This window comes from Strongylocentrotus purpuratus, unplaced genomic scaffold (genome assembly GCF_000002235.5).
Source record: "Strongylocentrotus purpuratus isolate Spur 01 unplaced genomic scaffold, Spur_5.0 spur5_contig_816, whole genome shotgun sequence".
Classification (NCBI taxonomy): Eukaryota; Metazoa; Echinodermata; class Echinoidea; order Camarodonta; family Strongylocentrotidae; genus Strongylocentrotus; species Strongylocentrotus purpuratus.
In genome coordinates, this window is record NW_022145520.1 from 2,135,287 (window position 1) to 2,207,375 (window position 72,089).

Genomic DNA, 72,089 nt, shown 5'->3' on the forward strand with positions numbered 1-72,089 from the left:
GGGCCGGGAGCAGGTGAAGTTCGTTTGGTGGTTATCATATCTTGTTCCTGCTTGACTGATCTTTGAAACGTTACCCTGCAGGGCATGGGCCATACGTAAGAGAGAATCTGTTCTGTTCTGTTCTACTGGCAGGCAAAAATACATGTCTGTTTATGATTTGATCCTGATGATGTTTATATAAAGAGTTTTTTTTTTAAATGCAAGTTTTTTTAATAAAACGTTGACAGTGAAGAGTTGTTGAGTGGATTTCATGGTCAAATTTGGGTCATATTTGAAATATATCTATTGATTGAATATGAAATTGTAATGGCAAAACTTTGGGATTGTTTTCTGCACTTGGTTGTTAACTGCCTTTAAATAATTTGCTCTGCAAAATTTAGTCAATTTGTGCAATGGTAAAGACACACAAAATTACAGAATGCAATTTGAATGCCCTTGTCCATAGATCATTAGGTCATTTGCCATTGCAGTTGATTTCTTGGAAGTCTGTGCAATCATTTTAATTTTCATTGAATTGATTAACATTCAAGCTAAACTATTTGTTATTTAAGGCAAGTGAGGGTAGAAATATTTCTCCCAGAATACTGAATTTCTCAGACTTTTAAAAATTAGCATTTTTAGAATTTATATTTTTAGAATTTAGAGATAAAATAGTAAAAAAAGAAAAAAATATCCAGTCTGTAAACCATGAGATGGGAGCTTATTTCTATCTCAATGTTTGAAGCTTTAGGCTGCATGTGAGAGATAGAGAGGACTGCCTTGAAGGCATGCAGGAAATACTTCCTAATCGTGATGGATTTTTGTCTGGAGAGTATTTCATTTCTTTTGAGTCTCTTCTGCTAGAAGTAGGAAGGGGTACATTACTTTATATGCTTTAACAAGGGGGGGGGGGTGATCAGAAGGGCATTAGCTTGTTATCTTTAGCTCCTACCTAATGTCCTTTTTGCTCTCAATATACTATGGGGTGTTGGGGTGGGGGACAGGGGGCATTGGGAGAGCGAGGGGGGGTAGATCTGAATAAGCACACACACTCTGTTGGCTCTCGATAGAATATGGGGGTGGGTCAGGGTTTTTTTTTGGGGGGGGGGGTAGGAGTAAGGGTAGGGATAGTGGCTTATAGAATGTATGGACTTGTGACAAGGCCATAGAAATACAACAAGGTATATCTAAAGCAACAAAGAATGATGAAAATACCCTCCAACGAGTGTATTGATTTCCAATGAATCCCTCCAAACCTATATGACAATTAATAAACCTGTATTTTTTCTTAAATTTTATTGTCATCATCGCATATCAATAGCCCCTCAAATGCAGGAACGAAATAAAATCATAAATTTGTCAGCGAACCATTTGAGTGTGATATACCTTAACTTTGACCTTCATGTGCCCTTTTCAATCTGCCTTATCGGCAACCATAGGCATAGGGGAACATAGTTTTCATCAAAGGCACATTTGCCACACATAACGTGGTGATGAAGTGCCAATTACGGTGCGAAGTATTAGCAGCGTTTGCCCTGCACTGATACGACTTTCGACCCCTCCCATCTTTTCCTATTCCAATCCAAACCAATTTCCCCCTCCTTAGGAAAGGTGAGCTAGAAAGTTAAAGGGGGGCCAAGAGAGTCCATATATAGCACAACATTTGACAGGTTTTCACAAACATGCCACTACTACCTGCCCGCATGACCATGGTGTTTAATTATGAATATTTGATTCATTTAAAAAGGCAGTGATGTGTCCTTAGTAGTACTGATCTGCAGGTGTTTTTATCAGTTTTTTAAACGTGGATAAATTTTAGTTGAAGTGTACTAAATCTTACTTCTTCTGAAGCTGAGGCTGTCAAGTTTTTGAAGCAGAATTAAACCAGCAAATCTCCTTTCGATTAATGTTGATACATTTCATCACAAAAATAATGGAGAGTATCGATCAAAAGCATTCAAATTATTGAGCTATATCATGAGGATTTATTCAGTTAATTACTGTATGTTTCACTGGCCGCTATGATATGTTCTAAATTGCCCCTTTTCACTTTATGCCACCACTTTTGATAATTTTTGTTGTTGCTTACACTCACAAAATAAATGAAAAATATGCCACCAGAATCAACAGATTATAACCGAGGTCTGCGTCAGGCTTTTACGTTTCAGAGAGAACCCTTGGAGCATCGGTTGCATAAAAACAGGAAGAGTATTAAATCAAACTGAGGTCAAAAGACTTGCTGCTCTTCTAGATTTGAAAAATAACAATTTCACTGTGCTGTCATTTTGGAAGGCATTGATACAACCATTGAGGATTTGGAAGTGAGAAAGCATTTGTGCTAACAAGTTATTGGGTTTTATTTAAAAAAAGGGGATCGTTATGTAGGAAATGTTTGATTGAGGAAAACAAGATTTTAGCAATCACATTTTTAAAGTATTGAGAGACCACCATAATGGTTGATGGGAAATGGCATTCATCCACCCAGGTTGCACCATTTTGACATGAGCATCTAGCTATTCTGACTTGTAACAGAGAAATGATAGAAGTAAATAAAGTGAGAGAAAGAGATAGATAGAGAGAGAGAGAGAGGGGGGGGGGGGGTAGGGAGACATAGAAAGTATAGAGCTGGAAATATCGGATTGTATGAAAATCACATTCGTCCATACTAGTTACTCCATTATGACATGAGCATCTAGCAATTCTACACTTTTAACAGAGAAATGATGGAACAAAATAAAGTGAGAGTGTGTGTGTGAGAGAGAGAGAGAGAGAGAGAAGGGGGGGGGGGGACATATAAAAAAAAATATAGCCTCCAATATCTGATGATCGAAGGAAAATCACATTCGTCCATACCAGTTGCTCCATTATGACATGAGCATCTAGCAATTCTCGACTTGTAACAGAGAAATGATGGCACAAAGGAAAGTGAAATTGAAAGAGAAAGAGAGTGAGAGGAAGAGGGAGAGGGAGAGGGGGAGGGGGAGGGGGAGGGGAGGGAAGGGAAGGAGGGAGGGAGGGAGGGGGAGAGACAGCTTAAAATATGTGATGATTGTAGGAATATCACATTCTTCCAGACAAGTCACTCCATTTAGACATGAGCATCTAAATGTACCAATGCCTGATTTGAAACAGATACGTTTTAGAAAAAAATATGTAAGAGAAAGAAAGAGAAAATAGATGAAAATTGGAAAATTGATAATGAGAAAGAAAGGTGACAGCTAAAATATTTGCCACGTAAACATGTTTTAAATGTTACATGAGAAAAAGCAATGAAGACTGAGATTATATAAAAAACAACTTGGAGAAGATGCTAAAAACTTTTCATAGATTTATTGTGTTATAACCAAAAAAATTGGAGAGCTGCAGTACATGTATTGTTTTGTGTGTGTTGCTCAAGCTCATGTCTTGCATAAAATTGGTATTATTGCATGATTGATGTCTGTTGTCTTCAGCTTACGACCCTTGAACTAGACCTTTGACCTCGTGATTGATAGTTTGAATTCCCACACCTAGCTGTTCTACTTCTTGCCCAGATCGCATGCAGGCCCCACCTGCAGATTTCAACCCCAAAGAATTCAACATGTGTGTTTTCTTGGCATGTCTTCTAGTTTTTCGCTGCTCCAAATTTCACTAGCCATATCTTTGAAGAGATGAATATTTATTTATTGATCATCATATTATAGGATGGAATAACCTGTGTAAGCTATTAGAATAAGTTGTTGTAATGGTATTAAAAATCATATGTATGCAAGATTTTCAGTAAGATATCAAAAAATTGACACATGAAAGAAGGTGAAACTTATATGAAGTGAAGTGATTTTTTTTTACGTAGCCATCCACCCCTCCCCTGAAGAGAAAAAAAGTGGCAATAGGTGACATAAAGCCCTTCCCATCATAAGTAAGATGGATAGGCCGGATGGTTTCTTGCATGAGGAAAAACACTAAATATGTTTTTGAAATCGGATTAGAAGGAAATATCCATCCAATAATGAAGATCCTAAAAGAAATGAGAACCCTAAAAGGAGTTTTATAACACTCCACCCTCTTTAGCATCACAGCTGGAAGCTGAGGGCTGAGTAAATTACCACCAAACCTTTTCCAAGATTATATTTCAAAACTTGTGAAACTGGTCCCACTTCCCTCGACACCATCACTTGTCTAGACCACCACAAATGTTATTTGTGGTGGTACTTTGTTTTCACACTGGGCAAAAATATTGCTCCTATACATCATGCCCTAAGTATGGGAGATAGTATTACCTGCTTCCAGACTGCTTTGTTGGGTGTTTGTCTGTAAATAACAAAAGGTCCCTAATACCGGTCAGATTGGAAAAGTACCATGTCCGATGTTTCTCTATACCTGTACTAAGTAGCACAAAGTCATTATTTCAAGGTTTTGTATTAAAGAAATTGATTCTTTTCAGGGGAAACATGCTCTTTGAGTCTGTAAAGATAGTAATGCAATGTTTGTAAAAAGGCAGTATTTCTTTAAGCATTGTTGAAGCTGAAAACCAGCAGTAAAGAAACAACTTTGCAAACAAAATGAATTGGATTTTATTATAGCTGCATTTTACATCCAAAATATGATTGGTTCGAAGATTTTTTCTGTAAATGCCACTTGTCTTACTAGGAAAGCAAGCATATTTGTGCATTCTTGAGTGGTGCTTGAACCTTAAGGGCATTTTGAATTAAACAAAAAAAACTATCATCAAAGAAAATTTCGCTTCAAAAAAATACACAATTTCCTGTATTTTAGTCTGTGATTTCCTTTTGTTTCTAACCAATAAAGCCTTCGCACAATGCTTAGATATGCATGTACTCAACATCTTCTCCCAGCACATGCAGTACGTTATAAAATCAGTCTTTCTCTTTCTCTCTCTCTTTCTCTCTCTCTCTCTTTCTCTCTCTCTCTCTCTCTCCAAAAACCCAAGTAATCAAATATTGTAGTTGAACTTCAAAGAGCTAAAGAAATTCCAATGCTAAAGCCAACTTCCGCAGAGCCTTAACCAGAAATATGAATTCAATTGTACTCATTTCTTGGGGTCATTTACCGATTAGAAGCAGCTTAGGTGGGATACCCCCGGAAAGTCTTTGGTAGGCCAGGCCAGAGAGGGAAAAAGATAGGGAGGGGGAGGGGGGTCGTCTTACAAGGGGGAACAGGAAGGTGAAGGTGAGGTTTGCACCTGCCGCTCGCAAGAAATACAACACCTCAGCCCTTGATCCCTTTCCGACAGAAACTCAAGAAAGGGAGAGAGAGAGAGAGAGAGAGAGAAAGAGAGAGATTGAGAGAGGGGGAGGGGGAAAAGATGGAGGGAGAGAGAGAGAGAGAGTGTGTGTGTGTGTGAGAGAGAGAGAGAGAGAGAGAGAGGGACAGATGGAGGGAGGAAGAGAGAAAGTGAACACTAGCCAAGAGAATCTGAAAGTTACTTGTAACTATCTTTTTTTAAATGATCTTTTCCTCTTGGCATTTCCCTTGCTATGTGCTTGCTCACTGATTTATCAAATAAATTCCAGTTGCACTTATTTGTCTTTGTGAACAATTAGTTTGCAGAAATTCATGAACGGATGAGAAAGAAAGAGGGTGGGGCTGAGGGTTTGAATGTGTATTTGTGTACTAGACTGAATGAGATAGAGAGAGAGAGAGAGAGAGAGAGAGATAGAGAGAGATATAGAGGAGAGAGAGAGAGATAGAGGAGAGAGACAGAGAGAGACAGAGAGAGACAGAGAGACAGAGAGAGCAAGAGCAAGAGAAACAGGAACAGGAACAGAAAAGTTACTTGTACTTATCCCAATGTAATTGTTCAATCCTATGCCCCATGCTTGGTATTGATTGATGAGATGTGTGTTGTGGTTTCAGAAATATCTTGCCACAACAATTCCACAATAGTATCACATTCGTAACCACCAGAGGAAAGAATCATTTTTTCTCTAGTAACTTTCGGGATAAAGCCTTCATGATCAAAGAAGAATGTCTGAGCTTCTAGAACTGTGCTTCTTTTTTCACATTTGTGCTATAAACAACCTCACAGAAAATTATGATATTCCAAAAAGAGTTTTAAGAAATGAATTTTTAAAAAACTGGTTATTGTTTATTACGCATCGGGATTGTTCGTTCTACTAACACACTATCTAGAATATCATAATGCAAAGAAGGAGAAAAGTTTACCGAGATAATTAATGAATTTTTGCAGGTACACAGACAGATGATTGTTTGATGATCAGGCGTGGTAAAGGTTTATAGAGAAGGAGCGAAAGGAGAAAATCAAATTGGTTTCAAACAATCTTTTAGAAACAAGAAAGTTTTAATCTTCTAGCGTTTGCATAAAAAATGAGAAAATATTGAAAGAGAAAATTGATAAAATTTTGCAAATTTGCAAACACAGCTCACTGTGTATGACATTGGTTGACAGAAGAGGATAAAATCACTCTGACTTCAGCGAGAGGAACAATAAGGATTTGCCAAGTTTTGAACAACTTCATGAACAAAGTGCTAATCTTCCAGGATAACTTTATATCTCCTAGGATAAAAGTTTGTATCTTTTAGTATATTTGGAGGATAAATCATCCTGCTAAATGGTCTACGTGCTTGAGACGGCCCAGCGTGACATGACGTAAGTCTGTGAAAAGGGACATTTTTAGTTTTACTGAAACTCCGAGGGAGCAGAAGAGACTTCCAACGATAACAACCTTTGTGTTACCCACCACACCTTGGGAGGGGTGAACAAAAGGAAAAGAAACTTTGTCATGGCTCCATATAGTTTCACTGGAGAACATCTATGTCGGTCTGGTGTTGGTCTCGTTGCATGATGTAAAAGCCCTGTATCTGTAATGAAATTTTAAAAAGAGAACAGTTGTCACTAAAGTAAATTCTGGATTATTTGGAACACCTTGATTAGGTAAAGTGGTAGAATGGTAGTAAAGTTTAAATTCAGCCAGCAAGTTCTTTGGCTTTAAACTGTGAGTGCATCCACCTCCAAGAGCACCAGCTGTTAGAGCTAGGCCCTTCTCCAGTTTCCCTCGGTCCATTTCTTTAGAGGGATTCTACCATAAATCTCCTTTCTCTCATATTAGTTACCATGAATGTGACATTCTACCAACCTCCACCCTCCTCCCTCCCCCAGTGGACAATCCAAACTTTCCTAGGTTGATTGTAACTTCTTTTACAGCCATGTCCTCCTACCTTTTATTTCTAACGTTCTATTGATTTCACCTACTTGAACTTGTCGGCACAGGAGCTCCCTAAACTGTAGATACAGCTTGTAGTTCTTTGAAGACTCCTCCCCTTGGAATCTTCTGTAGCAATGGCTGATTGCTTGCCAATTTTGCTTGGGTTATTAGGAAAGCAAAATATATGCTGTTAATTCAATTTCTGAGGACCTATATTTTTAATCCTGACTGTTGTACTAGAAATAGTTGGAAGATATAATGCCTAAGCCACAGGCACGAATGGTATGAATTTGTCTCAAACTTGGGAAACCCTTGTTTCCAAAACCAAATGACTTAATTCACTGATCCTATATCACCACTGTTAATTGTTGAGGTAGGTTAAAGTGGTGAAGTTACTCATGACCTGCTTTAGATTTAGTAAATATTATTATCTTGAATTGTTTATATATTTTCTGATGATAGGCCGAAGAGCATTTATTATATGTAATGTCCTTTCATAAAAAGTGTAACACCCTTCTGGCTGTCGACAGACTATGTGTTATGATGAAGTTAACTTCAATTGACACTTTGCTGAGAGAGGGTTAATGTGGAAATGCCACATGAAATGTCAAATTAAGTTTCCTTTTTCTTTAAGAGCATCTGAACATTATGAACCGTTAACTTCCCGCAACTTTCTCCCACGATATCATCAGGTTTCAAATTGCGAACATCCGCTTTTCTCCCAACTTCTTGAACAAACTCCATCACATACATTTCTTATTCTTATGACACATAGCATCTCGAGTTCCCTACCATTTTCCCCCTTCCGTTATAATTCCATCACCAATTCAGTGATCATCCGCGGCAGGGCTGATGGGAGGTGACATATCCTCATGATATAGCATCGACTTCTGAACCATTTGCACTCTTGAAGTATCGCAAGTGAAAAGTTCAAGGTTCCCCACGGAAACCCGATCCAACTCTGTAGAGATACAATGTTCCATGCAGCGAGATTAAAAACCGATAGCCTACATTGGGGAGAAAGTTTGACAAGACTGCCAAAAGGAATAGCGAGCTATTAAGTTAGTGGGGTGATGGTCGCTTGTAAACAGAAAATCTAGTCCTTGAATATGATCTGATGGGCTAGATGTATTGATACATTGGGAGGTGGAGCAAGATTGTGCAGTGAGTGTGATGCTTATAAACAAAGTGTCATGACGATAAATGGAAAGGAAGTGTTGTGATGATTAAACGGGAGATTTGGAAATAAACGATTAGTGATGGACTCAAATCATGTACTTCAGTTTTTTCACATTCTCTTGAATGATTCTGAGTTTAATTTCTTGATGTGACAAGTGCTCACCAGGATTTTGATACCTGTGCTTAAATAAAAAAACACCCTCTTTTTATCAAAAAATAATGCATATATTAAACACAGAAGTTCTTTCAGGGCATGAATGATCAAAGCTTAAGAATAATTCATTTTAGAATATCACAGGAAAACACAATTATTATGAACAAAAAAGTGAAGAGGGAAATGAGCAGTTGCTAATGGCAACCCACCATAAGTGATGCTTTGAATGAATTATACTTTTGACACTCCATACCAAACACTAGCATTCATCAAAACCACCTCAAACAACAAGCTCAGTGAAACATAGTTTGTTCAAATTTGGACAGAACCTAAACACTTTGCAGAAGTTAGCTGGACTATTTTACATCATTTTACTTTTGCTTTAAAAACTTGGAAATTTAAGTTTTGGCAAATGTCTTTGGGGGATGTCATGGTGGTATCTATAATGGGTGGCCCACACATCACATGACATTTTCTTGTCGTCACCTAAACAGCTAGAGCCCTGAACCTGAACAGTTTTACATTCTGGATCCACCCAGCTGACACAATTCTTTTGAAATAAACCTACTAAATCTACATGGTCCCCTACTGCGACAAATACTACATTTGAACCTGCTTCCCTTCTTTCATCTCTCTCTCTCTCTCTCTCTCTCTCTCTTTCTTGCGACTTACCTCTTTCTTTCCCTCTCCCTCTCTCTCTATCTCTCTTTTCCCTCTTTCTCTCTTTTTCATTCTCCCTCTCCCTCTCTTTCGTACGTACTCCTGTAGCCTTCTGTGTATCTTATTTTGTTTTTTGTAATTTACCAGGAGAACTGCAACATTAAAATGTGTACAACTTTTAAGTTCTAACCAATCATAAGATTATCTGTAATAGCATTTTCACCTGCACTAGTCAGGTGTGCCAGTAAGTAGAAACATCAAGATATTATTTTCCCAAAGTTATGATATAAATATATTCCGATAGGGAATGGGTTACATGATGGCATTTAACTAACCTTCTTCTTTTTTCTTTTCCTTCTTTTTATCTTCCAGATACCAACGAATGTCTTTTCAGCAATGGAGGATGCAGTGGTAGATGCTGTAACACCATCGGTAGCTTCTACTGTAAATGTGATGTTGGATTTGAACTCGCCATGGATGGATTCAGTTGTAGAGGTAATTAAAATAAATAATTCACAAACAATACTTTGTTCTGTTGCTCATTTATTCAAGAATATTTATAGGACAGCCAGTACAAGGAAGTGATCTGATTTCACATTTGTAGATAAATTTATTGGAGAAAGAAATTTTAATGAAATAATGTTTGAAGTACACAAAGAAAAAAATCACTATGAGACCTCTCATGCTTTTTCTATCAAAAGTGAGATAAAGTCATGGAAAGATTGGAAGCCGTTTCTATCATTTCCAAATTCTTATTCTGCAAATGGCAACGAATGTGAACACCTTCAAGATTATTCTTAGCAGCATTGATCCTCTACTTCTACCATAGGTCCTTGACAATCTCTGCTGCCCGTCTCTGAACGTCATCAAAGATCAGCCTGATTGAAATAAAAGTTATGTGATGGAAGAAAGGTAATGCCTGGCTGGAATGCTCCCCAGGGAGTGGAGATTGTGTCCACAGTTTGTGCGGGCAAGCACTGAATTCAATGACCGGGGTATTAGTATATCTGTAAAGCATTTAAAGATGTCCAAGATGTATAAGCGCTATATAAAAGCTGAGTCAACATGGGATATGAAAAGATATATGATTTGAAATATTATTATTATTATTATTATTATTATTATTAATTTCAATTTCTCATTTTACAGATATCGACGAGTGTGAACAGAACAACGGAGGCTGCCAGCACACCTGCCGAAACACCCATGGAAGCTTCACGTGTGAATGCCCCTTCGGAGAGCGTCTCAACCCCGACGGTGTCACCTGCACTCGTAAGACCGCTCAAAGAATCTCCTCAAAACTCTCCCAGGGGGGCTTTTCACAAAACCTTTTTTCAATGACAAATGACAAAAATCAGTGACAAATCTGCTGTTAACCAATCAGAAGCAAGGATTTCAGTAGCTTATAACAAAAACTGTCATTTGTCACTGATGAGTTTTGTGAAACTCTCCCTGGTCAAAACAAAAGGGTGCTTGGTCAATAGAACATTCCATTTATTTATATTTATCCATTCCTTTATCCCTGATAGTGATAGATATTTATCTACTGATGTCATACAAAATTTCCATTAGCTCTCATTTAGATGTAGAGTACTGTATTCTGAAAACTTTTCATTAGTATTACCATTATCGGATTGCTGTGTTGTGGTGGCCCATGGGTAGAATATTCTAAACCCTCCCAAAAATGAAATATCCTTTATCTGTACTCTTCTGCAACACATATATATTTATATATGCCAATATGCTCTAGGCTGTGGTATGTTGTAGCATTTTCTAAAGCTTTTCACGTTCCTTTCTCAACCATGCTTTAAGTGTCTTTCAAATCAAACCCTTCTTGTCGGTTAGCTTTCTATATATATAGTCCAAAACCTCCGACCCTGGAAGACAATTTTTCAATTCATATTTCTTATTCTGCTCTTTCTAGAACTGTGGTATTATTAGAAAGTGTGTTTAAAAACAACATATATCTGCCTCAAGAATTTGTACTATCCATGCTATGAATCTAAATGCTTTATGTTTTGTGTCATTATGAAAATCTTACATCTGCCTTACTTCTTGCAAATCTGGAAGTCCTTTTGCAGTTATCTATATTTATCTGTATTCTTTACGCTGTTCATAATTCTTCATGCAAAACATGAAAGTATTTCTAGTCTTTATAAAAATATTTCACCTCCTTTTAATATTCCATATAGATTTGAGTATTCATTCCTGTAACTTTTGATATAGATTAGTATCATTTGTTGCAAGGGGAGAAGGCCTGCTGTGTATCAGAGCTAAGGCAACTCTTGCACTAAAACTATTAGTATGACCATAGATAAATTATATACCGTATACTTCTTTTATCTTCCATTCTATAGACAAACATGTTTGAAATTTACTTTTTATACTTGAAAGTTAAATAATTAAAAAAAATACAGTCCAGTCTTTATCAATATGTGTAATTATTCTCACTGGGAGGAGCTCTTCGAATAAGAATTATGAAGATATTTTTATTTTGATAATGGGAACCTTTCAAATACATAGTAGGTGTCATCTAAGCCCCCCATACAGGGCTTAAGTTAGCGGCCAGGTATTATGATACAAAATATAATAGGAAGAAATTTGTGTTTACACATCTTGCTTGAAATATTTTACCACTTTCAACTCTGAAAGCATTACCAAATTCAAAAGAAACGTTGAGAGCCATTTCCAAATGGACAAAGCCTCCAAAATAAAACTTTCAAACATGCTTGTGTTTTTACAAAAAGAGAATACTTATTCATGCTGTGTCTAACTGTGTGTCACCACCAAACCATGCTCTTTAAATATTGTACTTCTTCTGTCTTCCCTATCAAACCCTCATCCTTCTGAATATTGATAACAAAATCATTATTAAAACGACGACAGCTCAAGATGGATGCGCAATCAACAACGGCGGTTGCCAGCACCAATGTCTCTCGCATCCTTACGGTCACTTCTCCTGCCAGTGTCACGCCGGTTATAGACTAGCCGGAGACGGGAGGGCGTGTCAACGTAAGTCCGACGGAGTTTCGTCAGCACCTCTGATACAAATGCACGCACACACTAAATGCCCCTTACAATTTGTTTCATGATTACATAATATCTCTGTGCATGTACCGGTATGCAAGATTGTCAAAAATTTGGGGTAAAATCTTGAGGAAAGATCAAGCAAAGAGGGGTTTTTTTGGTCCTTGTCAGCATTAATTTTCAAATTCCAGTTTGGGAATTGATTATATATAAGGGATAAAATTGAAATCAATAATTTGATATAAGTTTGTTTAAAAAAAGGAAATCAAAAGTCCCTTCCTCTATCCAACAAATATATACCAGCTAAAACTAATTTCCAGGTTGATGAAATCAACCATGTTCTTTATACACCTGACTCCTGTCTGTTAGCAGTTAGAATCATACATGATTTTATATATACACAACCCATATCAAATCCTAACACAAATTCATTTTTTTATACAATTTACATGAATTCTTTGCATGTTTTTGCCATGTTTTCTTTTCACTATGACCCCAAGTCTTTGAAATGTCATATTGACATTATCTCTCTCTCTCTCTGATATTAGTGTTCATTATATGTCATATTTGCATGATTCTCCACTATTTGTTGCAAATTTGACAAGTATATTTGTACTGCATGCTACATACAAAAAATGAAAGTATACCAATCTGTTATGCAAACAATATCTATTTTATGATTTAATTCTCTCTGTGAAATATCATACTTCAAAATGATAATGAAGCATTTATAATGAATTTATTTAACCTCCCGAAATTGTTTTATCTGGCATGTATACTTTGTTCTGCTTGTTCTTAAATATTGTTACTCGTTATGATTTCAAATGGTACCTGGGATTTGATATTCAAATATCATTAAAATAAAATATGTAATTTAATATATGTATTATGTATGCACATGTATGGGCCATGAACTGCAGGCATATACATTTACATTTAAAAGAAATTGTATAAATGCCAATGCTATGTTTATTCTTTTGTCGGGTATTGGAAGCGTTTTTTCATAAATGGAAAATTATATATATTCCCTCTTTTTGTCTCTGTATTTGCTTTCTTTTACCCAAATTTAATGCACAATTTTATCTATTCCTGTCTTTGTACCTTATCCCAAATTATAATTATTTGGTGTCTTGGTTGACTTACACAAAGTTTTAATTAACATTGTAACATTTTTCAAACGTGTTCGTGCTGTACATGTGTCTCGGACACCCACCCCCCCCCCCCCCCCAAGATGAAATAATCCTCAAGAATATAGATTTATTTTCAAGATGAAGAAACATTTGTCCTCCTAAATATCCTGGATGGGAAATTAGGGAATTTACACTGAAAATTGTCTGAAAATTGAGATTCTTATATATATGTATATATATATATATATATATATATGAGCTCATGAAATATTTGATATCAACAGAAATCCACATTGGAACATAGCGACGGTTCAAATGCCTGATGGCCAAGATTTTATCCGATATTCCCCAAAAAGGAAAATGTAAAGCGATTTATGAAAGTTGTCAATGTTTTTAGATCAATGTTATGAAGGACTTTAGATATACAGTTAAGAACTAAATTATTCATACCCTTACTAAGTTCTGTAACTTTTTATGTACATGTTTGGGAACTTGTGTGTGTCCTGATTTATGTTTCTTTAGAATGTGACATTGAATGCTCCAACATTGGCTCTGATGCCAGCTTCTTTAGGGCTCAATGTCATCAAAGCTAATAGTACATGTCAAGGGTTAGGGTAAGGTAAGGGTAAGGGTTAGGGTAAGGGTTAGGGTCACAGTTGGGCTTTAGGTTAGGTTCAAGGGTTAGAGGAAGGTTAAGTGTCGCGTTTGGTCCAAGATCGACGTCAAGAAATTGGTTAGTGTAGAATAACGGTTGTCGAGCAAAGCTCACCAGAGCATAATGTTGTCCAGTCACCGATAAATTAATCCCATCTTTTGCGTCCTTTTAGCTTCGAACCCTTGTGCCATCAACAACGGAGGCTGCGAACACACCTGTCTCAACATGGGTGATAGAGCCTTCTGCAACTGCAACACAGGTTACAGGTTAGCGCAAGATGGAAATAACTGTGAAGGTATGTACCACAGAGGGCCTTATATAATGTTCCTTGAATTTTAACCATTCAATCAAACTCGTTATTGTATGTTAAAGAAAGAAAAAACTTGTATAGACTAGACCTGGTCTAACATCCTATGTTAAGCTCGACTTTACATCAAACTTAAACCCAGCATTGGGTTCAAACTTTTAGCCATAATGAAATATCATATTTATATAGGGGATATCACAAATATTTTCCAATGTGCTGTATAAATGGAGAAAAGGAAAGAAAAGACAATCTATATTTGCCACTCTCCACCCAGGTGTAGTAAATGGGTACCCTGTAGAAAGAAATTTTTTCAATGCTCGATTGCCTTGTCATGGAAGCTGGGGTAATAATATGATCACAGGCAGGGGAAACAGTATTGATACTAATGAAGCTACCCTGTGTAAACAAGTTATATCATCATTAATATTATTAGTAGTATTAGAAGTATTAGTAGTATCATTAGCTTTAGGGAATAATTTTGTTGTTGACCTTTTTGAATTTTCATAGATATTGATGAGTGTGCTACCAGGAACCATGTATGTCAGCAGGAGTGCACCAACACTGTCGGATCATACAGATGTAGCTGCGTCACCAACTATATGCTGGAAACAAACGGCAGGACATGTAAACGTGAGTAGCATGCTGTGATTCTCACCGTCGTATCGCTTTGTATTTAAAGACGTAACGCATGAATGTTGGTATAGTCAAAAATGACCACCTATTCAAAAGCTTTTTCACAAAACATGACCCTCTTGATGCGTAAAAGACTCGGTGTAAAGCGCTTTATTGATACCGTTTTTTTAATTTTTTTATTATTATTATTATCTTCATTATTATTTATTATTGTTATCAAAATGGGCTCCAAATATGACCTTTTTGAGTACACATTCATCAAAAGTAATTTTAATAAAACAAATGATGCAAGTTTTCATTTGTTCATTACAAGATCTATCCACTCTTGCACTGTTGAGGCTGTTTATGCACTCGATCAGCCTGACAGTTTTGAACGATAGATGCATACAGCCTCAACTCAAGTGCAGATAGATCTTATAATGAACTGCACTCATTCGTTTGAATTATTTGTATGACAGGTTTAGATATTCATATATTTACACAGTATTTACATATCAATCTTTCATATGCGTCAGTATATTTAACTTTGAATTTACATATTTTTTATCATGGTGACACATTTACAGTGCAAGCGATCATCGACATCGAGCCCATCGACCCGTGTGAGAACCACCAATGCCAGTTCAACTGCACCATGAAATGGAACAGGCCTGTCTGCACCTGCCCTATAGGTTTCGAGCTCTCACCCGATCAAAGAAATTGCCAAGGTAAGGATATGAAGGATCAACGCTTTGGTGGTCATTCCTGTAATAAACGATATAATGAACGATGTAATAAACGATGTAATAAACGATGTAATAAACGATGTAATGAACGATGTAATAAAGGAATGTAATAGACAAAGTAATAAATGATATAATGAATGATGTAATAAACGATTTAATGAACTATGTAATGAACGATGTAATAAACGATTTAATAAACAATGTAACAAACAATGTAATACACAATGTAATAAACGATGTAATAAACGATGTATCAACTACTCTGAAGATTTCTTATAAAGATAATTCTTTTTTTCTTTCTTCAAATTTTAAATAAACAACAGTTTTCATAGAACTTGGCCTTTCTTCTTATATTTGATGTTGTAGATGATTCCAGAATATACAGTTAACAACTAAATCATTCATACTCTTACCCAAGTTTTGGCAATTTTTTAATGTATGTTAAAAATGTATTTGTCCCCATTTATATTTCTTGTGAAAATGACATAATGAAGCTTACATCTAAAAGTATTCAACAAAGGCCCTAAATCGGCTAGTCCCCCTTTCATTCTTGAGTTAAAGATAAACTTGAGTTCTGGTAATGCGATTGCATTGTGAAAGAAAAGGTGTGGAATGGATCAGAAAAGTTGATCATATAGCATGTAAGTAATGGTGTGTAATGCAAGGTTCTGGAGTCATCAAAATCATCATAAATTTGGCAGAGTCTTGGTAAAGTAACAATTACTTACACAGACAGATGTATATGGGACAACACACATGGTGTCGGGGCTAGTACTACCCTGATTTCCTTATCTTTCTATGCTCATTACTCAGCCAGTATACATTTACTTCCAAAATTGTTTGGCACATGACATTTATTTGTAAACTTGAACATTCAGTGTAAGTTTCGTTAGATTCTGTGAGAATTCATTTTCTTTTTTTTACCAGAACTCAAGTTTATCTTTAAATGCGAACAACCCCCAAAAACATCAAATTTACAAGGGGTATGAATAATTTACCGGTAGTTGTTAACTATATGTAATTTTCATAACATGATTTCATTTTCTATTGTTTGTTCTAGATAAAAACGAGTGTAACATCGGCCAGAGTTGCTGCGCGGCCACTCACCAGTGTATCAACACCGAGGGCAGCTATACCTGTCTCTGTCGTCCCGGATTCTTCCTAAGTGATGATGGATGCAGTTGTATCGGTAAGAGAAACTTTCAAATGAAATCAATATTTATTTTCATGCATTGTCTACCGTTTACAGCTGTATCGTTAAAAGAAACGTTTGATAAAATGCTATAAAACAACAAGCTTTCTAACTCGTGAAACGTTTGAAATTTTCATGCTGCGAAAAAAACAATTTGTGAAAGGTTTTGTTTTTACACTGTTAGGGGATCTTCTATTTTTATTTGTAAACCTCAGTCCTGGGTCATCATTGCATAAAACTTACCATCGATAGTAACTTTGGCATCACTATTAACTACCATGGCAACATCACTGGACAGCCAATTAATCAAATCATGGTTTCCATGGAAGTTGCAATTATTTGCAAAGTTTCCATCAATGCTAAGTTTTATGCAACTGGGGCCCTGGGTTATTCACGTTTGTTCTCTATTTGAACGTTGAATATTTTGTACAATGAAAAGGATTGATTTATATGGGTGCTTACTGTATTAGTAATCAATGGGTTCAGTAATCAATGAATAAACGGTGTTCTTTTATTTATTTCAGATGTTGACGAGTGTGCACAGCGTAGCAGTAACCAATGTGATCAGACATGCACCAATACGCAAGGGTCTTACCTGTGCGGATGCAACAATTCTTTCCAACTGGGCGACGACGGTTTCTCATGTCTTAGAAGTAAGTCTTTCTTCTCTTCATGGTCCGATATTATTCTTTATACAACTCACTCCTAATCATATGATTGGTCAAATGCAGTTACGTGTGATTCATTTACTGCGTCCATCCTACATTTTTTTTCTTCATGGAAAATGATTTTTTTTTGTTCTTGTTGTGTTTCAGAGAAGTTAGGAGTAAAAAGTTTTTGTTAAATTTGTTTGTCCTCGTCTCAAAATGTTAGTAATATTGTGCCCCCCTCTTTTACATAGTCCGGGATCTGCTCCTAACAATGTTTAATATTTTTTTGCTTATTTTGCATTGAAGGTTGGTTATTAAAATATAAACTTTGTTACGCATTGAATGTGAAATTATAAAGTGAGAATTTTGTTATTTTAAAATGTAGATTGATGAAGAATTGGAGCTTAATGTTTTAATTAATCAACCCCCTTCCTCCCCACCTACCTGGGGTTTTTCTTCCAAATACAGTGTTGCAGACACGCCCTACTCCGTCATCTCCCAGCTTCCAGTTCCCGCCTTTCCAAAACAGTGAGCTGAGTACGGGCCAGCTTGAGCAGGGACCGCAAACAAGCTGTAAGTATTAGTGAAACCTGTATATAAAGACCGCTCTGCAAGGGAAACATGAAATGTGGTCTTTATAGGCAGGTGGTCTTTATATATGATATTTTACTTAAGTATTTACATGATAAGAAAATACACAATATAGAATCATAATAATACGATTTAATAATATTAAAATGTCAGTTATTCATGAGTATGATACCAAGAAGGATATTGAAGTGGAATATCAAACAAATAAGAGGCGAAAATTGACTGATAAACCTGGCCTGGGATGTGAATTCCCACAGTGTCATCATGTATTACACACATGTATAACTATAACTTGTGAAGGTTGTGTGTTTTTCTCAATATAAATGCATGACTGTAACTCAACTTTATCTTTGTAGAGTACCAATAATTTCCCCTAACTAGGTTCATTTCTATCACTGAATTAGTTTGTAGAGAGGCTAACTTTGGACCTTAGTGCCAGTACTTGTATACCGATTGTTATTGAAATGTAAACGCACCTATGCAGAGTGAAAATATTCTTTGGTGATTAAACATCCTTTAAAGACACCGTTTAACAATGCTAAATCTGAGATACATGGCCCTTCGGGTTATCAGTGTCTGTGATATGATGTAATATTGAAGCCCAAGAAAAATGGGGCTTCAAAATGATCATGATCGAAATGCCTCAAAACAGTAAAAATCTTTGAGTGACAGGTTTTACCATACTCATTTTCCCCAATAAACCGTAGTGTTATAAAAACCATTAGGAAACAAATTCTTAAATTTCTAATTTCAATCATATATATCTTGATTATCAGACAAGCAATCGGCTTGTTAAAGTCATGGGGTTCCTGACTGACCTAAAGGTTTATAATTATCATTGCAGCATGAGCTAAATCCAGGATTTTGTTTCAGAATCTGAGACAAAGTTACCCAATCCTTTTAAGATTACCGATAACTGACGATCTGTGATTGTTCACACTATAACTAGCTTCGTTTCTTTCATTGAATCAGTCTGTCGGGAGGCTAACTTCGGACCTCAATGCCAGTACTCGTGTACTGACTGTATGAATGGGGCCAGCTGCAACCAAGATTTAACTGGGTGTGAATGTCTACCCGGCTGGCAGGGGACCATCTGCAACGAGAGTAAGTCAGAAATCTCCTTTCTCAGAAATTAGTTTCCTTCTTTTTTTTTATGATCGTAACGGCACTGGTAGACCTTACCAATACAATAAGGATATAAACTGTCTGCATGTATGATGTAAGAGTAACGATAAAAGTGTGACGTCACACCTGAGATCTGTTTCACAAAACCTTTTTTCAATGACAAATGACAAAAATCAGTGATAAATCTGCTGATGTCATTTGTCACTGATGACTAGTTTTGTGAAATGGGGCCCTGAATGTCGGTCAATCAAACACAAGGGACATTGCCCTTATAATATTTTTCTGAACTGAAGTCACATCGAAGGTGTAAACTTATTAGTTTCCAGATAGCATAGTTGCGGCCAGCGGGTCCTTTGAGAATCGATAGCCGAGCGATTCAAAAGAGACCATACAATCGCTGAGGGTGGTTTATTACCATAATTCTTTGAAGTCTTGACTTAGACCCTATCAAATTCATAGCTTGTGACAGTGACTCCCCCTTTGCCTATCTAACTTCTTTGGTGAGAACTGTCAGCAGCCATGTTCTTGTGAGAATGGCGGAACCTGTATTAAACTCCATCACTGATGATACAGCTACCCTCTCTGTATGATAGCTTTTGACAACAACCCTAACCACATTATAGCTTAAACAATGACTTCCCCTTTTCTTCCAATAGCTTGTCCATCCAACTTCTTTGGTGAGAATTGCCAGCAGCCATGTCTGTGTCAGAATGGAGGAACATGTAACCCTATCACTGGTGACTGCACCTGTCTGCCGGGTATTGAAGGTCCACGTTGCACTGAAGGTATGTGGACATCTTGAATTCAAAATCATATTTGTTTTAATTTAGCATTAAATCCTTAACTGTCAGGAGAAAATCACATTCTGCTGCCCTTTTCTTCTTTTTCTTTGTCTTCTACATCTTCTTCTTGTTGTTATTGTTGTTGTTCTTCTTCTCCTTCTTCTTTTCTTCTTTATTTCTTCTTCTCCTTCTCTTTCTTCTCCTTCTCTTTCTTCTCCTCCTTCTTCTCCTTCTTCTTCTTCATCTTCTTCTTCTTCTTCTTCTTCTTGTTCTTTTTCTTCTTCCTTTTTTTCTTCTTCTTCTTCATCTCCTTCTTTTCCTTGTTTGTATTTGCTTACATTGTCCGTTGAGAGCCAGAAGGGTCCTAAATCTAAAGTATATTCGTTAACCCTGGGTCTCAACCGATATGTTTATAAATCAAACTATCTTTGAACATAGCAGTCCTGATAATTCCCTGATTTAATTTTTTTTCTATCATGACTTTTTTCTCCCAAACCGGGTATTTCTTGAGATCGATGTAAATCTGGTTTAAAATTAGGAGTGCCTTTTATTCATGACTTGTTTGAACGCCGTGAAAAAGTGCTCAGATTTCTATAATTTCTTTTCTTCTAAATTCCTCCTATCACCACTGAAACATTGTTGATCATTGATTTTTTTTGTAGATGATATCACTACTTGATAAACATTTATCTCTCTATCATTTATTTCTTAAGGTTGCCCTCCCGGATTCTGGGGCAAGGACTGCGTCAAGGAATGCAACTGCCCGTCCGGTATCACGTGTAACGAGAGATGGGGAACCTGCCTGTGTAGGGCTGGCTACTTTGGACCTCACTGCAGCCAACGTAAGTCGTATTTCTTTGTCTGCTTTCAATTGTGTGTTGCCAATTTACTGTCAATAGACTTTGTTGTGACATTTTTGACACATTTCTATCATATATTGAATTTTTTCACCCAAGTCTTCTATATTATCCTCTTTTTCTTTTAGTACTTCCTTCATTCCCCTTCTTGTACTTTTAATTTTTTCCCCCCTGTTAGGCAATATTTTACTCAAATCTATCTTTCGATCCATTTCTTGTAATGCAATCCTCTCCATTTCCTAAAATTATAAATGCAATTAAATTTGTAGTTCAAGTTTTGTCTCCCTCAAATATATAAATTACTGTTAAGATTTGTTTATTACAAAATGTAACTATGTTTTGTATACATTTTACATTGTATTCGTTATTATGTATTGTATTTTGTTGGAAATGAAAAAATAAAAATGATTGAATGAATCCCATTGTTTGGAAAAAGTATAAGTGGCCACTATAGAGAGGTGGTCATTTTATACAGGGTTAAATATCATTCTCTCCATCTTCTAATCTTCCAGCGTGCCCCGCCTTCTACTACGGCAGCATGTGTAATGAGCAGTGTGACTGTCATCCGGTCCATTCCTTGGGATGCGATCCCGTAGAAGGTGCCTGTAGATGCAAGCCTGGATACGAAGGAGACAGGTGTCAAAACGGTGAGAACCTCACATCGATTGAAATTCAATATTACGTTTGAACAATCAAGCCTTTTCATTTGGTTTCAGAATGTCTGCTGAGAATCATATTGATGTTGACTAATAGCACTTAAAGTTGCTCAAGCGTGGGTATATAGAGGGGCAGCACACGGATGTATGCACAGGAGCGTGATACCCGTTGGCTCAGTGTTATGTAGTGATCGCCAAGTTGCCTACTTCATGAACGACTATATACCCACGCATGAACTTCGTTAAAATAAGTTTCCTTCTTGCTCTCAGGAGCCAATGTGTTATAAACCCCTCAAAAAAATTTGAAAACTTGAGTTTGATTGATTTTTATCTCTTTTGTTATTGCATAATCATCACTATGTTTAGTCTAATTATAAAGCATGTTTATTTCTATTCAAAATTGTACCTAATAATTATCAGCTACATGTATGTAATATCTTAAAGACGTTCAAAAATTTCTTATTTATGCGCTGTTCTTACTATCTATTATATCTCAATTTTACCCACTGAATTTTATTATCTGTAAACAATTTTTTTACATGGTGATTAAATAAAACAAACAAACAAACTGTGTAATTCCAGATTATTATTATTATTATCATTATTATTACATCTTCTCTTTCTTCCTGTGTTGCAGAATGTCGTCTTGGGATGTATGGTGAGCAGTGCAGGCATGTCTGCCAGTGCCTAGACGCCTCCATGTGTAACAAGGTGAACGGAGAATGCAGCAGGGAATGCTCGGCAGGGTACACAGGAGAAGCCTGCGAAAGATGTGAGTTTTGTCGAGACACGGTGTAGATATGGTATACTGATTGGTTCATTTTCTCTTTACTCAAGAAAGATGTGAGTAGACTTTTGTTGAGGCATTTGTAGCATTTAAAACGGAGGCTCATTTGCTCTTTATTATTGGTAGGCAGGAGAGGCCTGTGAAAGATGAGAGGAGATTTTTGTTGAGACACTGTGTAGATTTGGTTACCAGTGGTTTATGTTCTCATTAATTGAGAAAGATGGGAGAGGCGTGTGAGAGATACGAGTAGACTTTTGTTGGGACACTGTGTCGATATGGTGTATCGAGTGGCTTATACCTTTGAAAGATGTGAGTAGATTTTGTTAGGACACTTTGTACAGTAGCACTTGAAAAGTAATATAGTGAATCAAACTTCGTCTTTCAATGTAGTTACCCAAAAGAAGCTTGTAAAAGATGTGAATAGATTTGTATTGGAACGCTGTAGCATTAAACTGGAAAAGCAATAAAGTAGTGCTACGCACATGACTTTCAAGGGAGTTATGCAAAACATGCTTATGAAAGATGTAAATAGACTTTTGTTGGGACACTGTATAGCATAGTGTTGGAAAAGGGGTCTAGAAGCGGTTCTTTTGATTGTCTTTGTATTTAGCAGGAGAATTTCTCAAATATATTCAAAGAAATTTTGATTTGATTTAATATCTTAATGTCTATCTCCTGCCTGTAAATATATTGGTGTCAATATTTTATTTACAGCTTGATAAAATAGTCGAAACGATTAAAATAATTTGACTTTTGACTTTCCATCTTTTGCAGCTTGTGACTTTGGAAGCTACGGAGTGAACTGCAAGTTCACCTGCCGATGTGGAGGAAACGATTGTAACAGCATCACTGGAGAATGCTTCTGTGAGGCTGGCAAGACCGGGACTAGCTGTCTGGACGGTAAGGATTGCATCGTCTAGTGGTAGTGTCACCATGGTGATAGAGATCAAGTTGATGATAGATTTAACGGTATTGAGAAGTTGCCCTACCATGTATTAATTCAATAGACACTGTACGATATGATATGATATGATATGATATAATATATGATAGATTTTTTTTCAATCATAATATGTTATGTTAAATCTAGTTGAACTGACCCCTTTCACGTACATGTACATGACCTTTACAGATGACCTTTCGCTTACCACTTTCTGGTAGGAGGGAGAAACTAGGGGCGCTGAAAACAAAAGTGAATTCTATTACATTATTAGCTTATTTAACATTCTGTGAGGGATCATAGTGACTGAATTAGAAAAATAAATGAAATTTGAAGTAGTGGAACATGACATTTAAATGGATTAGAGCACTATTACCATGTTACTCTATCAAATTATCATGTATTCTTTCCTCTTTTTTTCTTTGGGGGCAATTTTTCACGATAAATCATGATGTGCCACCTGGGGAACTCCAGACTAGTGAGCCCATGCCCCCCGGCAGTCTTGGCTGTGCCACTTGAGGAATATAGGGTGCATTCAAGCAATTCTTTGAAGCTAGAATCACAAACATGAATCACACATGAAAACGCTGTTAAAAAACATGTTTGTTTTGTTAACTCGTTTATTTTTATGACCAACAAAAAATCGCTTAAAATTGCTTGAACGCAACTATGTTTTAAACTAAAATTATGTTAAAACCGTGTTTCTAGGGTGAAAAAGTGTCGCTTGAATGCACCCATAGTCTAACTGTAATGTCTTGTAACACTAATTTGATCAACCTAATAACTTGATTACCTAATTGTAGATTGCCCCGATGGTACCTGGGGTATCTCCTGCAGGAGCAACTGTACCTGTACCGAGGATAAGGTCTGCGACAAGACTACTGGAGAGTGTCTGTGCCCACTTGGATACTTTGGAGAAAACTGCAGGGATCGTAAGTACCTTAGAGGAAAACAGTCATCACCAAATACATTGCTTTCAACACTTTTTCTTCTTTTGGGATACCATGTTACGAGCATTTTGCTTTTCGGTGTTCCTAGCCATAATTTTATTTACTGTTATAAATTGATAAACTGTTATTGTTTTCATTTATAAACAATACAAATACAATAAAAAGGCAGAAAGTTATCAAAAAGAAGGTTCAAGCAAAATCAGACAACTGTTAAAAAAGCTATGAACTTTTTAATGTCATGAAGTTCGCTATCTAACAGAGACAAGCAGGCAAATCTGTCATGAGGCTCTGATGTCATAGGCTACCTATTCACCAACTGTTGTGTATGGTTTTAACTTCCTTATTTTTTACTTTTTTTTTCCATGGAACTGATTTCTTTGTGCCTTTGCCCATGTTAAATTAAGGACAAAATGTATCCACCTACATGATGGAATTAGTTTTCTTTCAAAACACCAAACAAGCAGGATATTTGTGATAAGTTGTTGCATTCATAACTATTCATTACGCCTTTATTCAAAATTGCTTTTGATGATTAACCTACTCTGTTCACATTGATGTATATTTCATATGTATTGTAATTTGTAGGATAATTTGCATTTGTTTTGTTTTGTTCAATATGTCATTGTTTGTCATTGTATTTTGTTTGTTATAGCACCAATAGAGACTTCGGTGGTAAGCGCTTTATAAGCATCGTTTTTATTATTATTATTATTTGTTAGAATCCTCTGTTTTTTTTAATTCCAGCTTGCCCCAGCGGTCGCTATGGTCTGATGTGTCGTCACGATTGCCAGTGTCAGAACGGAGCCGAATGTAACTCAGAGTCAGGAGACTGTACCTGCACACCGGGATGGAAGGGACAGTTCTGTACAGATGGTGAGTGTTTAACCCAGTGACTGCCAAATTCCCTTATTTTCATAGGTTTAATACATGAACCATCAGTTTGTGGAGACCATTGGTTAAAACAAAGAGTGTGTGTGTGTTTAGTCAGGTTTTTACATCATGTGTATCATTCAGATACGTTTATTTAGGTCTTTGGACCGACCTTTAGCGTCATCTGAAAGACGTGACTCACGGTCGAACCGGGTCGCCTGAGTCAATTTGAAGGCAAAGACAGAGACCTGACCAAGTGAACGTACCGCTAGACCAACTCACATCTTCCTCGATCATTTGCAATCATAAAATATTGTCGTGCTACTGTGATTCTTAAACAGTGGTATTAACTATACATGTATGAGATGGATCTCTAGCAGAAAGTTTGATTTGATTTCTCCAAATTGTATAACTTATGAATAATTTTTTTAAAAGATAATGTTATTGTGGTTTTCTTTTCATTCTTACCAATAAAAAACAGAATGATGTATTCAGTTCTAACTATTTGAGATGTACACATTACATTTGAAACACAGACTAAATACGTTAATGTAGTATCATTTAGTGTCTTTGATGTATAACAGTGAATACTATTCTTCTTTAGTTGTGGTTACAGGGTGCATTTGTTGTAGTTTGACTGTAAGCAAAACAAACAATAAATGTTTAAGTCATAATCAAAATTTTGGAATGAGATTAAGGAATATTTTCCTGTGTTTTGACCATCCATCTTACTCTGCTTATCTTTCAGAATGCCCTGTTGGTTTCTATGGTGTCGGCTGTGCAACGAGATGCACATGTGAGAACAGTGCAGGATGCGATCCGGAGACGGGAGAGTGCATCTGTACTCCTGGATGGAGAGGAGAACAGTGTGACCAAGGTACAAACTAATAGTCAATATTTTAAATACGTTGATCTTCAAACACAAAGTGAATGAGTGTAGAGGTGTTGTTGTCGAGTGGATATGTCACCGGACTGTCGATCACAAGGTCTGCGGTTCGAGTCCCGCCGCAGCACTAATGTCCTTTGGCAAGACATTGCCACATCTATATTTGCCACATTCAACCCAGGTGATGTAAATGGGTACCTGGCAGCAATGATTTCCTTGAAATGCTAGAGCGCCATAATGGCAGCCGTGCTATTAAAAGCCAGGGTAATAATCAGGAGCGCCAGGAGTGTCAGGTCTGACAGATATGAGCGTTATACAAGAACCCACTATTATTATTAATATGCATCATTTTAATAAATGTATAAGAAAAGACTAGGGCCTAAGAAATAAATGAAAGAGAGTTATTTTTTTTGTTCAGAAGGTCTGGTATGTTCGACTCTCTATTCTTAAGGTCAACTTTCCTAGCATTCATATCCCGCCATTACCACCATGTCAGTAGTGAAATAGTCACCAGTCATGTCTATTGCATAGATACATATCCCACCGCTGTCATCCCCACAGTAAGGACAACACTTCAATCAAATGCAAATGTTTGCAATAATTTTTTTTTCTTTGGGAAGGGGGCGCGGTGGTCTTCTAGTTTAAACAGAAAATTCTGTGAAGTTATAATTTGTCATTACAGACATCTGACTTCATTCTGCAGCTGATCCTTAGTTAGAATTTAGTTTAAGTATTGTCACAAGTCAACTTTATTCCTTATTATACAAAATTTTCAGTGCCTTGTCATCAGGTAATCACAGATTTGGTTGCAATGCTCACTGAGCTTTGATGAAGGCAAGGAATGAGAATATTTCTAACCACAAATATATATTTTTTTCTCTCTTCAGCTTGTGAGCCAGGCTTCTATGGTGTAAACTGTGAGAACCTGTGTATGTGTCTCAACAATGCAACCTGTGATCATATCAGCGGAACATGCACATGCGCACCAGGATGGAGAGACAGATTCTGTGCTAAACGTAAGTTATCTACTTAAAACATACAAACATAAAAGTCATGAGGCACATTTATACCAAAAACCATTTGAAAAAAATGTAGGTATAAAGGAGAATACACTTTAAAAGTAACAAGCAATTTCCTTTAAGCTATACTTCATACTCTCAATTTGTATTATAATTCAAAAGGGAAATTTGTGTAAATATAGGTTATCAACTGTATGTACAGTCTTTCTTATGATACCAAATACCATGATAGTTTTAGTAACAAGAGAGATAAATAAAATATTAATTGATTTTCCACCATTTTCAAAAGTTCTGTAAAAAATGATGTCATATCTAAATTCTGAAGAGGAATATTTGATTTGATTTGATTTGATTTGATTTATTGGTTTCTGCATCTTTTTTTTCTTTTTTCATCATACATTTTCATGAACATAATATGGTTTGATACAATATTTTAAGTGTATATATTGTAAGTAGACAGTGCATGGAACATATGCGATTTCAGGTAGGACATATTTAATGCATACCCTTAATTTCTAGTGAGCATAGCAGTGAAAGGTAGAGGTCAGTATGGCTACTTCATAGATGGTTTTCACTCCGGAATAATGTAAATAAGGTACAATTCTACACATTATTAAATACCTATGTAACGTGGGAAGGAATTCCTTGAATTCTGTGAGCACTGAAATCGGTAGCTTAGCAGAGCCGGGGTAATATTGGAGCGCTTTGAGCACCTTGCAGGGTGGATATGTGTGCTATATAAATTTCTAATATTATTATTATTATTATTAACATTTGTATGTTTCTCCTTCTTAGCCTGCCCTGATGGTTACTACGGTTTAGACTGTCGTCATCGCTGTAGCTGCGGTAACGGAGCCCATTGTAACGCTACCAACGGACACTGTAACTGCCCTGCTGGATACACAGGACAAGGATGTAGAGACGGTGGGTCTGGTAGTCATTAGCATTTGATAATGACTGGTCGTTATCAAAATTACGTGTTAGGCAAAATAAATGCCTGGTCATGTGTACGATCTCAACCAATCATTTCATTAGGATCCACGTCATCATCTTATAATTAAGACTGAGCCTGAATAACCTGGCTTCAAAGCATTAAGACATTGATAAAGTGACCAGTGGGATAAAATGCAACTTTCATAAGATGTTAATTTCCATTCTATTGCCTAAATAATGATTATTCTGTCTTTATTCCAATGATTTCATAAGTTATTATGATAAAATACCCTTTCAAGCCTTATCATTTTTTTCCCTCCTAGATGAAATAGATTTCTTTTTAGTTGATCCAATTTGATACAACAATTTCAATCATATCGTTGTAAACATGTCAGAAAATACTTAAGTTGCTGCAGTAAATGTTTTGCTTGAAAAGAGGTTAAACTGTTTTTTGGTAGGGTAAAATAGCGTAAGATCATGTGTATATATGTTCTCGTTGTAAATTTATGTACGATATGTCCTGCAAGTTTTGAAAGACTCTGAGAAAGATGTATCCATCCCAGTGATTGAATCAAGACCACAATGATTGCCTAAATCATTGTTTAATCAATTCTTATCGATATACAGAATGTCCTGAAGGTCATTTTGGTGAAGACTGCCGAGGTACATGTAACTGTGCTAACGATGCTGAATGCGATCACGTCAGTGGAAGGTGTATCTGCCCCAGCGGTTGGATCGGAGTCAGGTGCCATCAACGTAAGTTTGCAACTATTCCATTCAAGTTTCTCCTTGTGGTTCACTCAATTCACTCTGTTTGTTTCCTTGTTCATTGAATTTTGCCTTGCTTTTGTCATTCATTCATTCAACCTACCTTTTCTCAACCTTTCTCTTCTTTCTTGTTTTACTGTTTTTGTCTGGCCCTTCCCCCTCTCTTTCTCTTCCTCTTCCTCTTTCTTTCTCTCTCTCTCGCTCTCTCTTTATATTCCTTCCCTCTATTTCTCTTTATTCTGTTTCTCTGTGTCTCTCTGTCTCTCTATATTTCTTCCTCTATTTCTCTTTCTGTCTGTCTGTCTGTCTGTCTCTCTATCCCTTCTTAATCTCTCTGTCTCGCTGTCATTTTACCCTCTGTCTTTCTCTTTCTCTTTCCTTTCCATCTCTCTTCTATCCCCCTCTCCCCCTCCATCTCTCTCCTCTTTTTCTTCATTGTGTTATTTGCCATCTCTCTCGCCCTCTGACATCCAAGAAATTGGATCAAATTAAATTAAATTAATACTTTTTCCAATAAAATTTCATGTTCACGGCCTTCGGAATAAAAAAAAAAGTCTATCCCCACACTTTGGTTGTTTTATTTTTTTCTTGTATATCTCATCGTTAGTATCTTCTTTCTTTTTTAAAATCTATGACATTCTTGATTCTTGTTTCCCTGTACAGAATGCCAGCCCGGTCGCTATGGTATCAACTGCCAGCAGCGTTGCATCTGCCAGAACGGACTCTGTGATCATGTGACTGGGATGTGCGCCTGTGCGGCCGGATGGGTGGGACGTGCCTGCCAGCAACGTAAGCAATCAGTCCATCAAGTATTATAATAAAAAAAATGAAACAAAAACAAATGGTTATGCATGTATCAGTTATCAAAAAAATTATATTGATGAGACTTACTGCCTAGTTAACTATCATGATAATTTTTGTTGTAATCTATTTTCTTCTGGGGTGGTGATGTCCTTCTGATGTACTGGTATTTTGAAAGTTCTTCAGGTTGTTGAGAATACAAATATCTCTTTTGAAATGGCTGAGAGGAAGATAGAGAATATAAGTAACAACTTTCTTTAAAGAGAGGGGGCCAGTAAGACAGGTTTAATTGTATCTTGATTTATCATGTTTATCTATTTATATTTGTTTACAGCTTGTGCACCAGGACACTTTGGCATCGGCTGTCTGCAGTCATGTTCTTGTCAGAATGGAGGAAACTGTGATAAAGTCAATGGAACATGTTCATGCGCACCAGGATGGCACGGAGATGTCTGTGAACTGGGCAAGTTTCTTGGTAGAGAGGTCATGTAGGGGTCAAGGGTCACGGTATAGGTGTCAAAGTATAGAGGTCAGGATGTTCAAACAAAAGAATGTGATAAAGTCAAGGGAGCATGTGTTCATCGATGGCACAGAGACAACTGTGAACTGGGTAATTAGTAGGTATAGGGGTCAGTGGGTCATGGGGTAGGGGTCAGTGGACAGGGTGTAGGGGTCATGGTGTAGGGTTCAGGCTGTAAAGGTCAAGATGCAGAGGTCAGCGTGTAGGGGTCAGGGTGCACAGATCAAAATAGGGGGCTCAGGTTGTAGGGGTCAGGTTATTGGGGTTTTGTATTCTCCATTTTATTCAATGGTTTCACAAAGGATCATTCCTGTTTCAGACTCTAAACATGATGAAACAAAACAAAAACAGGTGTCTTCTACTCTGATTATTTGTTTCATCGTTTGTTTGTTTTAACAGCTTGCTTTTCTGGTTACCATGGTGTCAACTGTGAAGAGAGATGTCAGTGCCAAAATGGAGGTCAATGTGATGCACAGACTGGTGCATGTACATGCACTAATGGCTGGAGAGGAAGGCTATGTGAAAAACGTGAGTATTACAAAAAGAGATATGGTCACCACTCTCTTGGTACATCTATGTTTTCCAGTACTGTAGAGATAGACTGGTAAATGTTACATGTACCATTACAATGGCTATTGAGGAAGGCTATGTCCAAAACATGAGTATTATACATAAGAAGTGGTCACCACTCTTTCTTTTTACATGTATATATCCTATGTTCTAGTGATTAACTCCAAGATACATGTAGACTGGTAAATGTAACAATTCTAACGGGTGACGTGGATGGCTATGTTGAAAACATGAGTATTGCGGATGAAAATGATCTCCACTCTTCTTGTTACAAAAAAATAATTACCATTGATTAGCTTTAAGATAGACTTAGTGAATGTTACTATACTAATGGCTGAAGAGAGAGGCTATCTGCGCAAACTGGGTATACACTTACATGAGAATTGGTCACTTTCACTTGGCATACTATTTTCCAGTGATTGACAAACCCTTAAAATAGACTGGTTAATATTCTTAAAATTAAGGTTTGGAACAAAGAAACATTTTACGAATGACCCAAGTTTAAAATTCCAAGTAAGGATAGAGTTTGAAATTTTGTCACTATTTTGCTATCTTCATAAGATAGCTCCTTTAGAAGATATCTGCTTCCATTCTGAGGATTTAATACTGAAAATATTCATAAATATTGGATGTAAAAGCTAGAAAGGGGTTTGGAATTAGTATAAAAGAATAAAGATCTGAATGTTGAAACAAGGTGTTTTCTTTACACTTCTTCTATATCTACTGGAGATGTGTAGTACAATTTCATGGTGTTTCTAAACTTGCTGGAACTTAATTCAATGTTTAATAAAACTTAAACAAGACAAAGCAGTGCATTACCAACATCGGTACAGTAATAATGTTGCAATTATTAAATGATGTACATACTTCATTAGTGAACATATACATTGCATCATTATCAATGAATTGTAGAAATAGAAAGGAATCAAGATCAACTCATTCCTAATAATAATGACATACTGTACTTATATAGCGCATATCACAATATGTCTCTATGCGCTGTGAGAAAGAGTAAGAAGGAAAGGTGGATAGATTGAGTAACATAAGAAGAATGAGATATGCTCAACATATTTCCTCTCGTTAACATGGGTAAGTATTTTTGAAAAGAAATGTTCTACCATCGAAGCTGAACTAGAAGGACATGTATAACCTATCTTCCAATCCCTTACCCCTCTTATAATCTGTTACCCCCTCTCATGTTCTCTATTCCAGCTTGCATCCCTGGTACCTATGGCAGCCAGTGCTCAGAGACCTGTGGCTGTGGAGCTGAGAACCCCTGTGATCACATCACCGGAGCTTGCAGGTGTCCTCCGGGCTTCGCTGGATATGAATGCAACTCACGTGAGTATCGGCCAACGATCCCTGCCAACCATTTCTATTTTGGAGGAATGATTCCTATTTTGGGGTCTTCAGGCTATTGTTTTTAACCCTAAATTCCTCTCTTTATCTAAAATATTCTGTGTGAAAAGTGTGCGAGAAAGACTGTATTTCTAATTTTGTGTTGAGAGATTTCGAATTTTTGTTGTGAAAGGTTGGCAGGTCTGTATGTCTGAATAAGTCCATGTCCTAGTACAAAGAGAAAAGAGGAAGAAATATAGAGACGAGAGAGATAGAGAGAGGAAGAGAGAGAGAGAGAGAGAGAGAGGGAGGGGGAAAAAGGGGGGGGGGGGGCATGGATAAAATTTAAGGCAGATGTGATTGGGTGAGAGAGAGTGGGGATAAGAAAAGAGTAAGTGGGAGATTACAGATTTTTAAGGAAGGGGGGGGGGGGGGGGTACTAAAACAAAATTATACATGCACCACATTTGCTTAGTTAACAACTTTGGGAAATTTCAAACCAGTTAAATTAATAACTGCAGGGATAAAGAAAATGTAGGACTTTGTGTCTAATCATGTGCCAGAAGTATAGAAATATTACCATTCATCATTTTACTCTGCTTTGGGGTTTATTTTCACAGCTTGTCCACCCGGAACGTGGGGCCAGGATTGTGCCGAGGCCTGTACCTGCGGACGCAACACAATCTGTAATTCAGTGACCGGGGACTGCCAGTGTAAACCAGGCTTCAGAGGACACAACTGTGAAAAGGGTAAGTGATTATTTTTATTGCAATGGCTCTGTGTCATGGGTTTGAAACCAAGTTGCTGCACTAGTGCCCGTTGGTAACGCATTAATCCTTATTACCAAGTCCCTCAGAGAGGACCTAAAGCCGTTAGTCCCCTGGCTGCTTACTTAAAAGCTGTCATGCTTTCTTAGCAGTCAGGTAAAACAATCAAACAAAGAGCAACATAAATGGTTGAGCTGATGACAAAAGCAGGTGCATACAATAATTTCATCTCTGTATGCCAAAGAAAGTCCTAAGAAAAGAATCTATTTTGTAAAGAGCACATCTACTCACATTGATAGAAGATTTTCATTCATAATTTTTTTTTGTATTGATTAAATGTTGTTTAGCATGTACATATCGTCTTATTATTTTGTTATTTTGTTACATCTCAGGAAATATACAAATGTTTACTCAGTGTTCAGAAATAATAACATCAATTTAAAGAGTGATATATGAAAACGGAACAAACTGTAACACAGTGTCAAGATTGATATGAAAATCAGAGCACACTGACATCACAATAATCTGTCAGCCTCAAAAACATGTAGAAGTCAACAGTGTATTCATGATATATGAGACAATGCTAATATTTAGAAATTACTTTTGTATGATCCCCACTTTATAGATTGCAAGCATGGTCGTTACGGACCAGACTGCCAGCACCATTGCAGCTGTCTGAATGGAGGATCTTGCCATATGGATGATGGAACGTGTCTGTGCCAGTCAGGTTTCATCGGTGCACTCTGTGAAAGAGGTAAGATATCAACCCCCTTCTTCACCTCTCCCTCAACTGCCTCCTTCCTAATACTGAAGTGGTTTATCTACCGTATGTTGAATTGTCTTCCCCCACATTCCTCCCCATTCATTGTATGTAAATGTGCTGATAAGCAGAAGCAAAGATGATGATGATTGATGATGATTGATGATGATTGATGATGATTATCGTCCCTATTTTCACGAAGTGAGGAAAATCGTAACGCAAAGTGAATGCAATTTTTTTTCACTACCGTCACTTCGTGAAAACAGCGACGTTATAATGATTGGTATAATATTAATAATAGTGTATAACCAATATTTGTAACCCCCCATTGTAGATTGTAGTTATAATCTATTTTATGATTGACATTTTAAAGAAAAGATACAGACAATGATGAAAAAATACAGTAGGAACACTCGTACAGAATGTTGTGAGTACCGGTATGAGGATGCACTTGATAGAGACACATTTCATACTTCATATGTTTCAATGAATAAATCAACCAAAATTAGTTTTTGTTTGCACCCTTCTTCCTGGAATGTAATGAAACATCCATGTTCATCATGTATTCAAGCTCCCTGTTAATTGGTAATATATACGCATAATGAGAGTCAACATTCATGTAACATCCTCTTTTGATTGGTTTTATCTTTCAGCTTGCCCCGACGGACTGTATGGCCAGGACTGTCAGCATAAATGCCTCTGCCAGAACGGAGGTGACTGCCACCACGCTTCAGGGGTGTGCGAATGCTCCCCCGGATACACCGGCACCTTCTGTGCTACAAGTGAGTATGCATGATCCAGCTATTATATTAAACAGATGTATGTGCACCATCTTTTTGTCTTAGGTGTTTAGTTGGCTTCCTTCAACCTTGAAGATTCTTGCAGAACTTTATGAGATAGTTTGTGTCCATCAAATTTATATATCATTAAACCATATCTTTTAGAATACTTTTTGGAAAACCTAGAACCTTGCAAAGCCAATCGTATTAGAGTTTCCATGTATTGTACTATCGGGCCTATCGGTGCATGTACCAATAATTGACAAGGTGCAAGTAAAATCAGTCTTGGATTATCCAATACCCCAGTATAAGCATGATAGGTCAGAGTTCAATCTTAGAGGGGTACAAAAATGAGTACAGTGCACTTTTTGTATTGCATAGGTTGTTTTTCAATTGTTGGGATGCAGGGTATTTAGGGAGGATAAAAAAGAGAATGGGTTTTCAATACCATATATATGTATTAACACAGTGCTTTGAACAACGCAATTATTGATTTTGTCTTATCATTTTGTGAAGGATCATGTACCTATAAGTTCCATAACTTTTTGATGATCCAACCACCTTTCCTTTTGTGTATTTTTTATTTTATTGTCTGATCCATATTTTTAAGAAATATTGCTATTGTATTCTTTGACTTTGCATGTTTTTATGAAAGTAGTGAATAAATTGAATTCAATGATATATACATGTAAATGATGATGGGAGCACCAGGAGTGTCACTTATGACAGACATGAATGCTATACAAGAACCCACTATTATTATTATTATTATTAAATATAATCTTTTTCAAATTTTTTGCTTTTTTCCTTTCAGAATGTGCATTGGGTACGTACGGCCCAGACTGTTCGCAGGTCAAGGACTGCCAGTTTGGTGGAGTGCTAGATGTGATCACAGGAGAGTGCCAATGTGGGCTTGGATATACAGGGGAGATTTGTGATGAAGGTATGTATAGCCAACACCTTTTCTTAAAGTAGTCACCCACAGAATCAAAAGTGTTTTGAATTGATGCAAACTTTCCATGATATCCATATAATTTTTTTCTTCATGTTTTCAAGAGAAAATCTTTCCATCCATATATAATTTGTCCATAATTATCACTTGTCGTCAACTTTCTTCGGGTGACTACTTTGACTCTAAACTTTGACCCTGAACTGTGAATAGGAATGTACTTGTGAAAACAGGACCAAAAATGGGATAATCATCGTAACAATGACACAAAAACATATTTCTGGTATCTACCAATACAGACATTACAGTGCCGGTCTGTGTGATGATATTAATCAACCATAACTATTGCCATTTTTTCCTTATTTTACAGAGTGTCCATGGGGAACGTACGGTATGAACTGCGAACAGGAATGTACTTGTGAAAACGGGGCCGAGTGTGATAGGATGTCCGGATGCTGCTCGTGTACTCCCGGTTTCTACGGACAAAACTGTCAATTTTGTAAGTTCAGCAAACTTTGTTTTTCCACTTTTTAAGGAATATATTCCCCTGACTCAACGAGCACGGAGTTTTTTTGTTTAGTTTTGGAAGATATAAACATGACTTTTTTATTGTTACACATCGGTCATTTTTCTTAAAGGTCAGTGAGTCAGTTTCAAGTGGAGGAATATTCACAACACTTTAATTCCCCCTACATATCCTCTTTTGTTGTTGAAACCAGAGGAAAACAGATTTCACTTGAAATCTTATGGTTATATATACCGGTATATGTTTCATTGATAGGCATCATATTTTGGACCCTCTTAGGTGCTGTTGACAAAGGGCCATCCAAAATGTTAGCATTAGAAATCCTCATTTGAACTCTATATTTATTACCCCACTACTTTCCCCTTTATTTTTCGAAAAGTCTAATGGGAATGAATTTGAATTTATTCTCCTAATAAAACTGGTCCCCCCCCCACAATGATGCTGGTGCCCCCTTAATTAATTATATCTGATAGCAAACATTATTCTTATTATTGTTATTGTTAGCTTCGATATTGATGAAACCATTAATCTTATTTATTTTTTTGATTTGTGTTATTTACAGCATGCCCAGCGGGTACCTACGGTTCTTATTGCGGCCGTATCTGTGATTGTCATAAAGACGCTACATGCGACACAGTGACCGGTCAATGTAGGTGTCCAGCAGGCAGAACTGGACCGGAATGCAAGCAGAGTAAGTAGACATGAAAACACTGTCTCTAATATGGAAACTTTTTGAAAATTTAATCACCTGTAAAAAAAAAAAAAAAATTGTGATTAGCTAGAATGTATAAAATCAACCCCCCCCCCAAAAAAAAAAAGAGAAGAAGATTGCCTCACATTCTACAGGTATATAGAGATAGGGAGTATAAAGAAAATTAGGGAGATATAATAGAGCAGTGCATACAGGGCGCGCAAGTTGAACCTATGCTATGCGAGTGTGTGTGCATGTATTTACTAGTTTACTCAACAAGACGTCTGTCTGTTTCCTGAGTGTATATTTTAACTGCAATATCTCTAAAAATAATGAAAATAAATGAAGAAAAGAATAAGAAAAGAAAGAAGAATGAAGGAAGGAAGGATGGAGGGAGTAAGAAGGTAAATGGGGAGGAGAAGTAAAAGGATGAATATACCTGCATTTATTATTATCCATGTTTTTCTTTTCTTTTTTCACCAGCCTGCCAACCTGGGTTCCACGGTCCAAACTGCATTCATGTCTGTGCCTGCTCTAACAGGACACAGTGCAACGCAGTCGCAGGTACCTGTGATTGCCCCCCTGGAAATACAGGGGATACCTGCACTGAAGGTATGTACAAAGGGTCAGGCTTCAGAGGGAGTGAGTAAGGTTATTGGAATAGCATGTGGCTATGAAATACTTGTATGTGGTCAAAGTAAAAGTTATAATGATTCTACTGTGATATATTTTTAGCTTTGCTTGTTCTCTACATTTTCCACTCTCCAACCAGGTGTAGTAAATGGTTACCTGGTAGGAATTAGTTCCTTGAATGCCTTTAGCACCTTGGGGCAGCTGGGCCATAAAGCCTGGGTAATAATAGAATTTTGTAAGTGCCTCGAACTTCCCCTTGAATAAATACATGTATGTGTGCAGTATAGATGTAGCTATTATTGGCTATGACAAATTCTAATATCCTTGGATTTCTGTTTATTGGAATATATGAGCTGTGCATACAAATTTGTTTATGAAATGGAAATTCAAAATTACTTGTATACTGATTTGATTGCAAATTGTTAAAGAAAAGCTTGCTAGTTTACACCTAATGTATGTATGAACACACCCACTGATGATGTAACGTTTTCAATGTATTCTGCATGGCCTTCTTCATACACACAGAGTGCATATACCAGGCAAATTTGGTCCAAACTGCTCTCTCAACGAGACTGTTCAAAAATTTGTTAATTTACATATATGTATGTATGAACACTGCCCATTGTTGATGTCATGTATTCTGTATGGCCTTGTTCACACACACAGAGTGCGCACCAGGAAAGTTTGGTCCAAACTGTGCTTTCAACTGTGACTGTTCAAACGGTGCTACCTGTGACCCGAGGACGGGATCTTGTAGATGTATAAATAACTTTATTGGTGCTCAATGTGAACATGGTAAGTCATTTCTCTTTACCTCAATGAGATTTCATTACTCTGTATTCAGATAATTCTGTTAAAAATAACAGGTGATTTAAAATTGTTTTGTATCATCTATAGCAGGGGCTTCTCAAAGCCTGGACCACCTGGAAGGCTCTGTTTAAAAAAAAAAAAATATTATTGTAACTATTCCCATTGGATCAGATAAAGACCTAAAACAAGCATCATTTTCTTCAGTATTACAAATGTCAGTACTGTAAATTTTAGGATTAGATTGTTCCGAAACAAATGGCATCCCATGTTTTGGATTATGTAATAAATGAAAATGAAAAAAAGAATCTAATTTTGTTGTTCTTTTTCTTTCAAGTCATCTAATGTATTGATTTTCTTTCTAATTCTAAACTAGGTGGTTTGTATGCTTTTCCCACACCGTCAACGCCGCTCAGAGGTGACATAGGACCCAACGGATTCTAACAAAAAACACTTCTGAAATACAGACTCTGGAAATAAAAAACTAAAAATCCAATCATGCAAGCAGCAACAGCAGCATTGACACACCTAACAAGCTTTTGTCGTTTGTCTGGACGATTCCAGCTCTTAACGAACGGGAGGCGAGGATAGCTAGAGCAGGAGACGTCTTCAATCAGAGTCGGATGAATGAATATTCATGATCCAGGAGGTCAACTCAGGTCACCATTTACACATTTGGTCACAAGAAGGCAGCATTTGACTCTTCTCATCAGACCATACTTTAAGGAGAATCGATTTTGGAGCTTTCAACAGTAGCAACCACAGCTAGATCATGCATCTCATCTAAAAAAATGGAGAAAGTTTTTTTTTTCCAGAGTGTTTTTTTAGAACGTTGATACTTTTAGTTAAGTTATTCGAAGGAAATGTTTGAGCCATTTCGACAGTATCAGAGATGTGTATATGTACAGCTTAGATCCTTTCACACTTTCACATGGTGAGATGTATACTTACAAAAAAACAATGATGGCATATTTATTTCTTATTTCTTAAGGTTTGTGACTTTAAGATGTTCCAAGGTGCTTGCTCAATTCGAAAATTAAAAAATGGATATCGACTTTGCAACAAAGTCTAGGCTAAAGTTGCGCACTTTGAAGATGTATGCGTGGAATCGGGCCTTGGCCATCATTTTCTGTAGCAAGAGAGATATCAATACGCCTCCAGTGACCAAACAACCCATGCTCTCTATTCCTCCGCTTTGCGAACAGAATCTGTTTTTATCCTACATCGTGTGATGTTTATCAATCTCCCAGCATTATTTATTGTACATTGTATGAGGTTTTCTGAATAGCAACCATAAGAAAAAAAAAGTATTGGGTCACTCGCTCGCTGCAAACCTCAAAAAAAGATTGATTGATTTGAGATATGCGTGCACGGTACTCGTTTAACTCGTAGAAAAGGATTGAATAGGTTGTGCATGAGGTCGATTCGCTTTTAAGTTATAAATGTTGTTAATGAACAGTGTATCTAGGAAACTGGAAGCATAGATTGCTATTGGAGACAAAATTGCACAAGTTTAGAATCCTCATTAAATATAAATATATATATATTCATGTAGGTAATGTGTCGATACATGCAGCGTAAATGTGAAAAATATGTTGTGTCAAGATTTTAACGACTTTAACTAATGGTACATGTATTTCCTCTTTTGTTTATAGTTTTGTGATAACTTAGATTTAAATGGCCCGATACTATGTAATGCAAGGGAGAGTGGATGAGAAAATGTATGCCGTGAAATTTTGTTTTGGTGTATATGAGTGAGTATTGAATGTTAGTAGAAAATGTACAATTTGATGTGAGAGAGAGAAAGAGAGAGAGGGAGAGAATGAATAAGAGAAAGAGAGAGATAGAGAGATTGATTTCTTTGTAGCACCATCTTCCACTGCAACCTTATTTTTCCTGTAATAATCATTAAGGAAAAGTTAATTCTGTCTATGCAAAGCTACTATATTTCTAGATAGCATACCAATTATGCAAATCTCGACATAATTTACTTCCAATCTCGTGTTTTAAACTATAATGAGTAGAAAGTAGTAGAAACTAACATCTCTGCAAGTATTGTTCATGTATATCTGTACAGAAGAAATCGAGGTATTTTCGACAGATGTGCGTCGTGTATCCTATGCATGTAGAATCTATGTATTCAGTAGGACCCCTGTCTTATCTATTTCATATGATTCAGGTATTTCATATAATTCCATCATCATCTTATCTGTTATATTAGAAGAGGGATGATTTCAGTGATTTTCAGATATGTACATGTTTATGCTGTATAACAAATTCTCCTCAAAGTGTATTGGCACCATGCCGCCTTTGTGTAGAATTAAATCGCTGTCTATTTATTCTCAATACGAATACAATGTATTAAACAAAGCAAGAACTGTTCTTTCTGAAAAAAAGAACGGTAGAAGTATTTTTTTCATATCCGTGATGATTATCGATGCTAGTATTGGATTTTTTTCTATCTATGATTTTGTTGTAGTTTGACAGAGGTGTATTTTACGCTGTGTAAAATAACGGTTATTTATGTGTGTGTGTATTTTTAAAACAGTCCTCTGTTGTCTTGGGGTTGTTCTTTGTCGAGTTGCTTGTTTTTTGTCTGTAATTTATACGTGCTGTCTATGGCACTGGTGAGGCTGAAAAGACTACGGTATGTGGAGCTGATCTGCTCTGTTTTTTAATATCTTTTTTTCTTTCTTTTCTTTAAAATATGAAGAGATGAGATTGCATCGAAAATGGTATATTTTCAGGGGATAAGGCCTGCACACTTTTACGTACCGGTAAACAGATGGAGCAAGATAAAAAAAAATTAAATTTCGTTTAGCTCTGACAAAGTTGTGAATATACATTAAAAGTCTTTTTTGATAAGAGATGGTTTGTGCAGGAAAACCGTTGTACCCTGATAATGTCCATATTCTAATTCTTCAAATAATTGGTCATTCTTAAACAACAAAGTAAACTTTTCTAATTACTATTCTAATATGTGTATGCTCTCAGTATAGTTATAATATGACAAACTGTATTGTTTTTCAATTTTTAACAAGTCGATTGATATATCCATGACAATTTTCGAAACTGTATGATAAGTTTCAGTAATTTTTGTATTAACAACTAAAAACAAAACGTTAAAAAAAAATAGAAAATAAAAACAGTAAAAATTTGTTAATGCTGCTTCTCTGCATCACAACCATATATGTAGCTAGTTTATTTTTATTTGACGAAACATGCGTAACCTTTTGACCTTTGACTTCTATCTAATAATATAAGCGACCAATACCGTGTGACAACTAGTCTTAACCTCAGGATCTAACATTTTATGTCGGATTCATACCATATGAATCTTTATTCTCTTTGAGTAACCAATTGTATATTAAGAAGAACTTAGACTAAAAAATATGCATTATTTATTACTTATCATACCTTACCTGTTGAAAATGTGTTTTGTAAAAGTTTCGCATAATGAACATTGAAAAGCCATAAAATTCCTTCAGGATCGAATTAACAAATTTCTTTTAATTGAAACTAACAAAGCTTCATTAATCAGCTCAATGTTTCGGCACCATGGTACTTTTTTCGGAATGGAAACAAATTAAAATTGCTCTAAGGAAAAGAAGCCTTTTCGCAATTCCTCTTACCCATTCAATTTATTTTAAATATATGATATCCATTTCTGTGGGTTCTTGTTCTGAAAACGTAACGGCAGTATCACGGTCAGTTGACAAACGGCTGATTTTGCTGTACTGGTATGCTTTTTTTGTTGCCTCAATGCTGCAAATTTTCAGGGAATCCAACAAGTTTTCAAAAGTTTCTTGATCCAACCGACTATTGAAAATGGTTGACCTTCTCACCCACACCTGTTTCCATGGTGATGAATATTTGTATTAAAGTCTGGTTGGTTATTTCCCGATATAGCGGCAAAAATCAGGTCAAAATTTTAGCAGCGTAGAAGAACCTTTCTGAGCCGTAATCTGGAGACTCTCATCAATTGTGTCCGTAAAGTGATGTGAATTGTCATAACAAACTGAAATGGTGCTGAATATACACTGATTATTGATGCTTGCACAGACATCTTTAAAAAAATAATTTGCGCGGATGTCTATTCATACCTGCTGACTACTGAATATCCCATAATATAAGCAATGTGGCTCGGGAAGATTGTTTGTGCGGCATTCAAAGAGTTAACCAACATAGAAGAAAACAGTTTTCAGAATGCCACCCCAAATTTTCAAAAATAAATGGATATTGGCTTTTCTTGTTCTCATGAAATAAACAATGTCTCAAATTTTCTCGAGACTGATCATACATATAGTTATGCATATATCAAAAATGTGATGTTCTTAATCAATGACCAGAAATTTCTACTAATGTAAGCATGTTAATGACGTTTTAGTATTTATGTTTAAGCTTATATATGCAACTTTTGTGAGCATTATCAATAAGGTAGTAGTTTGAAGCAGCAATATTGACAAAGTCTGAATATAAATTATGATATTTTTGAATAACATTTTCTCAATTTCCAATCGTATTTTGTATAAAACTGAACTGGATATTTCAACCTTTTTTTTTCTTGCTGTATTTTTGGAATTCATAATAAATTGATGATCTGTTATAGATCACATGGTATGTAAATAAAAATGGATGTTGTTTTTGTGAATTTCTGTTGTATTTGTTTATTTACCGTAGATTTTTGCAGTATATACTCTGCAGCCAAAATTTAGATACAGAATCTAGAATTTAGGAAAGCACCATTTTGCTTTCTCTCATCTCCTTTGATCTTTTTTCTTTCCCATTTTCAGAAGGGGAAGGGGCACTTATTATAAAAGAAAAGGGCACTTGTTAAAGTGAAATGGGCACCTCTCAGATTTGAAGAGGGGCAATTATCATCGGTGAAGGGGCACTTATCAGAGGTGGTAAGAGGCACCATTTTGCTTTCTCTCATCTCCTTTGATCTTTTTTCTTTCCCATTTTCAGAAGGGGGAGGGGCACTTATTATAAAAGAAAAGGGCACTTGTTAAAGTGAAATGGGCACCTCTCAGATTTGAAGAGGGGCAATTATCATCGGTGAAGGGGCACTTATCAGAGGTGGTAAGAGGCACCATTTTGCTTTCTCTCATCTCCTTTGATCTTTTTTCTTTCAAGAAGGGGAAGGGGCACTTATAGCAAAAGAAAAGGGCACTTGTCAAAGTAAAATGGGCACCTCTCAGATTTGAAGAGGGGCACAATCGTCGGTAAAGGGGGCACTTATCAAAGGTGGTAAGAGGCACCATTTTGCTTTCTCTCATCTCCTTTGATCTTTTTTCTTTCCTATTTTCAGAAGGGGAAGGGGCACTTATAGCAAAAGAAAGGGCACTTGTTAAAGTAAAATGGGCACCTATCAGATTTGAAGAGGGGCAATTATCATCAGTGAAGGGGGCACTTATCAGAGGTCGGAAGAGGCACTTGTAAGAATGTGGAACGGGCACCCATAAATTAGAAATAAAAAGGGGCACTTATCTGAAGTAAAAAGGGGACCTTTCCTTTGTATAAAGGGGCACTTTAGGGGTACTTGAAAATGTGGGGGCATTGTCCCCCCGGTCCACCGCCTCTGTGTGTACCAGTATGAGAATCCGGATATGAATATTGATGGCGATTTGAACTTAACCAACTAATTCAGTATTTACCTTCCTCTTGAAAACGTACATGATGAACAAGTTGTGCCGATCGAACATGTCTCTTATTGCTCAAAGCAAAAGATCTGTTCATAACACGTGTATGTTCCTTCCCGTACAAGACCAAATTCTGCGGGTTGTGTTTGAATGTTGCAGCACAGAAGATCAAGTTTTGGTACAATAGTGGTAGCTATTTTCAGAACTCAGCTAAAGATATACCTATTTCAGATTGCTTACAATTAGTCACTGTTTTTTTGTCTTTCCCAGTTAGAATCATAAACAGACATTTTTGGTAGTTTTTCAGTCTCACCAGCGCCTTTGATTAGGCAACTAGATATTGGCGCTTTATAAATTCCTGGATTGGATTGGAATTTGTTTCCCGCTCATTCTTACTGAAAAGTTATCTGTACACAATTGGTAAAATGATCACGGAAATTTGGTAAGAAATTGGGCATATGCTAAACCAGCTGAATATGAAGCAATGTTTACTCATTTGATTATGTTTCATTATAAATTGTGCCAAGCCATGCAATAAAAATATGGTTTAAAGGTTTTCTTTTCAATCAACCAAAACTGAAAAGCAATAACGCGTAATAAACCACGGCTGGATAATCACTTTCATTCAATAATCAACTTTGGATAACTCCAGAGTGAAGTTTTGGTTTCAGCATAGGAGGAGTTTTATAACAAGTACCAATTGAATATCAATTCATCTTCTTTGTTTCTGTTTAATAATTAGTTTTCTCATTTAAGTATATACTTTATTAATTCAGACTGACACTTTACCCTCGAGGAAACCGAGTCCATACTTTTAAAATGGGTGTTATCGATGGGTGGTAACATCAGTGAGATGCAATAGACTTCAAAACATTTCATGACCATAACTAAAGACTCCAAGAGATTTCATGACCATAAAAGGAAGAGACATTAAGACCCTGCCTCAACAATGACAAAATGCGATTAAATCGACTGGGTTGCATCATTAATTCCAATCGCCTATGATCGCGTTGCTACAGTCAATTAAAATGCTGTAATTATCACTCTCACTTCTTCACTTTTCATAAAGATCCTAGATGGAATAGATAGAGCTATTGAGGAAACGTTTCGAGATGACGCAAGTCTAAATCTAGCTGAATTCATTTCATTGTAGCAGATATCAACAGGATTTCAGTATACCTTCTACACTTGTACTCTCTGTTGAGTTATGCCTGCTATAATACCTGCTATTCGTTAAACATCAGAGTTTTTCGATTAAAGCTTTTACAACAAATTCGTTACGATGTCTCGGAAAGGCTCCCGCGTCTTCAGAAATGCGTTATATTTATTTCTGCTTTTGCAATCTTTTTACCAATCCTCATTTTGTGAGGATGACGTATTGAGTTGTAATGAACTACGGGACCTGAGGAAATCATTTCACGTAGCGAATGGACGAAATTTTTCGCTGATGTTACCTCCTCTCAAGACCCCAATACGTAGTACTCAAACACTGGTGTGGACCAAGGGAGAGTCAACATGGGAAAAGCGACACAACGGCACTCTGGAGTTCACTGCAGAAAACGTTTCTTTTGATGTCACACGTTATGATTTGATTGAGGCTACCAATGGCACGCTCACTCTAATCATTTCTTTCGTTGAAAGTGATGATATGGGGAAACATGTCATCTCGGTATATAATGGTTCACAGATACTCTGTAATGTTTTGATACTGAATTTGACTGTTGAATCTATAGAGCCCACTTGTTTGACTATATTCGACAAAGAAACTAACAAATTACAGATGACTTGCCAATGGGTGCAGGTGATAGAAGGGGAGCAAGCACATCTTGTAAACATGGTAAATGCGGATAACCAGAAGCTTTATTCCCATGAAACTATAAACATGAACATCGACGGTCGATTAAATCTCACCAACAATTTCAGTGTTTACGTTGATCCCCGAGACATGTTTGATGGAAGAACCTTGCCAGACAGATGTGTCATTTCGAATCCCGAACGAAGTGAGCAAAAAGTTTGTAACTTCCCGCCTGTAGAACGATACACGATTCAAAACGTCAAAACCGAGAACCTAACATTTCAATGTTGTACTGCAAAAAGGTGGTACACATTAATTGATGATGATTTTAAACCCATCAAATTCACAGAAGAAATATTTACTGGTTCTGATCGCATCGTCTTCTTCTGCGGTGAAGAGAAACATGAATCAAACGCAATGCTACTCTATAGCATTGGAAGTATAGATATGGCGAAATGGAGTTTTTATACCGCATCAGTTTCATACATATATCCGTTAAGCAACCTCACAGATGACAGCTCATGTCAAACTTTTCATGTCAATGTTATAGGAAGTACTTCCGAATCAACGATTTCGGAAGAGACGATTCCTACTAAGTTCTCTATGAGTCATTTGATGCTCGCTGTTATTGTTTCTTCGACCGTAGCATCAACATTTTTGTTGACAAGTTATATGTGCTTCATTATCATTCGCGGTGTTTATCGACAAAAAAAATCGACGTAAAGCCAACACGTAATGTTGGAATGATTTTAAGCACATCAGCTATTGGTGACGCTCCGGAATCTCTTGAACTGACCAATATTTCCTCGGCACGGCCTCAGCCAAGGAACGATGTAACGATCGACACCTTAGCCATGCAGGAACAACTTGGTACGGGCAATGCTATCATGCGTTCTTGTCAGGAAATTCAGAGTGGACCTCTAAGATTATCCTTGGATGGTGACTCTGAAGGAGTGGACAACAGGTCCGTTGATCATACTACAAACATCAATGAGGGAAAAGATCTTTCTCTAGAACAGCACTTGCGCGAAACCGGGTGCATTTCTACAAGTGATGCACATTGCATTCAGATTGGAGGTGCACCACTTACTGTAGTCGTCCCAAGCGCACCGTTTCAAGACAGTACGTACTGTTCTTTGGATGATGTCGAAGATACTCCTTCTGACACTTGTGTCGCAGCCGCATCCCCGATGACCTTTCAACCGCCACCTCGCCCAAGTGATGGACAAACAGATCCTTCAGTTCCGGACAATGTCATTCGGAATAAGAGACCGTGTGCAGAATCGGTGGAACGAAAGGATGCCGAAAGGCACGATGCGACGGCAAACAGGTCAGGTCCCACAAGAAATGTTGACGAGCTCTACGCCGAACCCGATATGGGCCGAAAAACCAAGAGAATTGCTGCTTTGGAATCGGATTATCTGAACGCTTCGGATCCAGTCATGAATAACAGTCAGATTTATACTAACAGCGTCGCTAACACCCCTGATGCAATGAATTGTGATGGTATGCTGTATATGAATGCATCCGGGATCTCTCATCATTCAGAGTTAACTCTGAAATTTAAAACTTACTAAATATTAATGCATCCGAAGTAAAACTGAAAGGTCAATCCCTGTATCTCTCTCTTGATCTCTTTCCCTATTTATTTTTCTCATTGATTGTAAAAATATACAAAATGTGATGTTCTTAATCAATGACCAGTAATTTCTACTAATGTAAGCATGTTAATGACGTTTTAGTATTTATGTTTAAGCTTATATATGCAACTTTTGTGAGCATTATCAATAAGGTAGTAGTTTGAAGCAGCAATATTGACAAAGTCTGAATATAAATTATGATATTTTTGAATAACATTTTCTCAATTTCCAATCGTATTTTGTATAAAACTGAACTGGATATTTCAACTTTTTTTTTTCTTGCTGTATTTTTGGAATTCATAATAAATTGATGATCTGTTATAGATCACATGGTATGTAAATAAAAATGGATGTTGTTTTTGTGAATTTCTGTTGTATTTGTCCTAGATTTTTGCAGTACACACTACAGCCAAAATTTAGATACTTAATCCAGAATTTAGGAAAGCACCATTTTGCTTTCTCTCATCTCCTTTGATCTTTTTTCTTTCCCATTTTCAGAAGGGGAAGGGGCACTTATTACAAAAGAAAAGGGCAGTTGTTAAAGTAAAATGGGCACCTATCAGATTTGAAGAGGGGCAATTATCATCGGTGAAGGGGCACTTATCAGAGGCCGTAAGAGGCACCATTTTGCTTTCTCTCATCTCCTTTGATCTTTTTTCTTTCCCATTTTCAGAAGGGGAAGGGGCACTTATAGCAAAAGAAAATGGCACTTGTTAAAGTAAAATGGGCACCTCTCAGATTTGAAGAGGGGCAATTATCATCAGTGAAGGGGGCACTTATCAGAGGTTGTAAGAGGCACTTGTAAGAATGTGGAACGTTCACCTATTAGAAATAAAATGGGCACTTATCTGAAGTAAAAGGGGGCACCTTTCCTATGTATAAAGAGGCACTTTAGGGGTACTTGAAAATGTGGAGGGGGCACTGTGCTCTCTCTTCCCCCTCCCCGCCGCCGCTGTGTGTATGAGTATGAGACTCCGGATATGAATATTGATGACGATTTCAATTTAACCAACAAATTCAGCATTTACCTTCATCTTGAAAATGTACATGATGAACTAGTTGTGCCGAGCATGTGTCTTATTTCTCAAAGAAAAAGGTCAGTCAATGAGACGTGTACATTTCTTCCCGTACAAGACCAAACTCTGCAGTCTGTGTTTGAATGTTGCTCCACAGAAGAAGCCGACGCTTATGGCGCTATCAAGTTTTGGTACAATAATGGTAGCAATTTTCAGAACTCAACTAAAGACACACCTATTTCAGATTGCTTACAATTAGTCACTGCCTTTTTGTCTTTCCCAGTTAAAATTATGAACAGACATTTTAGGTAGTTTTTCAGTCTCATCAGCGGCTTTGATTAAGCAACTAGATATTGGCGCATTATAAATACCTGGATTGGATTCGAAATTGTTTCCCGCTCATTCTTACTGAAAAGTTATCTGAAGAGAATTGGCAAAAATGATCACGGAAGTTTGGTAAGAAATTGGGCATATGCTAAACCAGCTGAATATGAAACAATGTTTTCTAATTTGATTGAGTTTCGTTATAATTGTGCCAAGCTATACAATAAAACTATGGTTTGAAGGTTTTCTTTTCAATCGACCCAATCGACCTAAACTGAAAAGCAATAACGCATAATGAACCATGGCTGGATAATCACTTTCAATCAATAATCAACTTTAGATAACTTCAGGCTGAACTTTTGGTTTCAGCATTGGAGGAGTTTTATAACAAGTACCAATTGAATATCAATTCATCTTCTTTGTTTCTGTTTAATTAGTTTTCTTTTCAGGGAAGAATATACTGTATTAATTCAGACTGACACTTTACACTCGAGAAAACCGAGTCCGTACTTTTGAAAAGGGTTTTATTGATACGTGGTTATATCAGTGAGATGCAATTGTAGGAAAGACTCGAGACATTACATGACCATAATTAAAGGAAGAGACATTAATACCCTGCCTCAACAATGACAAAATGCGATTAAATCGACTGGGTTGCATCATTAATTCCGATCGCCTAAGATCGCGTTGCTACAGTCAATTAAAATGCTGTAATTATCACTCTCACTTCTTCACTTTTCATAAAGATCTTAGATGGAATAGAGCTATCAGTTAAGGAAACGTTTCGACGTGACGCCAGTCTAAATCTAGCTGACTTCATTTCATTGTAGCACATATCACCAGGATTTCAGTATACCTTCTACACTTTTACTCTCTGTTGAGTTAATGCCTGTTAGCTGCTTTTCATTGAACATCAGAGTTGTGCGATTAAAGCGTTTACAACAAATTTGTTACGATGTCTCGGATAGGCAATGCGTTATATTTATTTCTGCTTTTGCAATCTTTTTACCAATCCTCATTTTGTGAGGATGGCGTATTGAGTTGTAATGAAATACGGGACCTGAGGAAATCATTTCACGTAACGAATGGACGAAATTTTTCGCTGATGCTGCCTCCTCTTAAGACCCCAATAAATAGTACTCAATCACTGGTGTGGACCAAGGGAGAGTCGAAATGGGAAAAGCAACACAATGGCACTCTAGAATTCACTGGAAGAAACGTTTCTTTTGATGTCACACGTTATGATTTGATTGAGGATACCAATGGCACACTTACTCTATTCATTTCTTTCGTTGAAAGTAATGATATGGGGAAACATGTCATCTCAGTATATGATGGTCCACAGTTTCTCTGTAATGTTTTGCTCCTGAATTTGACTGTTGAATCTAATATTGAGCCCACTTGTTTGACTATATTCGACACAGGTAGGAACAAATTACAGATGACTTGTCAATGGGTGCAGGTGATCGAAGGGGATCAAGCACATCTTGTAAATGCGGGAGACAATGTGCTTTATTCCCACGAGACTATAAACATGAACATCGACGGTCGATTGAATCTCACCAACACATTCAGTGTTTACGTCGATCCCCGAGACATGTTCGATGGAAGAACCTTGCCAGACAAATGTGTCATTTCGAATCACGAACGAAGTGGGAAAATAGTTTGTAAGTTCCCGCCTGTAGAACGATATAACACGATTCAAAATGTCCAAACCGAGAACCTAACATTTCAATGTTGTTCTGCAAACAAAAACGTTTCCTTTTCCCGGTGGTTCATTGATGATGATTTTAAACCCATCAAATTCACGGAAGAAATATTCATTGGTTCCGATCGCATCGTCTTCTTCTGCGGTGAAGAGAAAAATGAATCAAACTCAATGATACTCTATAGCATTGGAAGTTTAGATGTGGCAAAATGGAGTTTTTATACCACATCAGTTTCATACATAAATCCGTTAAGCAACTCCACAGATGACAGGTCATGTCAAACTATCCACGTCAGTGTTATAAATACTTCTGAATCGAAGAATTCGGAAGAGACAAATCTAACTAATCTGATGCTAGCTGTTATCGTTTCTTCGACCGTACTATCAACAATAGCATTTTTGTTGACTAGTTTTATGTGCTTTATTATCATTCGCGGTTTTTATCGGCGTTGCGTAAAGCCAATTACACGTAATGTTGGAATGATTTCAAGCACAGTAGCTAGTGATGACGCTGCGAAATCTATTGAACTGACCAATATTTCGTCTGCACGGCCTCGGCCAAGGAATGATGTATCGACTGACACCTTAGGCAGGAAGCAACTTGGTATGGGCACCATGCGTTCTTGTCAGGAAATTCAGAGTGAACTTCCAATAATCTCCTTGCGTGGCAACTCTGAAGCTGTGGACAACAGGTCCGTTGATCATACTACAAACATCAATGAGGGAAAAGATCGTTCTCTAGAACAGCACCTGCGCGAAACCGGGTGCATTTCTACAAGTGCTGCAGATTGCATTCAGATTGGAGGCGCAAGTGCACCACCTAGTGTAGTCGTCCCAAACGCATCGTTTCAAGACAGTACGTACTGTTCTGTTGATGATATCGAACATATTTCTACTAACACTTGTGCCGCAGCCGCATCCCCGATGACCTTTCAACCCTCACCTCGCCCAAGTGATGGACAAACAGATCCTTCAGATCCGGACAATGTCATTCGGAATAAGAGACCGTCTGCAGTATCGGTGGAACGAAAGGATGGAAGGCACAATTCGACGGCAAACAGGTCAGGTCCCACAAGAAATGTTAACGAGCTCTACGCTGAACCCGATATGAGCCGAAAAACCAAGAGAATTGCTTCTTTGGAATCGGATAATGACGATCCAAGTGTTTCTGGTGACGTCTTTCATCTGAACGCTTCGCATCCAGTCATGAACAACAGTCAGATTTATATTAACAGCGTCGCGAACCCAACTGATGAACTGTACATGAATGCATCGGGTCTCGATCTCATCATTCACAGTTAACTCTGAAATGTAAAACTTACGAAAAATTAATGGATCCAAAGTAGAAGTGAAAGGTCAATCTCTGTATCTCTCTCTCTCTCTCTCTCTCTCTATCTCTTTCCCTATTTATTTTTCTCATTGATTGTAAAATGTAGTAGGAGTGATTTATGTTTTTAATTCATGTTTGTAGACTTAGAAGGGTATACAACATTAAGACACCATTAATTAATTAAACCAAGTATTGAGCATGTATGTCAACATGTGAATTATGCTTATATTGCCCGTATTTATAGCATTCAGTCATGCCCGGCTACCAAAAATCCGTATACTTCTTAGCTTTATTCTGTGTATGTTCACATGTATATTTCTCAATATTGTACAACGTACAACTCTGCAAATGTAGAGAAAGAGAAAGACTACAGTTTTGTCTGGAATTCAGTTGAATTCAGAGTGTGTATGTGTTACTATTTTCCAGTCACAAAGTATATATCATACATCATATAAAAGAGTTGCGATTGATCCAAATCAATCGCAAGTTTGCAGTCTCCTATCTTCTATATGTACACATTTGCTATTGATATCAATCGCAAATAAGTTGTGATTAATATCAATTCTTGGTAAGACGGGCCCCAGACAATACAAAATGGCATATTATTTCATTTCTATGCCCATTAGTATATAACCCATATCCTGATATGTTGGGCAACATGTGTTAACCATTGCTCATGTACAAGAAGTTATACTGTTGAAGTGTCAAATCGAAATTGTTTGATAAGAAGGCAGGAACTTGTTGTAAAAGATGTTTTGTAATTGACACAATTTATTTGTCACCACGCATAGCATGTATCTGTATTCTAAATTAAAACACGGATGCATGGCTTGTACCGGTTATTTTAATCACCATTTCTTTATGTTGCTGTGCTGAACAACCTGCTATAAAATATTTAAATTTGCCATATCGTCGATAATATTTTTTTAAACTAAATATTTCTAGCTTCCTTGTCTTCAATTTTGTTGTTAACTTGATAGTCAGGTACAGGGTCCCATTTCACAAAACTGGTCATCGGTGACAAATGACAGTTTTTTTTTATAAGCTAGTGAAATCCTTGCTTCTGATCGGTTATCAGTAGATTTGTCACTGATTTATTTTTCTTTGTCATTGAGAAAAGGGCTTTGTAAAACGGGTCCCAGTTCTGTAGAATGTGAAAAATTATTAGATGAAATATCATATTCATATGAAGAAGAAAAAAAGTTAAACACAAATTAAATAACATCTTCGACTATTCGGACGGAGAAATTTGATATAAAATATTATTGGAACGGACGATTTTCACCTTTATTCATAAAAAATTCTTTTATTTACTACCTTCTAATGTTCCTATCACAACAAGTTTGCTGAAAATCATCATCCCAATCTTAACCTTGATAACAAAGAGAAATTAAGCATAGAAAAGAACTATTTAAGACGTTTTCTTTGAGATTACGTTTCCTGATATTTTATCATTTATGTATAACCAATAAAAGACATTAGAAAAATTGTACTACAGTGTATATGAGTAAGTGATTAAGAAAAACTTGGTTTTGTTTTAATAACACCCAACATCTAGTTAAGCATTCAAAAACGAAAGCTCTTTATTGCACTTGAAATATAACAATGAAAATGAATTCAAACGCTAGTTCATGTCCGTCATGCGAGTCCATCCCAAATTGTATCCATGGTTACAGAGTGGGTGTTACCGTTTCCTGGCCTTCTAACCAATAGGAACTTGTTTTGCGATGCCTGCGCAATCACCAGATGCATGGTTGACTCGTGATCGTGTACCATGATCAAACAAGCAAAGTGCTTTCCATTCTTTAGATACTATATTTTCTATGTTTCTTGACAAAAAAGTCTCTTGCAAAAATGCTATGTCACACTTTTGGCGATGGAGCCAAAGGAATATTTTTTTTCGCTTCAGCTCTTCACGTATCCCTCGCACATTCAACGATACTTAATGATAGTAAACAAACACATATAGCAAGTTATTGCCTGGTTTTCTCTTTAATCCAATCCATGGCTAAAACATTTTTAGGATTTTGGGGCAAACCAATTTACGCGGTAAGAGCACATTTTTTGTTGTTGGTGTCTCCCAAAATTTGAAAATTTGGCCGATTGATATTTCGTTTCGTTGGGGGGGGGGGGGGTAAGGTCGGCTTCTTGGGGTCACCAATTACCACAATTTAATTTAATTTTTTATTTTTTTGTATTAAAAAAAAAAAGAGGGGGGGATTCTCAAAAACATACACATACAAAAGTTAAAGGGGGGGGGGGGTTAACCCCAAACCCCCTCCCCCCCTGCGTACGCGCCTGCTAGAAGTAGTAGTAGTAGTTGTAGTCTCCTCATCATTATAATTAAACAATACAAAAAGACCAACTTGCTGGACGAATAAATAAAATCAAATGAAATCTAATTTATTGGAATAAAATCCACCATTTTGGATAATGTACATGCAAAAGTATCAAACATTTTCATTATGCAAATTGCAAAAGGAGAAGCAAATACACGCAGTTTGAGATAATCACCAATTCACCAGTGATTACAAAAGAAAAATCAATTCAAGTTAAGGTGAATAGTCAAATTTCAGATCATCATTGAAACGAAAGAAAACAAAAAAGAAGAAGTTATAGCAGGAAAGAACATAAGTTTCATCTAGGAAAAAAGTTGATGTGTCTATACCGCCAAACTCTTCCTATAATTACAAATAAAATATCTCTGTTGAAACCAGTATTCCTAAACCTATCAGCCAAAATATTACTGATAGAGGTCATACAAATCTTAATCATTATATTGCATTATATACAAAAACTTCTTTTAATAAACTGCAATGACATGAGAGGGATGAATTCATTTGTCTTTTTGACAAACTCTCAGAAAATGTACTTAAACCAATTCGTAAATAGCTTCGGGACGCATGACCCCCAAACCTTACAGGTCTGTTAAAGTGAAATGGGCACCTCTCATATTTGAAGAGAGGCACTTATCAGAGGTCATACGAGGCACTTATAAGAATGTGGAACGGGCACCTATTAGTATTATAAACAAAAAAGGGCACTTATCTGAAGTATCTTTCCTAAGTATAAAGGGGCACTTTAGAGGTACTTGAAAACGTGGAGGGGGCACTGTGCTCTGCCTCCCCCTCCCCCCTGTAGGCCGCCTCTGTGTGTATGAGTATGAGATTCGGAAGATAAATATTAATGGCGATTTTAATTTAACCAACACATTCAGCATTTACCTTCCTCTTGAAAACGTACATGATGAACTAGTAGTGCCGAGCATGCGTCTTATTTCTCATAGCAAAAGATCAGTCAATAAGACGTGTATGTTTCTTCCAATACAAGACCAAACTCTGCAGTCTGTGTTTGAATGCTGCACAAAAGAAGAAGCCGACGCTTATGGCGCTATCAATTTTTGGTACAATAATGGTAGCAATTTTCAGAACTCAACTAAAGACATACCTATTTCAGATTGCTTACAATTAGTCACTGCTCTTTTTTAAAATCTTTCCCAGTTATAATCATAAACAGTTTTTTGGGGGGTAGTTTTTCAGTCTCATCAGCGCCTTTGATTAGGCAACTAGATATTGGCGCTTTAGAAATACCTGGATTTGATTGGAATTTGTTTCCCGCTCATTCTTACTGAAAAGTTATCTGTACACAATTGGTAAAATGATCACGGAAATTTGGTAAGAAGTTGGGCATATGCTAAACCAGCTGAATATGAAACAATGTTTTCTAATTTGATTACGTTTCCTTATGATTGTGCCAGGCCATGCAATAAAAATATGGTTTAAAGGTTTTCTTTTCAATCGACCAAAACTGAAAAGCAATAACGCGTAATAAACCACGGCTGTATAATCACTTTCAATCAATAATCAAATTTAGATAACTCCAGACTGAAGTTTTGGTTTCAGCATGGGAGGAGTTTTATAACAAGTACCATTTGAATATCAATTCATCTTCTTTGTTTCTGTTTAATAATTGGTTTCTTTCATTGAAGTATATATTGTATTAATTCAGACTGACACTTTAGACTCGAGGAAACCGAGTCCATACTTTTAAAATGGGTGTTATCGATGAGTGGTAACATCAGTGAGATGCAATAGACTCCAAGACATTTCATGACCATAACTAAAGACTCGAGACATTTCATGACCATAATTAAAGGAAGAGACATTAATACCCTGCCTCAACAATGACAAAATGCGATTAAATCTACTGGGTTGCATCATTAATTCTAATCGCCTAAGATCGCGTTGCTACAGTCAATTAAATTGCTGTAATTATCACTCTCACTTCTTCACTTTTCATAAAGATCTTAGATGGAATAGATAGAGCTGTCAGTTGAGGAAACGTTTCGAGATGACGCGAGTCTAAATCTAGCTGAATTCATTTCATTGTAGCAGATATCAACAGGATTTCAGTAAACCTTCTACACTTTTACTCTCTGTTAAGTTACAGCCTGCTACCTGCTTTTCATTAAACATTAGAGTTTTTCGATTAAAGCTTTTACAACAAATTTGCTACGATGTCTCAGAAAGACTTCCGCGGCTTCAGAAATGCGTTATATTTATTTCTGCTTTTGCAATCTTTTTACCAATCCTCGTTTTGTAAGGATGATGGATTAGGTTGTAAAGGAATACAGGATCTGTGGAAATCATTTCACGTAGTGAGTGGACGAAAATTTTCGCTGATGTTACCTCCTCTCGAAACCCAAATACAAAGTACTCAATCACTGGTGTGGACCAAGGGAGAGTTAACATGGGAAAAGCGACACAATGATACCCTGGAGCTCACTGGAGGAAACGTTTCTTTTGATGTCACACGTTATGATTTGATTGAGGATACTAATGGCACTCTTACTCTAATCATTTCTTTCGTTGAAAGTGATGATATGGGGAAACATGTTATCTCAATACATAATGATGGACAGACCCTCTGTTCAGTTTTGATACTGAATTTGACTGACGAATCTATAGAGCCCACTTGTTTGACTATATTCGACAAAGATACTAACAAATTACAGATGATTTGCCAATGGGTGCAGGTGATAGAAGGGGAGCAAGCACATCTTGTAAACATGGTAAATGCGGATAACCAGACGCTTTATTCCCACGAGACTATAAACATGACTCACATCGACGATCGATTAAATCTCACCAACAAATTCAGCGTTTACGTTGATCCCCGAGACATATTCGATGGAAGAACCTTGCCAGACAGATGTGTCATTTCAAATCACAAACAAAGTGAGGACAAAGTTTGTAAGTTCCCGCCTGTAGAACGATACACGATTCAAAATGTCAAAACCGAGAACCTAACATTTCCATGTTGTACTGCAAACAAGTGGTACACATTGATTATTGATGATGATTTTAAACCCATCAAATTCACGGAAGAAATATTCACTGGTTTCGATCGCTTCGTCTTTTTCTGCGGTGAAGAGAAACATGAATCAAACGCAATACTACTCTATAACATTGGAAGTATAGATATGGCGAAATGGAGTTTTTATACCGCATCAGTTTCATACATAAATCCGTTAAGCAACCTCCCAGATGACAGCTCATGTCAAACTATCCACGTCATTGTTATAAGAAATACTTCCGAATCGAAGAATTCAGAGACAAATCTATCTAATCTGATGCTAGCTGTTATCTTCTTTTCGACCGTACTATCAACAAATGCATTTTTGTTGACAAGTTATATGTGCTTCAAAATCATTCGCGGTTGTTACCAGCGTTGAGTAAAGCCAACACGTAATGTTGGAATGATTTCAAGCACAGTAGCTAGTGATGACGCTGCGGAATCTCTTGAACTGACCAATATTTCGTCTGCACGGCCTCGACCAAGGAACGATGTACCAACTGACACCTTAGCCAGGCAGCAACTTGGTACGGGCAATGATAGTATCATGCGTTCTTGTCAGGAAATTCAGAGTGGACCTCTAAGATTTTCCTTGCAGGGCGACTCTGAAGCAGTCACGGACAACAAGTCCGTTGGTTATACTACAAACAGCAATGATGAAAAAGATCTTTCTCTAGAACAACACCTGCGCGAGACCGGATGCATTTCTTCAAGTGCTGCAGATTGCATTCAGGTTGGTGGCGCACCTACTGTAGTCGTCCCAAGCGCACCGTTTCAAGACAGTACGTACTGTTCTGTTGATGATATCGAAGATATTTCTCCTAACACTTGTGCCGCAGCCGCATCGCCGATGACCTTTCAACCCTCACCTCGCCCAAGTGATGGACAAACAGATCCTTCAGATCCGGACAATGTCATTAGGAATAAGAGCCCGTGTGCAGTTTCGGTAGAACGAAAGGATGCCGGAAGGCACGATTCGACGGCAAACAGGTCAGGTCCCAAAAGAAATGTTAACGAGCTCTACGCCGCACCCGATATGAGTAGGAAAACCAAGAGAATTGCTGCTTTGGAATCGGATTATGACGATCCAAGTGTTTCTGGTGACGACTTTCATCTGAACGCTTCGCATCCAGTCATGAACAACAGTCAGATTCATAATAACAGCGTCGCGAACCCAACTGATGAACTGTACATGAATGCATCGAGTCTCGATCTAATCATTCACAGTTAACTCTGAAATGTAAAACTTACGAAAAATTAATGGATCCAAAGTAGAACTGAAAGGTCAATCCCTGTATCTCTCTCTCGATCTCTTTCCCTATTTATTTTTCTCATCGATTGTAAAAATATACAAAATGTGATGTTCGTAATCAATGACCAGAAATTTCTACTAATGTAAGCATGTTAATGACGTTTTAGTATTTATGTTTAAGCTTATATATGCAACTTTTGTGAGCATTATCAATAAGATAGTAGTTTGAAGCAGCAATATTGACAAAGTCTGAATATAAATTATGATATTTTTGAATAACATTTTCTCAATTTCCAATCGTATTTTGTATAAAACTGAACTGGATATTTCAACCTTTTTTTTTCTTGCTGTATTTTTGGAATTCATAATAAATTGATGATCTGTTATAGATCACATGGTATGTAAATAAAAATGGATGTTGTTCTTGTGAATTTCTGTTGTATTTGTTTATTTACCGTAGATTTTTGCAGTATACACTGCAGCCAAAATTTAGATACTTAATCAAGAATTTAGGAAAGCACCATTTTGCTTTCTCTCATCTCCTTTGATCTCTTTTCTTTCCCATTTTTAGAAGGGGAGGGGCACTTATTACAAAAGAAAAGGGCACTTGTTAAAGTAAAATGGGCACCTCTCAGATTTGAAGAGGGGCAATTATCATCGGTGAAGGGGGCACTTATCAAAGGTCGGAAGAGGCACTTTGCTCTGCTAAATCTCTCCAAATCCACCACAACTAGCTACTTTTGAACTATTTGCTTACATCGTAAGGTAAAGTTATACTTGATTATTTGGATTTTCTGCTTTTATTGAACATTTGTGTCCATCTGTGTACCGAAAATGTCGAATACCAGATCTAAATCCGTCACCATTACGGGCAAACACAGTGACACGCCCATTTCTAACACGTACGCTACGGAAGAAGCGGTATCGGAATTCAGAATCCAATTTGACAAATTTTCTTCGACTGTACTTGACAAACTTGATTGTGTGACAACAACTCTACTATCAGTTCGCGATGAATTGAAAAATATAAAATCTTCTCTTCATGAAGTTGAAGCATTATCGGCAGATTCAGCGGCGAGAATTGATACACTTGAACGCGTGACCCTCCCTGCTATGTCAAAAATGCAGAAGGAATGTGACCTAAGTATGCGTGACTCATTAGTTGCCATGGAGATCCATGATCGTAAACAAAACCTTCTGCTTTACGGAGTCCCTCAGAGTACACGCGAAAACATCATGGACATCGTGCAGAAGGGAATCGTCGAGCTTGGCATACCTGAAGATCAAGTCCAGAAGATGCACATCATCAATGCTCATCGTCTGCCGCGGAAACCGACGTCAACATCACCTTCCAACGCTCGACCACTTAACCCAGACCCGATCATCGTTCGATTCGTGTCAATATTCGACCGTGATGCCGTCCTCAATGCGTTCCATCAATCGCTTAAACGACCGAGACCGAAGCCAGCCATTACAGTTCGCATAGATCTGCCTCCGGCACTTAAACAAGTACGCTACAACCTCGAAAAAGCAGCCTATGAGTTGAGGAAGCAAAAGGAAATGTCAACCAGAGTTCGTCTTATTGGCACCAAGCTTATTCTGGAGTACAGACCAAGAGCACAGCGTCAAGCGTCTTGGCTGTTATTCCAGGGGTGAGGGTGAATTCTGTCATAATCAATCTATCCTGTATGTATTATATATATGCTGCTACCGACTTTCTCAACCTCTTCAACTCGTATTTTTATCTACGTGTAAATTCACTCCTTTAGCCATGTGCTTTGTGTTTGTAAACACCGATCTTTTCCCACGGTTAATTATGCAAATCTCACTCATGGAGTTCCTTTATCTCTGACCACAATGGATCGTTTACAGAGACAGAGTTTGTCAACCCCATCATCAGGAACGTGCGTCTCGCACACCATTTGACACCGCATGCCTTTTTCTACACACCTGTAGTAGACACTGATCTGTTTTCTACGGCTGTTGTATTTACATCGGCTTTGTAAGATCTGTCTCCTGTTTTTAAACTATAGTGACGTACCCATATATTATCTTACGAATTTAAGTATTTTTTCTGTAAGTGTGGTTTTTGGAGAAATAGCTAATGTGATCTCATATCTTTCAGGCCATACGATTTTATCGCTCTCTTAGACCTCGAATACGTACGTGTCTGTTTGGACATCTTATCATTAGTATTTATATTAACTTTTTTTTTTTATGTGTGTGTTTTTAAAACTTTTATGAGGGGTATACTTTTATCGCTCTCTTAGACTTCAAACATTTTAGTGTTTGTTTGGGCAACCTATTGTTGGCCTTCGTATTTTGTTTGTCGTTTCCCTCTTTTCTTTTTTGGTACACTTTTTGCAGCACTTCATTTTTTCTTTTTTCTCATGAGGGGTAATAAACTACTCTGTCAGAACTGTTCTAAATTACAATCACTCAAAGACGATGCATTTTGTATTACTTGCAACTCTGAAATTTTTCCTTTCAATCATCACCTAGACAACGATGTGTTTTTGTTATCTATTTTTACTTTCTTTCACTTAGACAAATGTATCGATGAGGACAAATACCACTCTCTGTCCGTAAATCCTCTTAGTCTAAATGAACTTAATAATGAGCTGAGTTCTACAAAAATATTACAACCTAACAATGTAACCAATAATTCCTGCAAGTATATGTTTTCTGATGATTTTGTACAAAAATATAAATCTACTCCAGATAATTTTTCTATATTACATGTTAATTCAAGGAGTCTTGTCCGTAATTACGACGATCTACAACTTCTTCTTAGTTCATTAGATTACAAATTCACAGTTATTGGAATTTCTGAAACATGGTTTCGAAACAACATTTCAGTTAATATGTTTAATATTGACGGATATTCACTTGTTCATATTGATAGACTTAACAAACATGGGGGAGGAGTAGCTTTATATATAAGAGATGATATTGATTATAACCTGTGTCCTAATTTATCAGTTAGTCGTAATCATTGTGATACTGTCTTTATTGAAATGCATCAAGAGAAAAAGAAACCTATAATAGTTGGCTGTGTTTACAGAGTACCTAATACTGATGTTATTGATTTCAACGAAACACTCACGAGTCTGTTGGTCGAAATAAATCCCTTAAATAAAGATGCTTATATATTAGGCGATTTCAATATAAATTTACTTAATCAAGATACTGATCACAGAACTAATGAATTTCTAGATATAATGTTTACATATGGGCTATTCCCTACTATAAGTAAACCAACTCGTGTAACTAGACATTCTGCTACCGTGATTGATAACATATTTACCAACTGTATTCACATGCATTTAAACTGTGGTATCATTTATTCAGATCTTTCGGATCATTTTCCAATATTTTGTATAAGTGACAATATATCTGTCCCTATTCATTCATTCTGTGGCAAATCAAGAGTAATCACCAAAGAAAAGATTTTGTTATTTAAGAATAAGCTACGATTGATTGACTGGTCTGTAATTTATGGTAGAACAGATGTCACTGTGTCATATGATCTATTTATTCATAAGCTTAGCTCCCTTTATTTTGAATGCTTTCCCCTTACAAAGGTAAAACTTAAAAAACACGATAAACCTTGGATCACCCGTGGTATTTTAAAATCTATTCAGAGAAAGCAAAAGTTATATTGTCGTTATATGAAGAAAGGTGACACCCGTACGCGAAAAAAATACGTTGAATATAAGAACATGTTCACAAGTATCATTCGCCGAAGCAAAAAGATTTATTATGAAAACCTATTTAAAAAATTGAGAGGTGATATGAAAAAAACCTGGTCTCGAATAAACAACTTATTAGGTAAAAAATACAAAACATTACCTTCTCACATGTATTACAATCAGGATAAGATACTTAGTAAAGCATCTATTGTTGAAGCATTTAATAGGTATTTTGTTAATATTGGAAAGATTACACAAGAAAAGATACCAACTTCTTCCTCTCACTTTCTGGATTATTTATCAAACCGTGTACCAAGTTCACTGTTCTTTAATCCGACTTCCAATACTGAAATAATCAATGTTCTCTCATCCATGAAAACATCTGCTGCACCAGGTTCGGACTCTATTGCTGCACGTGTCATTAAGGAATGCATTCATACAATTGTTGATCCTCTTTGTTATATATTCAATGAATCAATGTCACAAGGTATTGTCCCTGATAATCTCAAGACCGCTAAGGTAATTCCAATATACAAAAAAGGTGACAAACATGACATTGTTAATTACAGACCAATTGCTCTATTACCTTTTTTTTCAAAAATGTTAGAAAGGATAATCTACAACAGGCTGTATAAATTTTTTGCACTAATCAATATTTTGATACCCCAACAATTTGGATTTCGAAAGAATTTTTCTACTGATCTTGGCGTACTGAACTTGGTTAATACTATATCACATGAAATAGATGTTGGTAATTATTGCCTTAGTGTATTTATGGACCTGTCAAAAGCATTTGACACCATTGATCACCACATCTTGTTAAAAAAATTAGAATTTTATGGAATTAGAGGGGTTCCACTTCAGTGGTTCGTCAGTTACTTGTTACATAGAAATCAATATGTGGTGATCGATGGTGTCAAATCTCAACATATGGATGTATCCTGTGGAATTCCTCAGGGATCTGTGTTAGGGCCCCTCCTTTTTCTCGTCTACATTAATGATATAGTTAAATGTTCTTCAATTCTAAACTTCTCTTTGTTTGCTGATGATACCACTGTTTCATTATCACATAAAAAAATTGACAATCTTATATCATCAGCAAACAATGAACTAGACAAATTAAATAAATGGTATGCTTGCAATAAATTGTTTTTAAATTTTGACAAAACTAGGTATATTATTTTTCGTGCGAGAGGAAGGAGGGTTCCGTCAAATCTGTCAAACCTCATTATTGGTGGAAATGTCATAGAAAAGGTCGATAATATGCAGTTTTTAGGTGTAATTTTGAATGAATATCTTTCTTGGAAACCACATCTTAGCTCAATTTGTACAAAAATATCAAGATCTATTGGTGTTCTTTCTAAATTAAGACTTTTTGTGCCCCAGTCTATTCTGACGACTCTTTACAATAGCATTATACTTCCTCATTTTAATTACTGTAATACTGTCTGGGGTCACACCTTTAAAACCCATTTAGATAAATTATGCATTTTACAAAAGAAAGCAATACGAATTATCTTTAATGCTCCCTTCAATAGTCATACAAAACCTTTATTTTCACAATCAAATATATTACCGTTAAAGGACCTGATAACCTTGAATTCCCTTGTGTTTATGTATAAATTTCATTCGAAAATCTTGCCTCCTCTCCTTAGCGATATCTTTGTTTTGAATTCCTCAATTCATTCTTACCAAACTCGCCAAATTAATTTAATACACTTACCTCAGGTTCGTTCTTCCGTCGCCTCAAATTCATTTATAATTCATTTTCCTAAGTTATGGAACAAACTCCCCAACAATATCAAAAACAGCTCAACTCTTTCCAGATTTAAAAAGCTGAGCAGGGAAATCTTACCTTCTTTATAAAATACTCTTGATATTCTTGTTCGCTTTCATTTGTATTGCCCTCCTATACATGTAGATACAGTTTTTTGTTGCTGCTGCAGAAGTATACTTCTCTTTTTTTTTTTTTTTTTTTTTTTTTTTTTCTTGTTTATATTAATGTTCGATGTTGATATTTTTTATTTTTTTTAGTATAATTAATGTTGATCTTTTTATGTATTATGTATTGGTGGCCCCTTTTTATAAGCTCTGCTTTCTCCGGGGTCACCAAACCATCATTGCATTATTCTAAATCTTGATGTAACTTATTTTGATTGTATATATATATATTGATGGTTGAACAATAAATGAATTGAATTGAATTGAATGTGGAACGGGCACCTATTAGTATTATAAACAAAAAGGGGCACTTATCTGAAGTATCTTTCTTATGTATAAAGGGGCACTTTAGAGGTACTTGAAAATGTGGAGGGGGCACTGTGCTCTTCCCCCCGCCCCCCTCCACCTCTGTTAGTATGAGACTCCGGCTAGGAATATTGATGGCGATTTTAATTTAACCAACAAATTCAGCATTTACCTTCCTCTTGAAAATGTACATGATGAACTAGTTGTGCCGAGCAGACGCGTACGCAGGGGGAGGGGGTTAAACCTCCCCCCTTGAGTTTTTTTTGATGTGTATGTTTTGTGTATGTTTTTTTGGAAAACCCTCCCCTTTAGATTTTTATTTTAGATTTTTATTTTTTTTGTAATTAAAAAAAAAAAAAAAATTATGCCAATGGCTAACCTAAAAAAGGTGACCTTATCCCCCCCCCCAACGGAACAAAATGTCAAATTTTCAAATTTCGAGACCAAAACAAAAAAAAGTGTCCTCTTACACCCCCCGCTTATTCAGCGGCTGGCTGAGTCGTTGCGAAATTTGTGGCCCGATTTTAAAACCCCCCCTTGAAAAAATCCTGCGTACGCCACTGGTGCCGAGCATGTGTCTTATTTCTCATAGCAAAAGATCTGTCAATAAAATGTGTATGTTTCTTCTCATACAAGACCAAACTCTGCAGTCTATGTTTGAATGTTGCTCCACAGAAGAAGCCGACGCTTATGGCGCTATCAAGTTTTGGTACAATAATGCTAGCAATTTTCAGAACTCAACTAAAGACATATCTATTTCAGATTGCTTACAATTAGTCACTGCCTTTTTGTTTTTCCCAGTTAGAATCATAAACAGACATTTTAGGTAGTTTTTCAGTCTCATCAGCGCCTTTGATTAGGCAACTAGATATTGGCGCTTTAGAAATACCTGGATTGGATTGGAATTTGTTTCCCGCTCATTCTTACTGAAAAGGTATCTGTACACAATTGGTAAAATGATCACGGAAATTTGGTAAGAAGCTGGGCATATGCTAAACCAGCTGAATATTAAACAATGTTTTCTAATTTGATTATGATTCATTATAATTGGCTATGCAATAAAGGCTATGCAATAAAAATATGGTTTAAAGGTTTTCTTTTCAATCGACCAAAACTGAAAAGCAATAACGCGTAATAAACCACGGCTGTATAATCACTTTCAATCAATAATCAAATTTAGATAACTTCAGGCTGAAGTTTTGGTTTCAGCATGGGAGGAGTTTTATAACAAGTACCATTTGAATATCAATTCATCTTCTTTGTTTCTGTTTAATAATTGGTTTCTTTTATTGAAGTATATATTGTATTAATTCAGACTGACACTTTACACTCGAGAAAACCGAGTCCGTACTTTTGAAAAGGGTTTTATTGATACGTGGTTATATCAGTGAGATGCAATTGTAGGAAAGACTCGAGACATTACATGACCATAATTAAAGGAAGAGACATTAAGACCCTGCCTCAACAATGACAAAATGCGATTAAATCTACTGGGTTGCATCATTAATTCCAATCTCCTATGATCGCGTTGCTACAGTCAATTAAATTGCTGTAATTATCACTCTCACTTCTTCACTTTTCATAAAGATCTTAGATGGAATAGATAGAGCTATTGAGGAAACGTTTCGACACGACACCATTCTCGATCTAGCTGAATTCATTTCATTGTAGCAGATATCACCAGGATTTCAGTATACCTTCTACACTTGTACTCTCTGTTGAGTTATGCCTGCTATAATACCTGCTATTCGTTAAACATCAGAGTTTTTCGATTAAAGCTTTTACAACAAATTCGTTACGATGTCTCGGAAAGGCTTCCGCGGCTTCAGATATACGTTATATTTATTTCTGCTTTTGCAATCTTGTTACCAATCCTCATACTGCGAGAATGATCATGAATTGGCTTGTGATGGACGAGGGAACCTGGACAGTTTTCACGTAGTGACTGGACGAAATTTTTCGCTGATGTTACCTCCTCTCAAGACCCCAATACTAAGTACTCAAACACTGGTGTGGACCAAGGGAGAGTTAACATGGAAAAAGCGACACAATGATACCCTGGAGCTCACTGGAGGAAACGTTTCTTTTGATGTCACACGTTATGATTTGATTGAGGCTACCAACGGCACGCTCACTCTAATCATTTCTTTCGTTGAAAGTGATGATATGGGGAAACATGTCATCACAATAAAAAATGATAAACAGACCTTCTGTACGGTTTTGATACTGAATTTAACTGTTGAATCTATAGAGCCCACTTGTTCGACTGTATTCGGCAAAGATACTAACAAATTACAGATGACTTGCCAATGGGTGCAGGTGATAGAAGGGGAGCAAGCACATCTAGAAAACATGGTAAATGCGGAAAAATGGGAGCTTTATTCCCACGAGACTATAAACATGAACATCGACGGTCGATTCATTCTCACCAACACATTTAGTGTTTACGTCGATCCTCGAGACATATTTGATCGAAGAACCTTGCCAGACAGATGTGTCATTTCGAATCACGAACGAAATGAAAGAGTTTGTGAGTTCCCGCCTGTAGAACGATATAACACGATTCAAAACGTCAAAACCGAGAACCTAACATTTCAATGTTGTACTGTAAACAAATGGTACACATTAATTGATGACGATTTAAAACCAATCAATTTCAAGGAAGAAAAAATCACTGGCTCCGATCGCATCATTTTTTTCTGCGGTGAAGAGACAAATAAATCAAACTCAATGCTACTCTATAGCATTGGAAGTTTAGATGTGGCAAAATGGAGTTTTAATACAACATCAGTTTCAGACATAAATTCGTCAAGCAACTCCACAGATGACAGCTCATGTCAAACTATCCACGTCAGTGTTATAAGAAATACTTCTGAATCGAAGAATTCGGAAGAGATAAATCTAACTAATCTGATGCTAGCTGTTATCGTTTCTTCGACCGTACTATCAACAATAGCATTTTTGTTGACTAGTTTTATGTGCTTCATTATCATTCGCGGTTTTCATCGGCGTTGCGTAAAGCCAACACGTAATGTTGGAATGACTTCAAGCACAGTAGCTAGTGATGACGCTGCGGAATCTCTTGAACTGACCAATTTTTCTTCTGCACGGCCTCGGCCAAGGAACGATGTACCGACTGACACCTTAGCCAGGAAGGAACTTGGTATGGGCACCATGCGTTCTTGTCAGGAAATTCAGAGTGAACTTCCAATAATCTCCTTGCGTGGCAACTCTGAAGCTGTGGACAACAGGTCCGTTGATCATACTACAAACATCAATGAGGGAAAAGATCTTTCGTTAAAACAGAACCTACGCGAAACCGGGTGCATTTCTACAAGTGCTGCAGACTGCATTCCGGGTGGTGGCGCACCTACTGTAGTCGTTCCAAGCGCACCGTTTCAAGACAGTACGTACTGTTCTGTTGATGATATCGAAGATATTTCTCCTAACACTTGTGTCGCAGCCGCATCCCCGATGACCTTTCAACCGCCACCTCGCCCAAGTGACGGACAAACAAATCCTCCCGATCCGGACAATGTCATTAGGAATAAGAGCCCGTGTGCAGTTTCGGTAGAACGAAAGGATGCCGGAAGGCACGATTCGACGGCAAACAGGTCAGGTCCCACAAGAAATGTTAACGAGCTCTACGCCGAACCCGATATGAGCCGAAAAACCAAGAGAATTGCTTTTTTGGAATCGGATTATGACGATCCAAGTGTTTCTGGTGACGACTTTCATCTGAACGCTTTGCATCCAGTCATGAACAACAGTCAGATTTATATTAACAGCGTCGCGAACCCAACTGATGAACTGTACATGAATGCATCGGGTCTCGATCTCATCATTCACAGTTAACTCTGAAATGTAAAACTTACTAAATATTAATGCATCCGAAGTAAAACTGAAAGGTCAATCCCTGTATCTCTCTCTCGATCTCTTTGCCTATTTATTTTTCTCATTGATTGTAAAATGTAGTAGGAGTGATTTATGTTTTTAATTCATGTTTGTAGACTTAGGAGAATGTTCACCCAGCGCTTTAAGTACCAGTAACATTAAGTATACAACATTAAGACACCATTAATTAATTAAACCAAGTATTGAGCATGTATGTCAACATGTGAATTATGCTTATATTGCCTGTATGTATTGCATTCAGTCATGCCCGGCTACCAAAAATCCGTATACTTCTTAGCTTTATTCTGTGTATGTTCACATGTATATTTCTCAATATTGTACAAAGTAAAACTCTGCAAATGTCGAGAAAGAGGAAGACTAGATTTTTGTCTGGAATTCAGTTGAATTCAGAGTGTGTATGTGTTACTATTTTCCAGTCACAAAGTATATATCATACATCATATAAAGAGTTGCGATTGATCCAAATCAATCGCAAGTTTGCAGTCTCCTATCTTCTATATGTACACATTTGCTATTGATATCAATCGCAAATAAGTTGTGATTAATATCAATTCTTGGTAAGACGGGCCCCAGACAATACAAAATGGCATATGTTATGCTCACTATTATGATTGTATAACCCATTATGACTTGGGCAACATGTGTAAACCATTGCTCATGTACAAGAAGTTATGCTGTTGAAGTGTCAAATCGAAATTGTTTGATAAGAAGGCAGGAACTTGTTGTAAAAGATGTTTTGTAATTGACACAATTTATTTGTCACCACGCATAGCATGTATCTGTATTCTAAATTAAAACACGGATGCATGGTTTGTACCGGTTATTGTAATCACCATTTCTTTATGTTGCTGTGCTGAATAACCTGCTATAAAATATTTAAATTTGCCATAATTATCGTCGATAATATTTTTTTAAACTAAATATTTCTAGCTTCCTTGTCTTCAATTTTGTTGTTAACTTGATTGTCAGGTACAGGGTCCCATTTCACAAAACTGGTCATCAGTGACAAATGACAGTTTTTTTTTATAAGCTAGTGAAATCCTTGCTTCTGATCGGTTATCAGTAGATTTGTCACTAATTTATTTTTCTCTGTCATTGAGAAAAGGGCTTTGTAAAACGGGTCCCAGTTCTGTAGAATGTGAAAAATTATTAGATGAAATATCATATTCATATGAAGAAGAAAAAAAGTTAAACACAAATTAAATAACATCTTCGACTATTCGGACGGAGAAATTTGATATAAAATTGGGACCGACGATTTTCACCTTTATTCATAAAAAATTCTTTTATTTACTACCTTATAATGTTCCTATCACAACAAGTTTGCTGAAAATCATCATCCCAATCTTAACCTTGATAACAAAGAGAAATTAAGCATAGTTTTAAGAAAAGAACTATCTAAGACGTTTCTTTGAGATTACGTTTCCTGATATTTTATCATTTATGTATAACCAATAAAAGACATTAGAAAAATTGTACTACAGTGTATATGAGTAAGTGATTAAGAAAAACTTGGTTTTGTTTTAATAACACCCAACATCTAGTTAAGCATTCAACAACGAAAGCTCTTTATTGCACTTGAAATATAACAATGAAAATGAATTCAAACGCTAGTTCATGTCCGTCATGTGAGTCCTTCCCAAATTGTATCCATGGTTACAGAGTGGGTGTTACCGTTTCCTGGCCTTCTAACCAATAGGAACTTGTTTTGCGACGCCTGCGCAATCACACGCATGCATGGTTGACTCGTGATCGTGTACCATGATCAAACAAGCAAAGTGCTTTCCATTCTTTAGATACTATATTTTCTATGTTTCTTGACAAAAAAGTCTCTTGCAAAAATGCTATGTCACACTTTTGGCGATGGAGCCAAAGGAATATTTTCTTTCGCTTCAGCTCTTCACGTATCCCTCGCACATTCAACGATACTTAATGATAGTAAACAAACACATATAGCAAGTTATTGCCTGGTTTTCTCTTTAATCCAATCCATGGCTAAAACATTTTTAGGATTTTGGGGCAAACCAATTTACGCGGTAAGAGCACATTTTTTGTTGTTGGTGTCTCCCAAAATTTGAAAATTTGGCCGATTGATATTTCGTTTCGTTGGGGGGGGGGGTAAGGTCGGCTTCTTGGGGTCACCAATAATTACCACAATTTAATTTTATTTTTTATTTTTTTGTATTAAAAAAAAAAGAGGGCGGGGGATTCTCAAAAACATACACATACAAAAGTTAAAGGGGGGGGGGTTAACCCCAAACCCCCTCCCCACTGCGTACGCGCCTGCTAGAAGTAGTAGTAGTAGTTGTAGTCTCCTCATCATTATAATTAAACAATACAAAAAGACCAACTTGCTGGACGAATAAATAAAATCAAATGAAATCTAATTTATTGGAATAAAATCCACCATTTTGGATAATGTACATGCAAAAGTATCAAACATTTTCATTATGCAAATTGCAAAAGGAGAAGCAAAATACACGCAGTTTGAGATAATCAACAATTCACCAGTGATTACAAAAGAAAAATCAATTCAAGTTAAGGTGAATAGTCAAATTTCAGATCATCATTGAAACGAAAGAAAACAAAAAAGAAGAAGTTATAGCAGGAAAGAACATAAGTGTCATCTAGGAAAAAAGTTGATGTGTCTATACCGCCAAACTCTTCCTATAATTACAAATAAAATATATCAGCCAACATATTATTGATAGAGATCATACAAAGCTTAATCATTATATTGCATTATATACAAAAACTTTTTTTAATAAACTGCAGTGGCATGATAGGAATGAATCCATTTTTCTTTTTGACAAACTCTCATAAAATGTACTTAAACCAGTTCGTAAATAGCTTCGGAACGCATGACCCCCAAATCTCCACAGATCTGTTACACTATGGATACGTGTCACTTGTGCATTTTAGAATAATCACTGCCGAAGTGATGGTGCTTCATGAATACCTTTTGTTTGCCCTCTTGAGAAGAATACTTCCATCTGTGTATCAGATAAATGAACTGTCGGTACATAAATGTATACTAATTACATAACTTTCATGAGCACGATACGAGTATTCGTCTCAATGGTTTTACAATTTGCGAACGAATGACCTTTATCTGCACATGCGCAAATCCTAATTACGAACTCGCTTATACAGCAGTTTAACGAAGTCTTTAGCGAAAAAACTCATGAAAGCGGCAAAACTCAGCGTTCAATAGCACAAATCTGGTAGGATTCTGGAGGCATAGACAGCCCGGTGTGACCTCGCATGCTGGGGGTTGGTTGGTCAGGAGGAAGCTTGAAATCGAATTGCTGGAAGAGGTTGGCGAAGAGCAAAAATGATTCCATCTTGGCAAGTTGCATTCCCAGACAATCGCGACGGCCTGCCAGGAGAGGAGGAAAATGCCGATATTTAGTAAATTGATAATTGGAAGGATTGTAACCATTCTTTTTTACGCTAGCCATTTACTAGAACTTTGCAATAATCTATAACGCAATCCGCCCAGTGCCTCCTTGCATGGTGGATTCGCTAAAAAATAATTTAAATAACTATCAACATTACGTGAGAAGTTTAGGCACAGACTTGAACACGATCAATACCTCGTACTTTTCACTTTTCACATTTTCCAAAATCCTAAAGAGTTGCTTTTATTTTTGCCTATACAACGCTTTCATAATTGTAAGTATCAGGTATTGATCATAAAATATAAACTGTTCCCCTGTTTTCTGGTTCCAATTGTATTTCATGGGAGGAACTCTACTATGACAGCAAATGGGAGGAAATAGGCGAAATATGAACGGTTTATGAGGATTGATGATACAATTACGAGTTCATTCCCTAAAAAGAAGAAGACGAGCTTTCTTACCAATGCTGAATGGCATCCAAGCCTCGTTCTTCACGACTGTTTGACCATCAGCACTGAGAAATCTGTCTGGGTTGAATAGGTGTGGTTCACACCATTCCTTGGGATCATGATGAACAGCCCACAGGTTAGGAATAATGATGGTCCCCTTGGGAATAGTATAAGGTCCAATGGAGACATCTGCAGATGTCAGGTGAGGCAGAGAGACCGGGAGGACAGGACGGATGCGCATAATCTCCATCAGGGTGGCGTCGCAGTAGGGAAGGTTTGGGCGGTCACTGGTGTTTGGTTGTTGACCACGCCCAACAACTGCATCCAACTCATCTTGTACCTATTGGTGGAAAAATACATTTTAAGATTCAACTCCCAATACGTGTATTTTAACAAAATGTCTGCTAACTTGTCGGGAAATGTTATCCTTCACCCCCCCCCCCCCCACACTTCACCATGTCATTAATATATCCTTGGTGTTTCATTTAGATTGACTAGCATATATCACATAAGTCATTAGGTTGAAAATCCATAGGTAAGGAAACTAATAATTTTAGTTAC

General features: G+C 36.8%; 2 protein-coding genes across 3 annotated transcripts in view; one reads left to right on the plus strand and one right to left on the minus strand.

Moving 5' to 3' along the window:
• The first annotated feature begins 9,515 nt into the window (after positions 1 to 9,515).
• On the plus strand, positions 9,516 to 38,833 carry LOC575944 (multiple epidermal growth factor-like domains protein 6). 2 transcript variants are annotated; one of them, XM_030979688.1, is made up of 34 exons: positions 9,516 to 9,633; positions 10,288 to 10,410; positions 12,025 to 12,150; positions 14,123 to 14,245; positions 14,765 to 14,887; positions 15,457 to 15,597; positions 16,676 to 16,804; positions 17,332 to 17,460; positions 17,926 to 18,030; positions 19,021 to 19,152; positions 19,830 to 19,958; positions 20,669 to 20,797; positions 21,325 to 21,459; positions 22,106 to 22,240; positions 23,030 to 23,155; positions 23,999 to 24,127; positions 24,890 to 25,018; positions 25,764 to 25,892; positions 26,789 to 26,917; positions 27,716 to 27,844; positions 28,481 to 28,609; positions 29,285 to 29,410; positions 29,757 to 29,885; positions 30,342 to 30,470; positions 31,725 to 31,853; positions 32,471 to 32,599; positions 33,243 to 33,371; positions 34,031 to 34,159; positions 34,971 to 35,099; positions 35,476 to 35,604; positions 36,194 to 36,322; positions 36,806 to 36,934; positions 37,622 to 37,750; positions 38,139 to 38,833. In XM_030979688.1, exons 1-34 carry the CDS (start codon positions 9,612 to 9,614, stop codon positions 38,204 to 38,206), a joined length of 4,194 nt encoding a protein of 1,397 aa, XP_030835548.1. In that variant the 5' UTR covers positions 9,516 to 9,611; the 3' UTR covers positions 38,207 to 38,833. The 2 variants fall into 2 exon arrangements, with proteins under 2 accessions (XP_030835548.1, XP_030835552.1); XM_030979692.1 differs by lacking the exon at positions 12,025 to 12,150.
• A 31,351-nt stretch (positions 38,834 to 70,184) lies between these two features.
• Positions 70,185 to 72,089, minus strand: part of LOC115921547 (cytochrome P450 2J2-like) — a 3,424-nt gene continuing 1,519 nt past the window's right edge. The window contains exons 3-4 of the mRNA XM_030979052.1: positions 71,541 to 71,868; positions 70,185 to 71,057 (exon numbers count right to left, since the gene is read on the minus strand). Of these exons, the coding sequence (XP_030834912.1) occupies positions 70,879 to 71,057; positions 71,541 to 71,868 (507 nt within the window). The 3' untranslated portion in view covers positions 70,185 to 70,878. The remainder of the gene's footprint in view (positions 71,058 to 71,540; positions 71,869 to 72,089) is intronic.

What these genes read in the sequence shown, in the direction of transcription:
- LOC575944 (XM_030979688.1), top strand. Translation starts at nt 9,612, where the DNA reads ATGGATGGATTCAGTTGTAGAG. An exon ending in TGGAGAAAACTGCAGGGATC is followed by an intron (nt 24,128 to 24,889) that starts GTAAGTACCTTA and finishes TTTTAATTCCAG; the next exon opens with CTTGCCCCAGCGGTCGCTAT. An exon ending in AGGACAAGGATGTAGAGACG is followed by an intron (nt 27,845 to 28,480) that starts GTGGGTCTGGTA and finishes ATCGATATACAG; the next exon opens with AATGTCCTGAAGGTCATTTT.